This window comes from Hakea prostrata, chromosome 7 (assembly GCF_041222555.1).
Source record: "Hakea prostrata isolate BN-2017 chromosome 7, UWA_Hpros_2, whole genome shotgun sequence".
NCBI classification, from domain to species: Eukaryota; Viridiplantae; Streptophyta; class Magnoliopsida; order Proteales; family Proteaceae; genus Hakea; species Hakea prostrata.
In genome coordinates this window covers 26221275-26293363 of record NC_142606.1, presented here as the reverse complement: position 1 = coordinate 26293363, position 72089 = coordinate 26221275, and the positions used below count along the sequence as shown (strand labels likewise).

Here is a 72089-nt window from a genome sequence, read left to right as displayed (position 1 = left end):
AGCATCCGTTCGAGTTTCTTCATCGGTTCTTCGTCTAAAAGGTTAGTAACCGATTCGTTTTTCTTTGATTCATTCTTTCTTCTATACTTCTGATCTTTTGACTATGAGAAAGATAATCACTACTGTAATGGCATCTTCTCTAATTCTATTAGCCCTAGACTGAATCCCCCAATTCACTCTATGTTCTTGAAGCCATATGGCGATGATTCTTGAATTTGACTCTACCTAAGATCTTGATGACACTTTCCATGATTTTCCTACCTATCTTTATGATTGTGGGGAAGGTCTCATACCATTACCATAACCTTCCCTTGTGTCCTCATGATTGAGGGATTGATCCCTAATGTTCTTTGGACAATTGGAAACCAAAAGTAAGGGTTATTCTGTGAGAGCTAATTTTGGGTAACTCTCATGAGAGGTAACCAAATTAGGAAACCCTAATCTTTTGTTAATTGTTAGACCCTACCCAACACTTTTCTTGATTATGTATTTCTACTCTTGCTTTCCCTAAGGTGAATCTTTATTCTCCCTAGTCTTCCCGTGGGATACACAGATTCTTGTTAGTAAAACCCTAATTGTATGATTAGAATTTATTTCCTTTCACTTTATGTGAAACCTTGTATTATCTCATTGTTAGACCCTACCCAATACCTTTCTTGATTTTAAAATACTATTATTTCTTTCATAGAGTGAATTCCCCAATTCACTCTATGTTCTTGAAGTTCTTGAAACCATATGGTGATGTTCTTGTTTCTTGATTTTACCTGAATTCTTGACTTTTCTTTATTTCTTAGAGTGAAATCCCCAATTCACTCTATGTTCTTGAAGTTCATGAAACCATATGGTGATGTTCTTATTTCTTGATTTTACCTGAATTCTTGACTTTTCTTTCTTTCTTAGAGTGAATTCCCCAATTCACTCTATGTTCTTGAAGTTCTTGAAACCATATGGTGATCTTGTTTCTTGATGTTCTTTTCTCTTTGATCTTACCTGAATTCTTGATTGCACTCCCTTGTATTGTTCTTCCTACAAAGTTTGTGATTGTGGGAAAGGTCTCACATCCTTTTCCTTGGATCCCCATTATTGATTGGGTGAATCCCTTTCCTTTCCTATCTAGGGAATCTAACAAGGATGACTATGGGAGGAAACCCTTGAGTAACCTTCATGAGAGAATATCCAAATTGGGTTACCCTCATGAGAGTATCCAATTGGGAACCCTATTATTTCTAATCCTCCCCAATTGCATTCTTTGTATTGAATTGCTAAGCGAATGTTTCCCTTTCACCCTGTGAAACTACCTTGGGTTAGCTTGAAACCCAATCTAGGTTAACCTTCATGAGAAGTAACCAACTTAGGGAACCCTAATTGTGAAACCCAGCCCTAACCTAACCCTGACCTTGACCCGGTAACCCGGTTGTTTTTAGGTCCGAAGACCCGGAGTAAAGAAAGAAGCCAACTATGGGCCATCTTAGTAGAAGACATGGTGTTTGACTCTGAACCCATGGATGTTGTTGATGGAGTTCCATACTTGGATGTCTGTGTAGATTTGGAAAGGAAGCTGCAGTGGTCTGAAGATGAGATTAGTTGAAGGACTTGGAGTATTATCTGACTTGGTTTGAAGGTATTTCTTCACACTTGACTTGTTACTTGATGCGTATGAAAAAGCCCATAAGGTTTAAAGCCCATTTGATCCTCCAAATCCCTGATTATTCCTTACTGTCTGCCTTGGTCGACTGACTGGTCGAGTGGGCCACTCGACCAAGCACTCGACCAAAGGAAGGTGAAATCCGAGAAATTGTAATTTTAGGGTTTTTTACTCTTATTTAAACCCTACTTCGTATTTCTTTGTTACGGCTGCCTCCTAAACACTTTGTGAACGTGAGAACATCTCTCCGAAACTCTCTCTGGTGATTTCGAAGATTCCTCTGCAGATCTGAAACCTCTCTTCTCTGTTCTTACAATTCAAGGTTAGTATCTCTTCTGAATTATTAATTCTCTTTTCTTGATCTTGTTCTTGGTTGAGATCAGGAAGTTGATGCTGCATCCTTGCAACCATCCCTTCGTGATCTCCTTCGTTTCTTTGAGATCTATGATCATCATCATGATCTCAACCCTAGCCAAAGATTTTCTTGAAACCCTAACCCTTGCTTGAGTTCTGGAAACTCTTGTTAATCTCCCATGCGAGGGAAACCTCATGGGTAATATTTCTAGTAACCTAAATTAGTTTTCCAATGATTTTCTTATTGCCTTTGGCCAATTGTTTAATTTTCTTTCATTCTATGATCTCAACCTTTTTATGGGAACCATAAGGTTGAAACCCTAAATTCTTTGGTTAAATCAAGAACCCAAAATTTCCCCATGAATTGATGTTTTTATCTTACTATATGATCCTAATATACCTTAGGAAGTTCCCCTTCGAATTTCGGATCATTCCGACTTCAAACGAAGAAGTTATGGCCAAAGCAGTCTGTACAATTCCGTACTGACTTGCTTGGTCGACTGGGCCAGTCTACCAAGCACTCGACCAAAGGAGTCAGTAGCTTTGTTTTTCGCCCGAATTGATTTGTTTGCTCTCTGATCTTTTAGGCATCTTTCCTAATGTTGTATCTATGATTGTTAGGAGTCTATTTGCTAAGTTTGGAGTTGCTCTCTTTGATCTTTGGATCATCTTCTTCGATAATCAAGGTAAGGACAGTTAATTCCTTAACTACATAGATTACTTGTTCTCTGGTTTCTACCTTATGAAACTATGAGATTACTTACTGTTATTATAATTTAATTCTGATCTCTTACTGTGAGATCAGTAGCACTTGTTTATATTATCTTTTTCATTTTTCATGTTATATGAATTACCTATTATTGCCTAATCTAATTTTTCTTTTACATTCTCTTGTATATGATGAACTGTTGGTCGTATATGTTATGACTGATCTGAGAATGTGTTTGCTTAAGTTTGGTTTGGGATTGGGAAGTTGTCCTTTTGACACTTCTGTCCTTGGACATCGGAGGGAATAGTATGGGATGTTCTCCGAAGATGCCCATCGACGCTATCCCGAATCAATGGATGTCATACCTAGGGCTGTCTAGCAGTGTTTGGCTAGGATATACCCCTGTTATATCAGACCCGAATCGGAAGGGTATTGAGACCGAACGACCCGTGGTAGCAATGGGGATTCGTGGGCGCTCAAGACCGGTGAAAAGATCCGTGAGAGGACATGGATCACATTGTGGATACTCGAAAGAGGCCATTTATTGGAGGGTTGCATATGGCTAGACTTGGGCTCATGGGCGCTCAAGACCGGTGAAATGATCCGTGAGGGGACATGAGAGCTTCCCGTTTACCATATGTGGATAACCAATAGGGTTGATGAGTCTGTAGTCAGGGACTATTAGGACTCTAGTGGAAAGGATACCGGAAATGATCGTCAGGGACGAGGAATGGAAGTATCTGGACCTGAGTTGATGTAACTGAGTAGATGACTTGCATTGGGCTAGGCTTTTCCCTAACATGCGCCAATACTTATGCCAAATGGTTGTGAGAGAGTGTGTTGACTTAACCCCTACCATGGTTTGTCCCGAGGGATGCAGGACCCATTACCAACCGGCTGCCCAAGATACCTTAAATGGGTGAGGGAATCCAAGATATCTTAAATGGTTGAGGATGTGAGCGGACCTTCCCAAAGAAGTACGGTGCTATGACTTAAAGCATGTCTACCATAGAGACCAGCATACATAGAGTTAGATGCATACATTCATTACTTGTTTCATACTGCATTGCATCATGTTATGTTTTGCCACATGTTATCTACGATGTTATGGATTAACTTGCCTTACTGAGTTTCTTCGAAACTCATTCCTTTTTGTACATTTTCTTGTTAGATTATCCTGCAGGTATAGAGTATTATGACGAGCAGTACAGCGAAGCACAAGCTGATGAAGCGTATTACACGCAAAGTGCTGGCAACGATCAAGATTACTTTGATGATCCTCGGCGGATCAAGCTGCGTACTACTTTTGAGAACGGCATAGAGTTAGAACGGATTCATTGGATTGATGAAGTCCATACTTATGAAGACATTATCTATAAACTTGAAGACGCTTGATCTTAGTTTATTTCTTAGTGCATTTGTTTCAGTTGTAATCCCTTTTGATTTTCATACTACATTCCGCTATTTTTGGTAAAGTGAGTTTCCGCCTCACTTTATTCCTTTTTGATATCATTGGATATCTGGTATCTTTCCGCACTCTGATTATACTGATTGTTCATTTCTTGTTTTGAACCTTGTTTATAATATTAAAACTTGATTTATTTCCTGTTTATGATTATGTTATTGTATATGTGGGAGGATGATTTCCTCGATACTTGATCTTCAGGGCTGTGGATCACACTCCCGGGTATGCCAGTTAGGGTACCGGCTGGGGGGATGTGACACTAACTTTCCTTGTTAATTATTGGGTCATCCCCAAAGCTTTTCTTGACATGGTTAGTACTCTTTTATTTACTAGGGTGAATCTTTATTCACCCTAGCCTTTCCATGAGAGCCATGGTTAGTATATATTGAAACCTTAATCCTATGACTCAATCAAGAACCTATCTTTTGACCATGACTTGATACTTTGACCTTCTTGGGTCCTAATATGTTCTAGGATGCTCCCTTTTGAATTTCGGACCAATCAGACTTCAAACGAAGAAGTTATGATCAAATTAGGGTTTACAGCCCCGTATTGTCCCATTGGTCGACTGGGTCAGTAGACCAACCAATCGACCAACACAGACAGTAGCCTCAAAATAGCTCTGTTTGCTTCCGATTGACTTCTAATCTTCTAGGTCTTACTCCTAATCATTATTATATGCTTGTTTAGGTCTTAATTGCTAGTCTTGGACCTCTTCTACGGAATCCTTTAAAGATTACTTAACGTAAGGATGGTTGATCTCTAATAACCTAATATGCATGTCTACTTGTATTTTGTTTTAGAATTACATGATCATATCACTGCCGTAATTAGTTTCTTATAATCATATGGTTGCTGTAGTTCTTCAACAACAGTAGTACTTGTTATTATTATTCAATTGTTATTTCAATTATGAATGATTATATGTTGTATTAACAATTGTGCTTGTGAATGACTGATTGGGAATGTGATTGCCTAGGTTTTTTGACATCTACAATGTTCTAAAGCCCAAAAGATTATGTTTGCTGAACAGAAGTTGCAACATGGAGCTGACGCTTGGTGGACCTCCACTCGGCTTGTTTTGGAAGGTTTGCATGCGGGTGTTGTAACTTGGGATTTGTTCAAGGAAGCTTTCTGCATTAACTATTTCCCTGAGGCGGTGAAAGATGCGAAGGAAGCCGAATTATGGTTCTTACGCAGGGATCCTTGTCTGTATTGGAGTAGCAACAGAAGTTTGAGGAGCTTCATTTCTTTGCTCCAGACTCTGAAGCTTGACCTCGCCAAAGCGAAGAAGTTCTTTAAAGGACTACGCCCTGCCATTAAAGCTTACCTCACTGTCCAGCCTATAGTGAGCTATGCCCAAGTGGTGCAGAACTCGAAGTTGGAAGAAACTGAGAAGGAGAGTGCACGTGTGCAAAGGCCCTGGCAACCTAGGAACCCTGGTTTGGTGGATCGTAATGATCAGCGCTTTGTGACAGTTGCACCCTACCCCACTCCTGCTTTTTAGCCTAGGAGTGTAGGTTAGAGCCCTGGTTTTCAGCAGCCCGACCAGTTTAGACAGTATGGCGGGAATCGACCACCAGTGAATGCAAATGTTAGGCCTGTGAATGCAAATCCTAGGCCTTTGGGTCAGAAGCCCCGTGTTGTAGCTACTCCAGTGGGACCTAGCAATCTTGTTTGCTTTTTCTGTAAGCAAGCTGGTCATTTTGCTCGTGCTTGTCCGAAGCGACCTCGTCCAGCAGCTGCTCCTGTAGTGAAGAATGCTCCTGCTCCTCCCTCTAGTAGAGTGTTCAGTATTTCCAGTACTGAACAGGATGCAAGCCATGATGTGATTATAGGTACATTGTTAGTCGCTTCTATTCCTGCATTTGTCTTATTTGATATGGGTGCATCTCATTCGTTTATGTCATCTGCATTCATCAAGAAGACTGACCTAATGCCTGAGGATTTATCTAGTTGTTTATTGATTAGTACACCTACTAGTCCTATTGTGAAACTAGATAAAGGGTTAGTTAAATGTCCTGTGTTGATTGGTGAGAAGAACTTGAAAGCTAATTTGGTACTTCTTGACATGATGGACTTTGATGTCATTTTGGGAATTGATTGGTTGACAACCCACAAAGCTGTGTTTCTTTGTTCCTCAAGGAGAATTCAGTTCCAAATCTGTGGAAGTCCGGTCTTTGAATTTCAAGGTGAGAGAAGAAGGGTTTGTAAGAAGGTCCTATCTGCATTGATGCAAGTCTACGCCCTTGTGGATGATGCTTCATCTGAAGGCAAGAGTAAAGTAGAGAAAAGAGTTGACGAAGTCAAAATTGTCTGCGACTTTGTTGATGTCTTCCCTGATGATCTAGCGGGAGTGCCTCCAGATAGGGATGTTGAGTTTTCTATTGATCTCATCCCTGGTGCCGCTCCGGTATCTAAGGCTCCGTATAGGATGGCTCCTACTGAGCTGAGGAGTTACAAAACCAGTTGAATGAGCTCATTGATAGAGGTTTTGTACAACCTATTGTGTCACCTTGGGGAGCTCCGGTTTTGTTTGTCAAGAAGAAGGATGGTAGCATGCGTCTGTGCATCGACTACCGTGAGTTGAACAAGTGGACCATCAAGAATAGTTACCCGCTACCCAGAATTGATGATCTCTTCGATCAGTTGAAGGGTGCAGCAGTGTTCTCGAAGATTTACTTGAGATCTGGATATCACCAGTTGAAATTGAAGTCAAGTGATATCTTCAAGATAGCTTTCAGAACAAGGTATGGTCATTATGAGTTTAGAGTCATGCCTTTCGGTTTGACTAATGCTCTTGTAGTGTTAATGGACCTCATGAACTGAGTATTTCATGATGTGCTTGATAAGTTTGTGATTGTTTTCATCGACGACATTTTGATCTATTCGAAGAATGAAGAAGAGCATGCGAGCCATCTAAGTTTCACTTTACAAAGACTGCGAGAAAAGAAGCTATACGCCAAGTTTAGCAAGTGTGATTTCTGGCTCAAAAGAGTAGTATTCCTCGGCCATGTGGTTTCAGCTGAAGGTATTCATGTCGATCCTAAAAAAGTCCAAGCAGTGGCTGATTGGGAAAGACCGAAGACGGTTACGGAAATAAGAAGTTTCCTTGGATTGGTGAGTTACTACAGAAGATTTATTGAGAACTTTTCTCGGTTGACTGCTCCTATGACTAAGTTGACCAGGAAAGAAGAGAAGTTTGTTTGGTCTGACGCTTGTGAGAAGAATTTCCAAGAGTTGAAAGATAGATTGACAAGTGCCCCGGTTTTGACTATACCTGATAGTTCTGGCGGTATGACAGTCTATACTGATGCGTCAAAGATTGGTTTGGGTTGCATGCTGATGCAACATGGTAAGGTCGTAGCCTATGCTTCTCGGCAATTGAAGGATTATGAGCGGAATTACCCCACTCACGATCTAGAACTTGCCGTTGTTGTCTTCGCTTTGAAGATTTGGAGACATTACCTCTACGGTGAGAAGATTGCCATTTTCATGGATCATAAGAGTTTGAAATACTTCTTTACCCAAAAGGAGTTGAACATGAAGCAAAGAAGACGGTTGGAATTAGTCCGAATTATGATTGTGATATTCAGTATCACCTGGGTAAGGCAAACGTTGTTGTTGATGCTCTTAGTAGGAAGAATCAGAAAAAGACTTTGGATTTGAATCCTTTGAGTCAACCCTTGTTGTCTTCAATTGAGAGTTTTGATTTGGAAGTTGTGCCTGAGAATTCAAATTTTGTTCTTTCTACCATGACGGCAAGATCTAACCTCAGAGATAGGATTGTTGCCTTGCAGAGTTCTGATCATGAATTTAAGGACAAAGTTGAGAAGATTTCTTCGAGTCCTAGGTCGAACCCCGACTTCGGTATATCCATGGATGGTGCTTTATTGTTTAGAGGTAGACTGTGTGTGCTAGCAAATGAGGAAATTAAGAAGGAAATATTGAAGGAAGCACACCAGTCAGTCTTTACAATACACCCTGGAAGCACCAAGATGTACAACGACCTGAAGGAACATTTTTGGTGGATTGGTTTGAAGGCTGATGTTGATGATTTTGTTGCCAAGTGTGAGACTTTCCAGCTTGTGAAAGCCATTCATCAACCCCCATCTGGATTACTTCAACCCCTTCCTATTCCTAGTTGGAAGTGGGAGGATATCTCTATGGACTTCGTGACTAGCTTGCCTCGGACAAGTAAAGGCAATGACACTGTGTGGGTGATTGTTGATAGGTTGACCAAATCAGCCCACTTCATTCCTATGAAGATCGCTCATACTTTGGATAAGCTAGCTAGGCTTTATGTGGACAATGTGGTTCGTCTACACGGAGTGCCAATGAGTATTGTTTCTGAACGTGATCCTAGGTTCACCTCAAGGTTTTGGAACAGTTTGCAAAAAGACTTGGGACCCAATTGAATTTGAGTACAGCTCATCACCCACAGTCGGATGGACAATCTGAGCAAACAATTCAGACCTTGGAAGACATGCTCAGATCCTGTGTTGTGGATATGGGTGGTAATTGGGATGAACACTTAGCTTTGGTTGAGTTTGCCTATAACAACAGTTATCAAGCAACAATAGGCATGGCTCCATTCAAGGCTTTGTATGGTAATACTTGTAGGACACCATTGTACTGGACTGAGAAGGGTGAAAGAAAGGTCTTAGGCCCTGAGATGATTGAAGCTATGAGTGCGATGGTTGATATGATCAGAGAAAGGATTAAGTCTGCCCAGTCAAGACAGAAATCTTATGCCGACAAGAGAAGAATTTCAAGTTGGAGAGAAAGTTTTCTTGAAGGTTTCACCAATAAAAGGTGTAATGAGATTCAATGTTAAGAGAAAGCTTAGCCCTCATTTCATGTGAAACCCAGCCATAACCTTGACCTGGAAACCCTGTTGTTTGTAGGTCCGACAACCCGAAGTAAAGCAAGAAGTCAGCTATGGGCCATCCCAGTGGAAGACTTGGTGTTTGGCTTACAATCCATGAGTGTTGATGACAGTGTTCCATTTATGCAAACTGCACCCTGATGAAGATGGAATTAGTTGATAGACTTGGAGTACCCTCTGACTTGGTTCGAAGGCATTTCTACCTACTAGGTAAGTCACATGGTGTGTGTGCAAAACCCTTTTATGTTAGGATTTGATCTGAGCCTTCATTTCCCTATTTTGGACTTGCTTGTCCTGATTGGTCGACTGGGCCAGTCAACCAATCAATCAACCAATGAGATCTGATTTTGCTAATTAGGTCTTTGCTTGCTCTATTTAAGTCCAATCTCGAGTCTACTTCGTATTTTCTGCCTCCAAACTCTTCGGAACGAACCAAAGCCCTCTGCAAGTCATCTCCCTTGCATCCTTGTTGATTCTCTTGACGGATCTTCGTCAAATCTCGTGCTTTCTCACAAAAAGGTATGTGATCATCCTCTTCTATGTTTCATCTTTGATTCTCCATTACTTTTCTTTCCTTTTCTGACTGAGGACAGTAGAGATGATGTTGTATCTCTGTTGCAACTATCTCTTTACTCATTCCCTCTCTTTTCCTAAGGATCTAAAGCTTAGTGGATGATCTTCATCAAGATCATCACTCACTTTTGAAGGAAAACATGTATCTATTCTCTTTCCTTATTTAGATTGATGTTCTTCAGCCTTAGCTCTATTTCTCTAGAGAATCTATGCATGCTGTTCATGAATCCTTTGTCATATTAGTAATCCATCATCCTATTGTTTTTGTCCATGATTTTTACTATGAATTCTTCAAGAACCATGATTGATCTAATTATGGTAACTTTTTGTTTCCTAATTTGTAACTTGAAGACTTGATATGATTAGAGTTTTGAAGTCCTCTATATACTAGCATACTACCCTTGTAATTTTCCCCCTTGTTTGGTACCCTTTTGAACCACCAAATTCGGTTTTATATTCTAAAATCTCTGATTTTGAAGGCCACTGTCTCTGTTGGTCGACTGAGGCAGTAGACCAATCAATCAACCAATGAGGACAGCAACCTCATGTTTGGCTTGTTTTGGATGATTTGGTTTCTTTCCTTCTAGGTATCTTTCCTAATATGTTATATATACTTGTTTAGGACTTTCTTTCCAAATTTAGACAAGGTCTTACTTGATTCCCCAAGATCCTTTGCGAGTTATATAAGGTAAGGATGGTTATTTCCTTAACTACATAGATTGTATGTTCTAGTTTCTATATTTAAATCTTTGATTTATTTCCTTAAATAGATTCTTACAATGATATACTACTGATTCAACTACCTTGATTACAGTAGCATTACTTGTTTATGCAAAATTGATTCATGTATGATTTACTTACCAAATATATGCAAGTTGGATGTTATTATTGATTTCTTTCCATATAAGAAGTTACCATATATGTGATGTTATGGATTTATGTTTGTGCATGATTAAGTATGGTTTGGAAAGGAGAGGTGTCCTTTTGACACTTCTGTCCTTGGACAACTACGGGAATATTATGGGATGTTTCCGGAGATGCCCTTTGGTCACTTTCCTAAACTGTGGATGACATATTTAGGACTGTCTAGTAGTGTTTGGCTAGGATGTCCCGTTATGTCAGACCCTAATCGGAGGGGTATTGAGACTGAACGACCCGTGGTAGCAATGGGGATTCATGGGCGCTCAAGACTGGTAGCCAACCCGTGAGAGGACAGGAATCACATTGTGGGGGCCATTTATTGGTAGGGTTGCATATGGATAGACTTGGGCTCATGGGCGCTCAAGACCGGTAACCAACTCGTGAGGGGACGTGAGAGCTTCCTGTTTACCATATGTGGATGACCTATAGGGTTGATGTGTCCGTAGTCAGGGACTATGAGGACTCTAGTGTGAAGGATGCCGGAAAGGATCGCCAGGGGCGAGGAATGGACGTATCTGGATCTGACTTGATGTAACTAAGTAGGAGACTTGTATTTGGCTAGGCTTTGACCCTGACATGTGCTAGTACTTAGACCAATGGTGATGTGAGAGAGCGGTGACTTAACCCCCAACCATGGAATGTCCCGAGGGATGCCGGACCCACTACCAAAAGGCATTGTGAGATGAGACCTTCCTAAAGAGGTACGGTGCTATGACTTAAAGCATGTCTGCCAATAGAGACCAGCATACATAGAGTTAGAATCATATTGCATCATGTGTTTCATATCATATAGCATTTTACTCTACTTTAAAATCCTGCTATTTATGTTGTTATGGATTAACTGCCTTACTGGGTTTCTTTGAAACTCATTCCTTTTGTGAAATGTATTGTTAGATTTCTTTACTGGTTCTGAGTATCATGACTGCTCGTATGAAGAAGCGCAAGGAGAAGAGGCATATCTCCAGGAAGGTGATTTCTATCACATCCCCCCAGCCGGTACCCTAACTGGCATACCCAGGAGTGTGATCCAAAGCCCCGAAGATCAAGTATCGAGGAAATCATCCTCCCACATATACAATAACATAATCATAAACAGGAAATAATCATGGTTTAAATATTATAAACAAAAGATTAAAGTCAAGAAATGAATAATCAATATAATCAGAGTGCGGAAAATGATACTAGATATCCGAAGATATCAAAAGAAGTAGAGCGAGGTGGAAACTCACTCCACAGATACAACGGAACGTAGTATGTAAGCCTAAAAGGAATAACAACTGAAACAAAAGAAATAAGAAAGATAAACTAAACATAAGAGTCTTCTATCCTATAAATAACATCTTTAAAATAGTGGACTTCGTCAGTCCAACAGAGATGCTCCAACTCCACGTTACGTCTAATCGTAGTACGCAACTTGATCACTTGAGGGATCATCACAGAAATCTTGATTGTTGCCTATACTTTGCGTGTAGTACGCTTCACCGGCTTGCGCTTCATCGTACTGTCCATCATAGTAGTCAGTACCTGTAGAATAGTCTAACAAAACATTGTACAAAAGGGAATGAGTTTCGAAAGAAACTCAGTAAGGCAAGATAACTCATAACAACATAAATAACATGCAGCAAATCATAACAAGATGCAATGCAGTATGAAACAGATAATGTATGTATGCATCTAAACTTTATGTATGCTGGTCTCTATTGGCAGACATGCTTTAAGTCGTAACACCATACTTCTTTGGGTAGGTCACACATACGGCTCCGGTTGGTAGTGGATCCGGCATCCCTCTCGGACATTCCATGGCTGGGGGTTAAGTCACTGCTCTCTCACATCACAATTTGGTCTAAGTATTGGTGCATGTCAGGGTAAAGCCTAGCCCAATGCAAGTCATCTACTTTGTTACATCAACTCAGATCCAGATACTTCCATTCCTCCCCTCTCGGGATCCTTTCCGGTATCCTTCACACTAGAGTCAGCATATCCGACTCTCTCAAATACGGACTCATCAACCCTATTGGTTATCCACATATGGTAAATGGGAAGCTCTCATGTCCTCTCACGGATATAACTCACCAGTCTCGAGCGCCCATGAGCCCAAGTCTAGCCATATGCAACCCTCCAATAAATGGCCCCCACAATATGATTCCTGTCCTCTCACGGGTTGGTTACCGGTCTTGAGCGTCCGTAAATCACATTGCTACCACGGGTCGTTTGGTCTCAATACCCTTCCGATTTGGGTCTGATATAATGGGGACATCCTAGCCAAACACTGCTAGACAACCCTAGGTATGACAACCAATGATTCGGGAAAGCGTCGATGGGCATTTTAGGAGAACATCCCATACTATTCCCTCCGATGTCCAATGACAGAAGCATCAAAAGGACACTTCCCAATCACAAACCATACTTAATCAAACACATTCTCAGATCAGTCATGACATACACAACCAACAATTCATCATATAAAAGAGAATGTAACAACATAATCCGATCAAGCAGTAATAAACATCTCATATAAGCTTGAATAATGAAAAAGAATATGTAAACAAGTGCTACTGTACTTACAGTAGTACATCAGAAGTATAAAGTACAAGAACAGTAAGCAAACTCATAGTTTCAAAAAGTAGAAACCAGAGAGTATGCAATCTAGGTTATTATGAAATAACTGTCCTTACCTTGATTATCGCCGAAGATAATCCAAAGATCAAAGAGAGCAAATCCAAACTTAGCAAATAAACTCCTAACAATCATATATACAACATTAGGAAAGATGCCTAAAAGATCAGAGAGAAAACGAATCAAATCGGGCAAAAAACGAAGCTACTGACTCCTTTAGTCGAGTGCTTGGTAGACTGGCCAGTCGACCAAGCAAGTCAATACGAAATTGTACAAACTGCTTTGGCCATAACTCCTTCGTTTGAAGTCGGATTGATCCGAAATTCGAAGGGGAACTTCCTAGGATGTATTAGAATCATATGGGAAGATAAAATCATCAAGTCATGGTAAAAATATGGGTTGTTGATTTAACCCAAGAAACTAGGGTTTCAATCTTTATGGCTCTCATGAAAAGGTTATGATCACAGGATGAAAGGGAATAATTTATTTGGTCAAAAACAACAAGAAAATCATTCAATGATCAAGGTTAGATTAACATAAATATTACCCATGAGGTTCCCCTCGCATGGGAGGTTACCAAAGTTTTCCAGAAATCAAACAAGGGTCAGGGTTTCAAGAATTAATCCGGCTAGGGTTAAGATCATGACGATGATCATAGATCTCAAAGAATAGAATGAGATCATGGAATAGATGGTTGCAAGATTGCAGCATCTTCTTCCTGATCTCAACCAAGAACAAGATCGAAGAAAATAAATTCGCAATGTTGAAGCGATTACTAACCTGGAATTGGCAGAACAGCGATGAGAGGCTTCACATCTGCAGAGGAGTCTTCGAAATCACCAGAGAGAGTTCCGAAGAGGTCTTCTCACGTTCAAAAAGTGTTTAGGAGGCAGCCGTAACAAAGAAACACGAAGTAGGGTTTAAATATAAGTGAAAAACCCTAAAATTACAATTTCTCAGATTTGGCAATCCTTTGGTCGAGTGCTTGGTTGAGTGGTCCAGTCGACCAAGGCAGACAGTAAGGCCAAAATTGGGAATTGGAGGATCAAATGGGCTCTAAACCTTATGGGCTTTTGCACACACATCAAGTGACATATCTAGTGTGAGGAAATACCTTCAAACCAAGTCAGATAATACTCCAAGTCCTTCAACTAATCTCATCTTCATCAAGCTGCAGCTTCCTTTCCAAATCTGCACAGACTTCCAAGTATGGAACTCCATCATCAACATCCATGGGTTTAGAGTCAAACACCATGTCTTCTACTGAGATGGCCCATAGTTGGCTTCTTCCTTTACTCCGAGTCTTCGGACCTAAAAACAACCGGGTTACCGGGTCAAGGTCAGGGTCAGGTTAGGGTTGGGTTTCACAATTGCAGTTACGACAATTACACTGAAGATTCCGCGGGTGGTTATGCTGTGTACGATGCTTAGTCCGACCATAGAGTGGAAGTGCCCTTGCGCCATTTTTGAGATTTATACTTATAGAAATGTTGTCTATAAGATTGAGAACAATTTAGTTACTTATTGTACCTGCTACTGGGATTAGTTTTCATCCCTTTTCCTTTTCTTTTTAGAACTACTTTTCCGCTGTTTATGGAGTGAGATTCCGCCTCACTTTAATTATTGATTTAGACATTTTGATTGTCTTTCGTACTCTGATGATATATGATTTATTCTTTCCTTAGGATCTTTTGATTATACTTGTACATTGATTATATATGTTCATGATTATGTTATTGTCTATCTGGGAGGTTGATTACCTCGATACTTGATCTTCGGGGCTGTGGATCACACACTCGGGTATGCCAGGTAGGGTACCGACTAGGTGGATGTGACACTCAGAGTGTTACCTTCCATGGAACAGCGGGCAGATGATGGATTCGGCTCGGATTATCGGTCTCATTGTGGGCCGAAACATCATGCTGAAGGCCAGACATCATCATAGGATCACAGTGATGGAGGCCACAGTCATCTATCGTATCTACATGGGATTCCAGATCGACTTGTCCTACATCATACAGAACGTCATGATAGACCTGGTGCGCGTCCTAGTATGAGGAACCTATGCTTTGGGAGATTACTGACATTAGTCTTCTAGCACTTCGGGGTGAGTCTAAAGGGCGCAGATGTAGTCACTGGAGCACTGGGGTATACGATCGGGACGAGGACCATCAGGCAGATGAGGCTTACTCAGACTATGAGATCTCCAGGTCCAGAGGGTGAGGAGGATGTTGATACTGAGGAGGATGAGGAGGAGGTTCCAGTAGATGAGGGTGATGTTGGTCCAGATTCTAATGATCAGGCAGAGGAGGATACTGAGATGCATGAGGCTGATCCAGAGCATTATGAGATTCCCAGATCATCACATTTTGAGACTAGAGGTCCTTCACACTCAGTTCCAGAGACTTCAGATTTGGGTGCACAAATGAGATCAATGACTTCCATGCTAAAGATGATGGAGGTCAGACAGGAGCAGATGTACAGTGTTATGGAGTCACGGCAGGAGCGGATAGAGTCTCAGATTACTCAAATGGCCGAGGACTTCAGAGCATTCAGAGATCAGAGTAGAGCACCTAGATAGATTGTACTTAGGATTTTCCATTATGCTTTATCAGATGTAATCTTTGTAAACTTTTCTTAAAATTAATGAAGTTCATTTTGTTTCTCTTTATTATTGTGTATTATGCACTTTCCTTTATTGTATTATATGACATTAGTTAAAGTATAATTATTTTGTATTATTCAAAAGATTCAGTTATGCTTCATTAAGTAAGTATCTAATCCAAGTGTTCTATTATTCACTTCTAAGAATAATTTGAGTCACTTCTGGATCTATAACTCAGGAATGTTCCGTTATTGTTTTTTGTGGTTAGGATTTCCTTGAACTTTGGGCTCTAATACCCCTTTGTCACATCCACCCAGCCAGTACCCTATTTGGCATACCCGGGTGTGTGATCCACAGCCCCGAAGATCAAGTATCGAGGAAATCATCCTCCCACATAAGCAATAACATAATCATGAATAGATAAAATCAATGTGCAATAATAATAATCAAGAGATCTAAATAAGGAAAGAATAAGATTATATAATATTAGAGTGCAAAAGATAACAGGTAATATCTAATCAAAAGAAGTAGAGTGAGGCGGAATCTCACTCCACTAGTGCAGCGAAAAGTAGCTCAAAAGAAAGTACAATTGTTCCCAAAAAGAGAAAGTAAACAAAACTAAACTTAAGAGTTTTCAACTTTATAAAGAATATCTTTATAACTGTAGACTTCTGAAATCAGGCACAAACACTTCCACTCCACTGTCGGGCTAATCATAGTATGAAGCATGATCACACGAGGGATCTTCACCGTAATCGTCGTAACTGCTATTACCTTGCATGAAGTATACTTCTTCACCTTGCGCTTCCTCATATGGACCGTCATAGTATTCAGAACCTGTAGAGAAGTCTAACAAAAGATATTGTACAAAATGAGTGAGTTTCAAAGAAACTCAGTAAGGCAAGTTAAATCCACAATAACATAAATTACATGATTACAGAACATAACATGATGCAATATGATATGAAACAGAAAACTAACTCTATGTATGTTGGTCTCTATCGGCAGACATGCTTCAAGTCATAGCACCATACTTCTTTAGGAAGATCTCATCTCACAACGCCTGTTGGTAGTGGGTCCTCCATCCCTCGGGACAATCCATGACAGGAGGTATAGGTCACTGCTCTCTCACATCACCATTGGTCTAAGTACTAGCGCATGTCAAGGTTAAGCCTAACCAAATGCAAGTCTTCTACTTAGTTATATCAACTTAGTTCCAAATACGTCCATTCCTCGCCCCTGGCAATCTTTTCCGGTACCCTTCGCACTAGAGTCAACATAGTCGCTGACTACGGACTCATCAACCCTATTGGTTATCTACATATGGTAAACGGGAAGCTCTCATGTCCTCTCACGGATATAACTCACCAGTCTCGAGCGCCGATGAGCCCAAGTCTATCCATATGCAACCCTACCAATGAATGGCCCCCACAATATGATTCCTATCCTCTCACGGGTTGGTTACCGGTCTTGAGCGCCCATGAATCCCCATTGCTACCATGGGTCGTTCGGTCTCAATACCCTTCTGATTCGGGTCTGATATAACAGGGTATTCCTAACCAAACACTGCTAGATAGCCCTAGGCATGAAAATCAATAATTCGGGAAAGCGTCGATGGGCATCTTCGGAGAACATCCCATACTATTCCCTCCGATGTCCAAGGACAGAAGTGTCAAAAGGACACCTCTCAATCCCAAACCATACCTAATTAGTCACATTCATCAATCAGTCATAACGTACACAACCATTGTCTCATCACATAGAAACATATATAATGACATGATCAATCTCATACATAAGTGACAATAAAAGACATTGATAATCAAAAGAATTCATACATGTAATGCTACTATAGTTGTAGTACCTACATCAGTAGAATCACAACAAGATATTACATTTATGGTAGTGAATCCAAATGAATCCGAATATAGAAACTAAGATTCACGCAATCTACGTAATTATGGAAGTAACTATCCTTACCGTGTATAGCTTTGAGAATATTCGAGGATCAAGGAGAATGATTCTAAACTTGGCAAGAAGATCCTAAACAATCATAGGTAACATATTAGGAAAGAGATCTAAAAGATAGAAGGTCAAACCAATCAGATTAGACCAAGAACAGAGCTTCTGTCTTCATTGGTCGATTGATTGGTCTACTGACTCAGTCGACTAACAGAGTCAGTAAGGTACATAAGTGATGTTTCTGATCCAAAACTTGATTTACATGATCCGAAACATCACCAAACTTGGAGGAGACCTCAATGACAGTATCCTAACATTAAAGAGTAAGTCTAAACACCAACATTGATCAAAACACAAAGATACAAATTTGGAAACAAAACCTTCCATAAAAGTAACAATTAGGGTTTTCGATGAAATCGTAGTATGATCATGAAATGAAAACCATAGGTGAAGGAATACTCATTCTAGTAAAGAATAAGCCGAGACCATACACTAATCAACCAAGAAAAACAGATCTAAAAATGATAAGGATCAAATCAAGAAATTGGGTTAGGATTAGACATTGTTTCATGATGATTCCACAATGATCATGGCGAAGATCATCATGAAACCATAAAACAAAGATCACAAGAAGATTTTAGAAGGGATGGTTGCAAGAATGCAGCATCCACTTCATAATCCCAAACACAAAGAAAAGGAAAATCAGAGATGAGGAAAAAGATGGGAGAGATAACCAACCTGAGAAGCAAGAAGATGAAGGATTGCTTGAGTTCTTGCAAGATTATCACCAAGAATGCAAAGAGAGGCTTGGAAATGAGTCTTCACACGTCTCAGAGGGCTTAGGAGGCAAAGGAGATGAAATAAACTCGAGCTTGCACTTAAATAGAGCAACCAAGACCTAATCAACAAAAATAGATCTGGTTGGTCGATTGGCCCAGTCGACCAAGCAGGACAGCAAGGCCAAGACAGGGAATTGAAGGTCCAGATCAAATCCAAACTTAAAGAGCTTCTACACACACATCAAGTGACTTACCTAGTATGTAGAAATGCCTTCGAACCATGTCAAATAACACTCCAAGTCCATCAACTAAACTCATCTTCAACTAGGTGCAGTTTCCTTTTTTAGTTCTGAACTAAGTTTCCATATATGGAACACCATGATCAACTTCCATGGATTCTAGGTCAAACACCAAGTCTTCCACTGAGATGGCCCATAGTTGACTTCTTCCTTTACTTTGGGTCATCGGACCTACAAACAACAGGGTTTCGAGTCAAGGTCAGGGGTTAGGATAGGGCTGGATTTCATAGTATCTCCATTCCAATTATTGCACTGATATTTGGGGCCCCTCTCCGTCACCATCTACGCAAGGTTACAGTTATTATATTTCTTTCTTTGATGATTACAGCAGATTTACATGGATTTTTCCACTTGTACGTCGTTTTGATGCAATTTTAGTATTCAAGCAATTCTATTATTATGCAGCCAATGTCTTTAATTCCAAGATTCAAGTTTTTCAATCTTATGATGCCAAGGAATATGAATATTTTTATCATTTTTTTAAAGAGAATGGTATATCTCATCAGTATTCATGCCCACACACTTTTGAACAGAATGGGAGAGCGGAACGGAAGCATAGACATATAGTAGAAACAGGCCTCGCTCTTATGGCTCATGCTTCAGTCCCCCTTATTTTCTGGCCAGCCGCCTTTGAAACGGCCGTCTTTTTAATTAACAGAATGCCTACACCGGTACTTGGGAATAAATCTCCATTTCAGGTGTTATATCACAAAGATCCAGATTTTTTTTATTTCTCAGAATATTCGGATGTGCATGTTTTCCTTGGTTACGACCTTATAACAAAAACAAGCTGCAATATCGCTCCAGGCAATGCATCTTTCTTGGATACAGCAACTCACACAAGGGGTATGTATGTTATGATCCAACTCTTGGCCGATCATACATCTCTAGACATGTAGTTTTTGAGGAAACCAAGTTTCCCTTTGCAACTCAACCTCTTAACCACCCTTCCCACTCTCACTCCACTCCCACCATAGTTACAGTTGACAATCTCTTTTCAAATTCAAATTTTGAATTTTCCCACCCCACCCGAACTTCGAATTCAAATTCAAAATTTGAACTCTCCTTTCCTAGTCAAAATTCAAATTCAAATTCAAAATTTGAAATTTTGGAAACTCTATCACAACCTCTCCCTGCACCGGAAACCTTAGCCCATAACCCACCCGAAATCCTAGCCCATAACTCACCTGCACCATCCCAACCAACTCAACCTTACCATGTGCAAACCCGATCCAAAATGAGTCATCCTAAACCCATCTCTAAACTAAACCTCCTAGTCACCTCTTTTGTTGATAATCCTGAAATAGAACTCACCTCATATACCACTGCCAATAAAGACCCCAAGTGGAGGCTTGCTATGAGTGACGAATTTGATGCTCTCTTACATAATGGTACTTGGAGTCTAGTTCCTCATCAGCCTCACATGAATTTGATTGGAAATAAATGGGTTTACAGAATCAAACGAATCAGTGATGGCTCTATTTCACGTTATAAGGCTCGTTTGGTCGCCAAGGGATTTTATCAATGTGAAGGAATTGATTATTTTGACACTTTTAGTGCCGTTGTCAAACCTACTACCATACGCTTGATTCTATCGCTAGCAGTTGCCCAAGGATGGACTCTTCGCCAATTGGATGTTCAAAATGCATTTTTAAATGGTGAATTATCTAAAGAGGTTTACATGGTTCAACCACAGGGTTTCATTGATCCAGAGAGACCTACTTATGTATGTCACCTTCAGAAAGCTTTATATGGTTTAAAACAGGCCCCTAGGGCATGGTCTCATCGGCTTGGTAGTTATTTACTCACTTTGGGATTCTCACAGTCCTCATCTGATACGGCACTATATTTTCGTACTTCAGCACATCAAATAATTTATCTTCTTGTATATGTGGACGACATTGTCCTCACTGGATCTAGTTCTTCTGAGGTTAATTCTGTCATTATGGCCATTGGCAAGGAATTCACCATCAAAGATCTTGGTGAGTTAAACTACTTTTTAGGGGTCGAGGTCACTCGCTCATCTCATGGTTTATATCTTTGCTAGTCAAAATATTCTTCAGATCTTTTGCGAAGGTCCAATATGCATGAAGCAAAATCAGTAGCAACCCCGACCTCCATCACCAAAGCAACAACTGAGGAACCTCCCCTCTATGATAATCCATCCCAATATAGAAGTACAATGGGTGCCCTTTAGTATTTGACTCTCACACGCCCTGATATAGCATTTGCTGTCAATAGGGTTTGTCAATATATGCATCACCTTGCAATTGATGATTGGGCTGCAGCTAAGCGAATTCTTCGTTATCTAAAAGAGACCCCATCCCATGGAATTCTATTTCGGCCAACAACTAATCTTTCTCTCACTGCCTTTAGTGATGCAGACTAGGCCGGTTCAACTATTGATCGACGATCTACAAGTGGTTATTGTGTGTACTTGGGCCCTAACTTGATCTCTTGGAGTTCCAAGAAACAACCCACTGTGGCCCGTTCCTCTACAGAATTAGAGTACAAAGGGGTTGCTAATGCTACTGCTGAGCTGATATGGTTACGTCAGCTACTGCTTGAACTTGGGGTCGTCACTTTTGCACCAACTTTATACTGCGATAATATTGGAGCTACTTACCTTGCTGCAAATCCGGTCTTTCATGCACGAACCAAACACATTGAGATTGACTATCATTTTGTTCGTGAACAAGTCGCCACCAAAAATCTTTCACAATTCGTTCCCACAGGAGACCAAATCGCAGACATTCTCACCAAAGGCTTATCTTCTCCAAGATTTAAATTTGTAAAGTCCAAGCTCACTATCTGTTCTCAACCAATGACCTTGCGGAGGAGTGTAAAGGATAAGTCTCTGAATTCAAATTCAAATTAAAATCCACCGTAATTAGCTCTATCCTCGATTGATCTTATCTCCATCCGATTAAGAAGAGTTTTGATTTATAGTTAAAGTATCAACAAGTTGTAGAGTTCGATTGTAAACAAGTTGTAGTTCAAACTCAATTATTTGAATTCAAATATTTGAATTGTAATTCATATAATATTAATATATATCTCCCACTCACTAATCTGAGTGTGGAAGAATTCTCTCTCAAACGAAATTCTAACTGTTAACATAGTGAATAGCAAAAAAATTAGGGATATAGTTACCTACAAAGCCTAATTAATTGTTGGTGCTATTTCTGCCGATCGCCTCAAACCGTAGTTTTCCGCACCGAACTCCTCAGATCTGATTCGGTCTGGTTTGCTCTTTGATTGATCAACCTCTCACTCCTGAAAAAGACAGAATACCAGTAAGAAACGGAGCCGATCGTCTTGATCGGCGTCTCGTCTCCGACGATTTAGTCAGTATGGTGTCGATGATGTTTTCAGAGCTCTCTGGAGCTTCTAAAATGCTAGTAATGGAGTTCAATCAGAGTGAGCTTAGAGTTTTGGTTGATCCTAGAGACTTACCTTTTTTCGGATCTTCCCTCGCTTTTATACTTGCATTTTCGCTTATAACACTCTTTCAATCATAACCGTCGGATCATCGCTCCTCTTTGGACGTCGCTGATCATCCTTCCTTTATCTCTCAATCGAACCCAATTAAGATTGGTTTGACCGGTATGAACCGGCAGTGGACATATTAGTTACAACATAAGCCCCCAAGCCTACTGATCAGGTTAAACCTAAATGAGACTCTGATCAGTAGGCTTTATCCTTTTCACCAAGATCATACAGTATTCCTTGTCCAGCTATTACGCCTTTTCCCCAGGTAATCCTCGATTTCTTCAAAACCTTGATGACGAGATATCATATCATATCATCATTATCTTGAAAATCAGCTTATAACCATGTCCCTCATGAAATCATGTCCTTTGCATCGGTTGAAATTATATTACTGTACTCAGCCCCCAAGTTATCTTAAAACCGGCTGAAATCACTGTCTTGTCAGACCTTTTATGAATTTTCAAATATAACTTTTTAGCTTCCTTAACGTTACCGCCGCTTGATCACTAATTTCGTCTTTTTCCCATGCATTACCATCATATTGTTCCCTTGCCTTTTCACACATCATCTTCATTCTTTTCAATCTTTGTTTTCATACGTTAGCCGATTGATCCCACGCGTCGGTTACGAAAGGTAATGACCATTGATTTTGGACCATCGTGTATTTCCCCCTCCTTTCAAGAAATCCTCTCTCATTCTTTATATATATCAGTCAACTGTCACCTGTTCCTTTCCGTACTCTGCTCTTCTTCTTCACGAATCATCAAACATACCTATCTGCCATCTCCTTTATCACTCTTTTTCAGATTTTACCTTTCCAATTTTCTTCTTCTTCCTTTCTTGTCTCCGCCATGGATCCTGTTTCCAATCCTTCAGTACCCAGTACCTCTGCTCAACCCGATATACCTCTAAGCAGCGACCAAATGAAAAACGTGTCTGGTGCTTCCTCCTCTCAGCATAATCCTTCAGACTGGAAACCTGTTCCGTATGCTCACAATGAAGCCATTCTTCTTTATACTCCTGTCAACATGTCCAGAGAAAAAATGGACCCAAAGCATGCTGGTCCTGAGTAGTATCCCACCAAAATAAAGAAATCCCATCTGGATTCTTATTTGGAAAGTTACCATTTTCCTTCTGATGCTAGAATATGGGTTCCTGACTCCTCCGACCGTCCCTACTCAGTTGATCCAGGTGTTATCACCATCTACCTTGATCACCTTAATTCAGGTTTTAGAATCCCCCTGATTCCCGTAGTTCAATCTTTATTGGACTATTATCATGTCTGCCCTTCTCAGCTTACTCCAAATAGTTGGAGACTAGTTTACTGTTTTTTTGCGTTTATTCTCCAGATGAATCGTGTCCCATCTGTTGACCTTTTCAGAAATTATTACACCTTGAAAGTATCCCACGAATGCGGATACCTTCACTTTGCCAGAAGGACCTGCATTGTGAGTGAACTGGGAAGAGAATCCAAAATTTTCATTGATTCTTCCATTCCCCATGACAACAAGCAATGGCGAGAAAAGTACTTCTTCTGTGCCATTCCAAATCCAAACTTCCGGTCTCGATGGTGCTTACATTCCTTGGAATCCTTATCTCCTCTGAAAGTACGTCATGTACTTACTGAATATGACCGAATAACCTGGAGTATGATTCCCACTGGAACTCCCATAGATGCGGCCAAGTTGAAGACAGATGCAGGTCTCATTAGTCACGGCCTTTTTCCAGGTAAAGATAATAACTGTTGTATATTTCTTTCTTTTTGTAATCCTTACTCATTATCATATATTTTTACCATCAGAAGTAATTGCTCATCCAATCCCTAATGTTGCTGATCTCCGAAGAAGTGCTTCAGAGGAAAAGAAATCCGATTCTAGGGTTATTAAACCCTCCAAGAAAAGGAAACACACTGCTTGTCATCCTTCAAAAAGAAAAACTGTTGAAAAAGATTCCCCTGACCAAGAGAAAACCATCCCGGCTCAGAAAAGTGCCATCAGAGAAGATACCGATGTGCAAATTGTGAAAACAGATTGCAAGTAAGACCCCTGGTCCCAAGATGAGGACCTCCAGAACCTCCAATACACCGAGATGCGCGACTTAGGTCTACGAGTCCAGTTTCCGACCAGGGCTCGTCTGGTTCAAAGAAGAAGAAGAAGAGAAGAAAAGAAATTCATACTGCCCCCCACGAAGTTCCCACTGTTGAAGATAGTCCATGTGAAGAAATTCCCCACGATACTTCCGTCTTCCCAAAAAAAATGGTTGAGGATGAAGGTCAAGGTAAGGATTTATTTGACTATTCTTCTGACCATCTGAAGAGAATTGCTGAAGACATATTAATACATGCTGCAGGTGGTATTATTGAGGAAATAGCTGACCAATTATGTGATGAAAATGCTGAGGCTCCTGTCTCTCCCTTGGATGTTGTTGTCGAGGATCATGTGAAAGAAATTTCCGTTTCCGTTTTACCTTTATCCATCCCTGTGTTGGATGTTGTTGCCCCAGATACTGATGTTCCCCCTTTTGAGAAAAGTGATCAATATGCTCCTCCTTTGGAGGAAAATAACCAGAATATTTCCCTGGAAATTCATGAAGTAGCTCCACCAGAGAATAATCCTGCCCCACCTGAAGCTCTCATGGTAATTGACCCTCAAAATGGTCATAAAAACCAAGAAAATATCATCATGTAGACTGGTTCAAATGATGTTGCTGTAAATGTTAATCCTGAGAATATTCTTGAGATAGCTGACCTCCAACCAGCCCCTGACCAGGTTGATGATACCATGAGCAATGCTGATTCCGGGAATCCTTTCCACCCTGAGTGGTTTTTAAAGAAAATCATACGGCCAGCCGTAATTGGGAGGTTGCTAGAGAGTGGGGCACAAAAGGCAGAATCCCCCGCGACAAGAGGAATACTGCACGAATGTCTGATTCTGACCTTTATTCTCATGGGTGGGGGTAAGATTTAGACCTTTTTCCCTTTCTTTTATTTAGAATTAATTTACTATTGATTTGATTATTTATATTGTTTTTAATGTGTGTATATATATATATATATTGATTGATTGATCAACAGATGTTTTGGGGCTACCTTCAATGCATTTTCTGAAGTATTGGAGAGAGAAAAAACTTTGTCTCAGGAAAATGATAAACTGATCAAAAAGAACTTCGAATTGGTCAATGAGGTACAGGATCTTCGAAGAAAATTGGGATCTTCAGAGAGAAAATTAACAGCAGCTGAGTTCAGAGAGATTGATTTGATGAATGATCTTGATAGTTTGCATACTGATTATGAAATTTGCTCTGACCATTGTGCTGAATTGCAGGAAGAAGTTTCTATGTTGAGAGAAGCCGTTTTGAATTATAGGAATGAGCTTTTTCAGCTTGAAATGTTAAAGAATGATGCCCTTGATAGGGCTAGAATTGCCACAGATGAAAGAGAAGACTTTAAAAGGAAAGCTAACCAGAGCCTTGGTCTGGTCACAAAGTATTGAGAAAGAAAAGAATGAACTCCAGGAAAAGTTTAATGAGATTGAAAAGCTAAATACTACTTTAGAGTTGGCTCAAGAATATCATGTGAAAGCTTTCAGTTCAATTTTGCTGGAGAAGTCTGCTTTGGAGGATAAAAATAATGATTTGGGGTTAAGACTCAATGAAATAACAGCAGAAAAGGATAATCTCGATGCTTCCTTTAGTTTGGTTTCTAAAGAGAAAGAAAGTCTTCATGCTCTCCTGGATGAAACTTTAAAATTCAAAACTTTGTTGCATGAAGATTTAGAAGCAGAGAGGAAACAGTTTGAAGTTGAGAAGAGAAGAATACAAAGTGAAAACTAGATAGTCTTAAATTCAGTTACCTCCTCAATGAAGGAAGTTGGAGATAATCCAACTTTCCTAGGGTTTTGCAAGAATATGGTAAAGGATTGCTCTGACCAAATTTTTTCAGAAATCCTTAAGATTCATCCTGGTTTAGATTTCAAGCTGTTATCCGCAGAATTTGTCCCTTCTAGAACCTTTTTTGATCTTAGGAATTTGAAGTATCCCAACTCTGATTGCTCATCAGAAGATGATTCCGACAATGACATGAGTGACTCCTCCAGCTCGGCCCGGATCATTACGCGATGGTTCGGATGACAATGATGATGATAACTTACCCGCTCAAGGAGATGAAGAGATCTACTGCTGATGATATTGTTGATGTTGATCCATCCGGTAATGCTACGAGATGTTGATCCATCTACAAAACCACAAATTTGAAGAAAACACTCTTTTTGCTTTATGAACTTACCTTTTTCTTTCTTGTCTACCTCTTCTGCATATGAGGTTTTTTAACTTGTCAAACTTTTATATGAATGAAATTTTCTTCCTTCCTTCTGTTGTTGTTTTTTTTTTTTAGTTTTGACAGAATAGTATCCTTTTGTAATGTTAACTATCATCTTCTAACCAATTCATAATTGATTAGATGTATATATCTTTGATCAAACTTTGTAAATTGACTTCTGCTGAAATACTTCTGATGAAAAAGTATTTGAAAGGAACTTTAATACCTGATCAGATACCTTGAGATGTTGATTTACAGATAATCTTTGAACTTCGATTAATAGTCCTTGGTGTAACCTGATCCTTGAGTTATTTTATTGATTAATTCCGTCGTACTCGATCCGAATGCTGCCTTAGAAAGATGGCTACTGGAGCCTGACTTCGGAAAGTCGGGATCATTCCTCGGAAGGAACAATCCGGGATCATCCTCGTGAAAGGAATGATCCGTGATTAGCTTAGCATGACCTGGCTTCTTGAGCCTGACTTACGCAAAGTCGGGACCACCCTCGGAAGGAATGATCTGTGATCAGCTTCTGAAAGCATGACCAGGCCTCGGAAGGCTGGCTACTTGAGCCTAACTCACGAAGAGTCGGGATCACCCTCGGAAGGAATGATCTGTGATCAGCTTCGGAAAGCATGACCAGGCCTCGGAAGGCTGGCTACTTGAGCCTAACTCACAAAGAGTCGAGATCACCCTCGGAAGGACTGATCCGTGATCAGCTTCGGAAAGCATGACCAGGCCTCGGAAGGCTGGCTACTTGAGCCTAACTCACGAAGAGTCGGGATCACCCTCGGAAGGAATGATCCGGATCAGCTAGCATAATCACGCCTCGGAAGGCTAGCTACTTGAGCCTGACTTCGGAAAGCCGGGATCATCCTCGGAAGGAGTGATCCTGAGTCAGCGTTGAAAAGGCATGACGTGACCTCATAAGGCTGACCACTTGGGCCTGACTTCGAAAGTCGGGATCATCCTCGGAAGGAATGACCCTGGATCAGCGTTGAAATGGCTTGATCAGAAGAACTGGTTCGCATAAATGTCCTCTGAATTAATAATGAAGAAGAAACTTTGGATGACCACGTTTAATAAAATGCTTTCTCCAAGAATACTAGAAAATTCTTTCTACTGATAATATTTCTTAAGGTGAATTACATTCCACGATCGTTTCAAACAACTTCCATGAGAATCCTTCAGCCAGTATGTGTTTTTGCTCACAGTTTTTGTTACCACATATGGCCCTTCCCAGTTTGCAGAAAGCTTTCCACAGTTCCTTGGATCTGATGCTGATTTTTTTCTCAAAACCAAATCTCCTACTCTGAAAGATTTATGTTTGATTCGAGCATTATAATACGCCGCTGTTCTCCTCTGATATTCCATATTACGGTATAAGGCCTTTTCTCTGACTTCATCTAAAAATTCAAGGTTTGCCCGCAGTCCTTCTTCATTAGTTATTGGATCAAATCCCTCATATCTGTTTGATCCCACCATAACCACCACTGGAGCCAATGCTTCTGACCCATAGTCTGAAAGGTGTTTCACCTGTTGGGGTCCTGACCGTAGTCCTATACGCCCATAGTACATGAGGTAGCTCATCAATCCACAAACTATGGGCTTCATCCAGCCTCCTTTTTATTCCCTGCAGAAGTGTTCTGTTTGTTACCTCAATTTGGCCATTGCATTGAGGATATGCCACAGATGAGTGTTTGCACTCAATATGATAGTCTGCACAGAATTCCTTGAATCTTTCATTATCAAATTGTGGTCCGTGATCAATCAGTAGAATCTTTGGTAGGCCATATCTGAATATGACATGATTTCTGAAGAACTTTTCAATTTGACTTGTGGTAGTTGTTGCCAGGGCTTCTGCTTCTACCCATTTCGTGAAATAATCGATTGCAGCCACTACAAACTTTTTCCCTCCAGTTGCAACAGGAAAAGGTCCCAACAAATCCATACCCCACATAGCAAATGGGAGAGGATTAAGAATTGATGTTAGCTGCTCTGCTGGCTGGTTCTGAATTGGTGCATGAATCTGGCATTGATGACACCTTCTTACATACTCAATCGCCTTAGATTGCATACGTGGCCAATAAAATCCTTGTCTTAGAATTTTATAAGCCAAAGCTTTCCCACCTAAGTGGTTTCCACAAATTCCTTCATGAACCTCGGATAAGGCATAAAGAGCATCAGAGGGTCCCAAACATTTCAAAAGTGGCCTAGAAACTGTTCTTTTATATAATAACCCATTCTTTAGAATAAACCTGGCAGCTCTTCTTTTCACAGTTCTGGCCTTTTCCTTATCTTCAGGAAGAATACCATCTTTCAGATATTGAATAATAGGATCCATCCAAGATATTTCTACGTCAATTTCCATTATTTCTGGCTCTGAATATGCTGGAATATCTAGCTCCTCATAATATACAGCTTGTGGAATAGAAATAGACTTTGCGGATGCTAATTTTGCCAGAGAATCTGCTTCATTATTTTGATTTCAAAATATCCTCGTGACTGAGAATTGTGCGAACCACTCCTTACATTGTGATACTTTTTTAAGATAGCTGACCATTCGATCATCTTTCGCACCATACGCTCCCGTGACTTGACTGACCACCAGCTCAGAATCACTTTTTACTTCAATGCTTTGAACACAGAGGGATCTGGCTAGTCGTAATCCTGCAATAAGAGCTTCATTCTCTGCTTCATTGTTTGAAGCATGAAAATTAAACCGAAGTGCATTTTGAATTACAAATCTGAACGGACTTTGTAAAATCACCCCCGCTCCTGATCCCTGTGAATGACTTGACCCATCTACATGTAAGGTCCACACAGAAGACACCTTACTAGAATCTTTTTCCTCCTCTGGTGATGAAATACTTTCAGCAATAAAATCAGCCAAAACTTGTGCCTTTATCGCAGTTCTAGGTTTATAATCTATATCATGTTCTGTTAACTCTACTGCTCATGATACCATTCTCCCCACCAGATCAGGCTTATGCAATATTTTCTTTAAAGGACAGTTAGTAAGAACAATAATTGGATGAGCCTGAAAATAGGGTCGGAGCTTCCTGGTTGCTACTATTAAGGCGAAAGCCTGTTTCTCAAATTCCAGATATCTAGATTCTGCATCTAACAATGTATGGCTTACAAAGTAGACAGGATTTTGAACAATACCCTCTTCCCGGATTAACACCGCGCTTACTGCCGCCTTTGAAGAAGATAGATATATCTGCAAGCTCTCTCCGGGCTTTGGTCGAGATAAAACTGGTGGACTGGTCGACCTCCTCTTCAGCTCTTCAAATGAATTTTGACAGTCCTCTGACCATTTGAATTCGTTGAGTGCATTTAGATTTTTCAACGCCTTGAAGAATGGTGCACACTTATCTCCTGATCTTGATATAAATCTACTTAATGCTGCAACTCTTCCTGTTAAGCTTTGAATTTCTTTCATACTGTTGGGAGCTGTCATATTTAAGATAGCCCTGATTTTTTCTGGATTTGCTTCAATACCCCTCTGTGTGACCATGAAACCTAGGAATTTACCAGATGAAACTCCAAATGCACACTTCTCAGGATTGAGTCTCATTCCATTTCTCCTCAATACATCAAAGCACTCTCTTAAATCGGCGAGATGATCAGATTTAAATTGACTTTTTACAAGAAGATCATCTACATAAACCTCCATATTTCTTCCAATCTGATCAGCGAACAGCTTGTTCATCGCCCTTTGGTATGTTGCACCAGCATTTTTTAACCCAAAAGGCATAACCTTATAACAATAGCTTTCCCGATTGGTCATGAATGCCGTGTGAGGCTGATCCTCCTTCTTCATAAGAATTTGATTATAACCAGAATAGGCGTCCATAAAACTCAACATTTGCTGACCTGATGTAGCATCGTTTAACTGATCAATTCGCGGCAAAGGATAGCAATCCTTGGGACATGCCTTGTTCAAATCAGTGTAATCGACACACATTCGCCATTTTCCATTATGCTTTTTCACCATTACCACATTCGCTAGCCACCTTGGACACTCGATTTGCTCAATGAACTCAGATCTCCTAAGCTTGTCTACTTCAACTTTAATTGCATCATGCTTTTCTGACGAGAAATTCCTTCGTCTCTGTTTCACTGGTTTGATAGATTTATCTATCCATAGACAATGCTCCGCCACTTCTCTGCTTAAACCTGGCATGTCTTGTGCTGACCAGGCAAAGACATCTGCGTTTTGCTGAAGAAATTCTCTCAATTGCTCCTTGACCTGACTATTCTGATCAGCTCCTATCATGGTCCCTTTTTCTGGATTCTCTAAACCAAAACAGATTTTTTCCAGCTTTTCTACCGGTTCACCTCTTTGAATTTTTTCCTCATCCCTGTTATCCGTAACTTCAACAGTAAAGGCGAGTGCCTTACCTTGTGCTTTTGAGTCCTTCAAAAAAGTTGTATAGCTCTACCTTGAAGTTTTCTGATCTGATTTGCATTCTCCAATGCCTCTTTCTGTTGGGAACTTGACCTTCAAATGTCTTGTCGAAATTATTGCACCAATAGTATTCAACGTTGGTCTCCCGAGAATTATATTGTATGCTGATAGACTTTTTATTAACAAAAATTTAGTAACTGTGGTTACCGTTTGTGGATGTGTTCCAAGTGTTATTGTTAACTCCACAGTCCCCTCTACCAAAGTAGACTCTCCAGAAAATCCAAATAGCCTTGTGTTGCAAGGTTTTATCTTGACCGTATCTAACTTCAATCGGTGAAAAGCTTCATAAGACATGATGCTTACAGATGATCCTGTGTCTACCAGAACTCTATGAATATCTCTGTTTGCCACCTCGATGACCACCACAATGGCATCATCGTGTGGTTCTTGAATTCCTTCCATTTCTTCCTCCATGAAGACTATTTCCTTCATCATTTTGATTCTTCTAGGAGTAACATGAGATTCAACAGTATTCACATACTTGGCATGCGCCTTAGACTTTGAAATTGAATTTAAATCCAAACTTCCCAGGATGGTCATGACGGGGGACTGCTTCTGATGAATCTGCCGATTTTCCTGCTGTTTAGCATTTTCCTCTGGAGAGTTGTACTGAAAATCTCCCTTGGTTTGTTCTTCTCTAGCTGGTGTTCAATTATTCCACCTTCTCGGCTGATCAGCGGCATTTCTTCTGTTGCCCCCATTTCTCTTTTGAACATATTGGTCCAATCTTCCTTGACTGATCAGTAGGTCAATTTCATTTTTCAGAATTCTGCAGTCATCAGTATCATGACCATGATCTTTGTGATATCTACAGAATCTATTCGGATTCCTCTCATCCGCCTTTGCTATCATAGGTAATGGCCATTTCATAAATCCCTGATGCTGAATTTGCATCAGAATTTCTGATCTTCTTGCGTTGAGAGGAGTGTAGTTTTCTTAGAATGGTCTTGGGATGTCCCTTCTGTATTGACGTTCAAGAATATTTCTTGAAAAACTCCTGCTATTCCTTCACTCTCTCTGATCTCTCTGATCAGATTTCACAACTCCATTATCTTTCCTTTTAACTCCACTGTTGTCAGTTTCTTTTCTTGCTTGGAGAATGTCCTTCATATTTGCATATTGATTACAACGAGTTGTCAATTCCGCTATATTCGCCGGCTTGTTCATGATCAGGAATTCCAGAAGATGCTCATCTGTTAGGCCTCTGAACATAGCGTCATATGCCACCGCCTCATTCAAATTTTTAATTTGAATTGATTCCTGATTGAATCTCTTCATGTAATTTCGAAGTGATTCTCCCGATTTTTGACGGATTGCAGCTAAATTATCAACAGTTTTGCTGCTTTTCATGCTACTTTGGAATCTTGATAAGAATACTTTCGTCAAATCCTTAATGGAATCTGGTAATAAGCTGAAGAACCAGGTTGTTGCAGATCCTTTCAAGGAAGATGGAAATGAGCGACACTTTAAAACATCAGAGTTTCCTGCTAGCATCATAACAGAATTGAACTGAGCCAGGTGTTCCATTGGATCTGTGCTTCCATCATACATCGTGAATGTCGGAAGTTTAAAATTGCGCAGCAATGGTGCTGACATAATGTCTTTAGCAAATGGATTTTGGTTCATTATTTCCTCAGCTTTTTCTCCGCCATCTTTGTTCACCAGTCGCTGAATATGATCATCGAGGACACGAAATCTTTTACTGATTTCCGATCCATAGACTTCAGATCTGCAATCTCCTGATTTTCCTGTTTCTTTCTTATCTCTCCAATCCCCAACGCTTCTACTCTTTTTGCTCCAGATATGACTTAATTGATCATCTCTGGACGATTCTCGATCTTCAGTCTCTAGTGGAATATAATTTGGATCCGCACTCTCTCCTGATCCTTCCTTTAGAAATGACCTCCTTCGGCTCCCTCCTGACTTTTGAATCTAAGAATTTGGGACAAAGGTCGCTTTTGCTCGGGAAAGAGTTCGAGATCTTCCAGCTGATAAAACCGGAACTCTTTCCTCAGGATGTACTCCGATCTGTTTGATGAAAGTTCTCATCAGATTTTGTGTCTCCAGTATTTGATGCTGCATGCTCTCAAACCGCTCAGCGATCAGATTTAGATCTAACTCTGGACGAGATGTCGCCAATGTATCTGCTAACTGTTTCTCCTGCCTTTCAAACTGATCAGTTGGACGAGGTGAATGATCCTCCAGCATTCTCTGTGTCACATCCTCCCAGCCGGTACCCTAACTGGCATACCCGAGAGTGTGATCCACAGCCCCGAAGATCAAGTATCGAGGAAATCATCCTCCCACATAAACAATAACATAATCATAAACAGTAATTAATCAAGGTTTAATATTTTAAATAAAGGTTTAAAACAAATAATGAATAATCAGTATAATCAGAGTGCGGAAAGATACCAGATATCCAAAGATATCAAAGGAAGTAAAGTGAGGCGGAAACTCACTCCACAAACAAAGCGGAACGTAGTATGAAAATCAAAAGGGAATTACAACTGAAATAATGTGCTAAGAAATAAACTAAGAACAATAATCCTCTAGTTTATAGATAACGTCTTCATAAGTGTGGACTTCATCAATCCAATGAATCCGTTCTAACTCTATGCCGTTCTCAAAGGTAGTACGCAGCTTGATCCGCCGGTGGATCATCAAAGTAATCTTGATCGTTGCCAGCACTTTGCGTGTAATACGCTTCATCAGCTTGTGCTTCGCTGTACTGCTCGTCATAGTATTCTGTACCTGCAGGATAATCTAACAAAAAGAAATATACAACAGGAATGAGTTTCGAAGAAAATCAGTAAGGTAGTTAATCCATAACACATAGATAACATGTGACAAAACATAACAAGATGCAATGCAATATGAGACAAACAAAGTATGAATGCATCTAACTCTATGTATGCTGGTCTCTATGGTAGACATGCTTTAAGTCATAGCACCGTACTTCTCTGGGAAAGTCCGCTCACATCCTCAACCATTTAAGATATCTTGGATTCCCTCAACCATTTAAGATATCTTGGGCAGCCGGTTGGTAATGGGTCCTGCATCCCTCTCGGACAAACCATGGTAAGGGGTTAAGTCAACACACTCTATCACAACAATTTGGCATAAGTACCGGCGCATGTCAAGGAAAAGCCTAGCCCAATGCAAGTCATCTAGTTAGTTACATCAAGTCAGGTCCAGATACTTCCATTCCTCCCCTCTCGAGATCCTTTTCGGTATCCCTTCCTCTAGAGTCAGCGTATCCGACTCTCTCAAATACGGACTCATCAACATATTGGTTATCCACATATGGTAAACGGAAAGCTCTCATGTCCCCTCACGGATCATTTCACCGGTCTTGAGCGCCCATGAGCCCAAGTCTAGCCATATGCAACCCTCCAATAAATGGCCCCCACAATGTGATTCCCGTCCCCTCACGGATCATTTCACCAGTCTTGAGCGCCCGTGAATCCCCATTGCTACCACGGGTCGTTCGGTCTCAATGCCCTTCCGAATCGGGTCTGATATAACAAGGGTAAAACCTAGCCAAACACTGCTAGACATCCCAAGGTATGACAATCATTGATTCGGGAAAGCGTCGATGGGCAACCCCGGAAACATCCCATACTATTTCCGATAATGTCCAAGGACAGAAGTGTCAAAAGGACACTCCCCAATCCCAAACCAAACTTAGGCAAACACATTCTCAGAACAGTCATGACATACACAACCAGTAGTTCATCATATAAAAGAGAATGTAAAAGCAGAAATCAGATTAGGCAATAATCGCAACTCATATATCATGAATAATAAAAAGACAATATAAACAAGTGCTACTGTTCCCACAATGGAGATCAGAATTAAAGTACAATAACAGTAGGTAATCTCATAGTTTCATAAAGTAGAAACCAGAGAACAATCAATCTATGTAGTTAAGGAATTAATTGTCCTTACCTTCTAACTCGTATAGAAACTTAAAGATTCAAGTATGAACTTGACAAAACCTGAGAAGACAGTCTTAAACAAGTACATACAACATGTTAGGAAAGATGCATAAAGGAACAGATCAGAAATCAATCAAAGCGGACCAAGACTGAGGTTACTGTACTCATTGGTCGATTGATTGGTCTGTTGGACCAATCGACCAATGAGTCGACCAATGCAGACAGTGGCCTTCAAGAAATCCGAATTTTGAGAATCAAGAACCGATTTCGGTGGTTCAAAAGAGTACAAATCAGAGGGAAACTATTATGGTAGTATCCTAGGGTATAGGGGACATCAATCATAGATCAAAACAAGTTCTCAAGTTACAACCTGGAAATCATGAGGTTAACCTAATTAGGTTGAACATAGGTTAGGAGGGAAAATAGAAAATCTAAAGATAATGAACTAGGATATGAAAGAATTCAGATCTAGTCAAGAAAACGTAACAATTGGGTTAACATGATCAACAAGGGGGTTCCTGGGTTTGATTCCAGTAAATTAGGGTTTCACCCTTTTTTCGCTCCCTGGACAAAGGTTGAGATCTCCGGATGAACAAAGACAAATCAAAACAAGAAAATATAGATGATCAAGTTTAGGTTAACATAATATCACCCAAAAAGGATTTTCCCTACACAAGGTAGGTTACCAAAAGTTCTCCAGACAATCACACAGGTTAGGATTTCAAAGGATTAGGGTTAGGGTTTTCAAAGAATTCACTGGCAGAGGTTAAGATCATGATGATGATCATGAATCTTAAAGAATATGGTGAGATCAGAGAATTGATGATTACAAGAATGCTTCATCACCTTTCTGATATCAAGGAAGAACAGAATACAAGAAAGAAAATCAGAGATAGAAGAGAGAGTGGTTGAGATCATACCTTTTTCGTAGAAAGATGAAGGATTCTTCAAGTCTTTGAAAGAGATCACCAAAGAATGCAAGGGAATGGGTTAGATTAGGGTTCTAACTCGTTCCAGAGGCTTAGGAGGCAGAGGAGGCGGAGTATTCCCGAGATTAGACTTAAATAGAAGAGACAGGATTCAAATTTCAAAAACAGAATCAATTGGTCGATTGGTCCAATCGACCAATGAGTCGACCAATCAAGACAACAACTTCAAAATAGGGAATTGAAGGCTCAGATCCAGTCCAAACATCAAGGGGTTTTGCACACCTCTAGAGTGCCATACCTAGGAGTTAGAAATGCCTTCGAACCAATACAGAGACCACTCCAAGACCATCAACTAATCCAATCTTCATCAGGGTGCAGTATCCAAAATTGGAACACTAGCATCAACACTCATGGATTCCAATCCAGCCATCAAGTCTTCAACAGAAATGGCCCAAAGATGACTTCTTGCCTTACTTTGGGTCACTGGACCTACAATAAACAGAGTTTCCGGATTAGGGTCAGGGCTGGGTTTCACACTCTGCCTCTGTCGAGTTTGCATCACTGGAATTTGCGGTATTGGAACCACTTCTCTCGTTCTTCTTTTTGGATTTACTCTCCTCGGCTCCCTCTGGCTTGTTTCCGCCATTTCTATCGGTAATTCCTCCTCTCGCTCAGGTGATTGAGCCATAGCTTCTGCTCTGAACTGAGTTCCCACAGACGGCGCCAAAATGTTGGTGCTATTTCTGCCGATCGCCTCGAACCGTAGTTTTCCGCACCGAACTCCTCAGATCTGATTCGGTCTGGTTTGCTCTTCGATCGATCAACCTCTCACTCCTGAAAAAGACAGAATACCAGTAAGAAACGGAGCCGATCGTCTTGATCGACGTCTTGTCTCCGACGATTTAGTCAGTATGGTGTCGATGATGTTTTCAGAGCTCTCTGGAGCTTCTAAAATGCTAGTAATGGAGTTCAATCAGAGTGAGCTTAGAGTTTTGGTTGATCCTAGAGACTTACCTTTTTCGGATCTTCCCTCGCTTTTATACTTGCATTCCCGCTTATAACACTCTTTCAATCATAACCGTCGGATCATCGCTCCTCTTTGGACGTCGCTGATCATCCTTCCTTTATCTCTCAATCGAACCCAATTAAGATTGGTTTGACCGGTATGAACCGGCAGTGGACATATTAGTTACAACATTAATCAACTGAGACAATTAAACACATGTAAGATGTAAGAAAGACCAAATTAATCCCTTTCATTTTCTGATTTATGCAATTCATCCCTTTTCATTTTTTGATTTCCGACGCTTGATATAAAGGGGGTTTACGGTTTGCAAGATGATTGAGTCGGCGACTAGTTGTGGTGGTGTAGATCTCCGGTAGGGGGAGGGGGGAAGGTGGGGGCGATGATCCTAGTAAGGGAAGGGATTTGGTGATTTCCGTGCCTGGTGGATGATTTTCGGTGAGGTGTAGGAAGAAGATATCCCTTCGCCACTTAAAGGTGGGGTATGGAAAAATAATTCAGTCATGAACTCATGATACTACTCTTAACGGTAATATGGTTATTTCACTTTCAAAATTTGAATGACTTAATGGTAAGGATGTCAATGGTGCAGTTTCAAGCTTAAATACATCTAGCCCAAACACGGCCCCTTAGAAAAATAACAGTTTTGGGCAGGTTTCGGTTTGGTGCGGTTTGGGTTCGGGCTAACTAACGGTTTGGGTTAATGGTCGATACTCGAGTTGACTAAAGGTTTAGGCTAACAATTTATTGTATGCAAAAAAAAGAACAAAAAGAAATAGTTGAGTTTCTTGCGACAAGAGCCAAAATTCTATGGAAAACAAATTTGTTATTTGATCATTTCCTATAAAAAAAAATGAAAAGTCATTCCATATTGTAAAAATTACACCCATTTTATAGAAATCAAGAACTCAAATAGTAAGTAGTAACATAGAAACTACAAGTTTATTCCTCAGGCTTGACTAAATAGTCCTCCTAAAACAAATCTTCAAACTAAAAACCCTTTTAAATTCTAACTTGTGTTATGATTGATTGTCTTGAAATTGGGGTATTGTTTTGTGAGAATGTTGATTTCCCCCCCCCCTTCTATAAAATCCATCTATTTTTTTTGTTGGTATTTAGCTTGATATGCAAAGAAATACCTTTGGATTGGATAAATATTTACTTAATTTAACAAACTTGATATGTTCAATTGGGAATTCATACTTAATCCTTTTAATTGTCCTTTACAAATAGTAAAAGACTATTTGATCTTTGAATTCATACTTAGTTTTTTTTTGATAATCTATACCAACTATCTAGTAGTAATATGATGACTTGAACAATATTAATGTAAAACTATAAAGCGGGTTGTAAAATGGTTTATAATGGGTTGCGGTATGGGTTCGAGTTGATGCGGGCTTTGGCACCCTCAGCCCAAACACAACCCATTAAGGTTCGAGCTATAACGGGCCGGTGCAGTTCAGTTTTAATGGAGTCAAATAATTGTGGTAATTTGTAATTCTGAAGTGGGTGATGTAAACTGCAATTTTTAGAACTAAAGTGGATGCTTGGAGTTTTTTTTTGGGTAGAAGGGTGCTTGGAGTTTCACTCCCACTAAAATCGGAATTCTTCATCCGTTTTCCTTCCGGGCGGTCTCCCACTGTTCCTCTAAACTGGATTCTCTTTAGTACTCATTAGTGTATTGTGTATAAGAAGAGGAAAATGGTGGCTTCCACATTTACAGCAGAGAATTTAGGTTTTCTTCTCATTCTTCTTTTAATTTTTTTCTGTTATAGTTATTGTACACAGGTTGTACTATATCTCTTCTTCTTTGTTGCTGTCTTATCAGGTTTCGTTCATCTCTTTAATCCTAAACTTGCATTTCGGACACAGAGGTCTACTGGGTCTAGATTCGTAGCTTCACATACAGTTCAACTGATTTCAGGGAGGGTGAGTTTTGACTAGTCTCCTCCCGCTTTCTTTTTTGAAGAAATTTCTCCAAAGAAATTGGGTTTTTTTCATCGTATTTTGAAGCAGATACGGAGAAAACAGTATCGGTGTTTAATTTTGGCGCATACCCAGATCAAATGTGCGGCTTCATCCGGAAGGAACCAGCAAGAACTTAGGTTCAGTGAGGACGACTACGGTTCAGAGCCCTTTTGGTCATCTCTTGTTAGAACAAGATTCGGGTACTGTTCTTTTGACATTGCTTGTTTTGTTTTAGTTTGAATTGGTGGCCATGGCGTTTGATTGATGTCTAATTACGTGACTTTGTCCTTTTCTTCTTCACAGGGGCTTGAAATCCTTGTTTACATTCCTAGTTGAGCAGCCTGGGCAGTTGAAGTATATAGAATGGCCAAGCTTCCAAAGCACGGTTTGTATTCTAATACCTCAGTTTATCAATGCATGTAATGCATTTGTGTGAAGCTGATGTAACCCCTGGTTCTAGGGTTAGCTTCCAAGATCTTCTCCAGTGAACGAAGGGCTCGAGAGGTTTCGGCGAAGGGTTTTAGGGTAACCAAACCTGCTGGGATTGTTAATTCAGATCTGAAAATTAATAGGATTTCGAAATTCAAATTTGAAAATTTAAATCCTAGCCTATTTGGGAGTCGGCTAGGGTTAGGGTTTGGGGAATGGGGTGGTGTTCTGCAGTTTAGAACTGTTTTATTGCCTCTAATCTACAGTTTAGTATCTGATTTAGGAAAAGAGGGATTGAGGTGGGAAGGGATTAGGGTTTTTTTTTCCCTTTCTTTTTTCCTAAGAATTTTAAAATTCTGCAACTTTCTCAACAAAGAAGATGAAGTGCAGAAGTTCAGAATACCAGAATTTAGGGCTGCTTTGGAGATTTTAAAATTGGGACTTGAATCTATTGGCTTAGGCGATTCTAGGGAGGGTAGAAGGATGGGTTTTAGGGCATGGATTGTGGTATCCTAGTGGGGCTAGGAGCTGGTCATGCCGGGAAGAAGGAGAAGGGGGAAGAGGCTATGGTGGCTTGAGGTTGTGATGTAGAATTGAAGACTTATTTAAAAAAGAAGAAGCCCATTGGGTCAGGCTCATTAAAGGCCTAAAACTATCACCCAAATTAGCCCATGGCTTTCATGGGCTAGGATTGTTTCAGTGCGTTAAAGTTAGCCCACATATTTTGATCTTCATGGTCTACCTAAGCTCAAGAGTCAAGTCTAGTTTTTGAAAAAGTCAATAAAAGAGGTTGAGCTTTGAAAATAAAAGAACTCATTGTCAAAGGAGTTTTCCTTTGTCTAGAGTTAGGTAGTAGTTGAATTATTAATAAGTAGGTGGTGTTAGCTAGTGATTGGATGCTACCATTAATGTTTTTGTCTTTTGAGAATGTTATATAAAGAAACTTATGTAAGAGGTGATGACACACAACTCATCAATTGAAATTAAATTGCTTTTTTAGCATTCATTCTTTAATGAGAATCCTTGTGATTGATCAAGGTAGGTTGGTGTTCGATCCAATCGACTTACCTTGCAATGTGAAGTCTGGGTGTTACATTGTTATTCTCATTTCTCTCATATTGTCCTTTCAATTTCTTCATTATAGTTCTGCCCTTGTTTTGAAGATCAAAATAGCCAGCATTTTTATGCTATTATCCTTATAATATCACTCTAGTTTCAACCCTCTTTCACATTTGAATTCTGTTTCATCTTAAGTCTATCAAATCTGAAATTGATTCTCTGTGAAAGGTCCTATTTGGTTACTGGTTTGCTTAATTAAATACAGTACTACATTATTTGGTATCAAAGCCATGATAGGGAGGGAAAATTCTGGACCATCCAGTCCAACTAATCCTATGACGGCAATGCTGGAGATGTTTCAACAACTGAGCAACCAAATCACCGAACCAGAAGCAAATGGACGAGAGGTTCTCAGAAATGGAGGCCAGAGTTGCTGCCTCTACTCATGCTTCTCACCCTCCACTTGGTGAAGAATCCCATCTAGCTCATTCTATAGCCAATTTTCCTATTTGGAGAAATATAGGGAGGACCCCAAAGGATTCCAATTGTGCAACCAACTTTTGAGGAACACCTACAAAGTTATTTTGTTGGGGAACAACCTATATTCAATAGGCATGTTGGTGACTCTAACATGGTTGAGCTTGAACTCAAGGAATACTCAGGTAAGCATGATCCTTAAGTGTTTTTTGATTGGTTGGTAGTGTTGGATGACTATTTTGTTTGGTTACGAACTATCGGGGGTACGGAAGATGAAGCTAGTATGTACCAAGCTAGTTGTAGCTGCACATGGAAGGTGGAGAACTCGTGAATATGAGTTGGAAGATCGTGGTAGAGCTCCTATTACATGGGAGGAAATGAAGGAAGAACTAAGAGAAAAGTACTTGTCATCTACTTTTCGATTATGACCACACGACAAGTTAAATTCTCTTTGTCAAGGGAACTTGTGATCTATGGAACAATTTGACTCTTTCTTCTCGTACAGGAATTCAAGAGAGGGAGATCCAAATCCTATCATGTTTTAGATTGGGTTTACGGCTTGAAATCAAAAAGGCCATTGGCGTTGTGGATGTAGAGAATGTGTAGGATTGTTTTGAGAAGGCCCTACGTGCGGAATAATTATTGGCATCCAACAACAAAAGGTTTGGATACCATGCCAAGGAGGTTAGGCGAAATTTTCCAGCACCAAAACCTACTACAGCCACCCCTACTCAACAAACATTTCCTACCCGATAAGATAAGGGCAAGGCTCCTATGACTAGTGGCAACCGAGCACAATGTTTTCATTGTCAAGAGGTTGGACATTATGCTAAATATTTCCCACATAGTCAAAAGATTAATACTGTTGTTGAGATTGAAAAGTCAGCAAAGGAAGAAGATCCTGATCTATTCCCATACCCGCTCAATAATGGCGACTATGACGGAGCTGCATATGATGAGGATGATGCTAATAGATGTGATGCTTATGGCATTCATATAGTAAGCCGCATCTTGGTGGCTGAAACCAAAGGAGAGGACTTGCAGTGCAATTGTATCTTTTACAGCCATATGAAGTCCAAAGATAATACTGCTTTGGTGATAGTTAATAGTGGGAGCTGCGTCAACGTTACTTTAGACACCTTTGCGAAGAGAGAAAATTTGAAGGTGGAGAAGCACACTCAACCATATTGGATATCCTTGCTGAATGGGAATACTTTGGATGTAAATCAACGGTGTTCGATACCACTGAAGCTCTATTGATATGAGGAAGAGGTATGGTGTGATGAAATCTCTATGCATCTCACTGATGTTCTATTTGGTCGACCATGGATCATGGATATATGATAAAGATGTTATGGTTGGGGGGAAGAAAAACCCGTGTGTATTCAAGTTCAAAGGATTTCTCATTGTTCTCCACCTAGTCAATGTCCCAGTTGAAATGCGTTAGCAGAGGTCCTTGAGGACCAACCAAAAGGGGACCGATAAAGCACAAAAGTTGTTGTCCATACTACAAAAGAAGCTGTTAGTTGTTCCTCATAAGGAGTTCATTCACACTAGCAATGATACATGGCTGGTATTAACTCTTATTACAAGGGAAGTTACCCCTCCACTTAAGGTGACTTTCCCTCCACCCATCAAAGAGTTACTTTCTGATTTTTCTAATGTGGTTCCTGATGAGTTGCCTAATGAGCTACCTCCTATGTGCGATATTCAATATGCCATTGATGGTAGCATGTTTGGTGTTACCAAACCTACCGGCTTATTGCCTTAGCCCAACAGAGCACAACGAACTCAAACGACAGGTGAATGAGTTGCTACATAAAGGATTCATTCAGAAGAGCTTAAGTCCATGTGCTGTACCAGTATTAATCACTCCAAAGAAGGATGGCTCATTGAGCATGTGTGTGGACAGTAAAGCAATCAACAAGATTACAGTCAAGTATAGGTTTCCTATACCGTTGCTTGATGACATGTTAGACATGCTATCTAGGGCTAAGATCTTTTCTAAATTGGATTTTAGAAGTGGCTATCATTAGATTCGTATTCGGCCTGGAGACGAGTGGAAGATTGCCTTCAAGACCAAAGATGGACTATTCGAATGGAAAGCCATGCCTTTTGGTCTGATGGATGCACCTAGGACATTTATGAGGGTGATGACACAGGTACTCCGTCCTTTTATTGGTCAATTTTGGTCTTATACTTTGATGATATATTGATCTACATCAAGCATCCATACGATCACATCGATCATCTACGGCAAGTCATGAAAGTGCTTTGCCATGAGAAGCTATATCAATGTCAAAAAATGCCCCTTTATGCTGCCAAATGTTGTGTTCCTTGGTTTATTGTCTCATCATAGGGGCTTGAAGCTGATCTAAAGAAGATAAAAAGTATCAAATTGGCTTGCACCATAGACAATCACCGAGGTTCATAGTTTTCATCAACTTGCATTGTTTTATGGGAGATTCATTCGGAACTAGTGCAATGATGGCACCTATTACTGAGTGTTTGAAGCAAGGCAAAGGTGAGTTCAAGTGGACAATAACGACAACCAAAGCCTTTCGTCTTATCAAGCAAAAGATGACAGAGGCTCCAATACTTTGCTTGCTAGATTTTGACCAGATATTTGAGGTAGCGACTGATGCCTCACATATTGGTCTAGGAGGTGTATTGATGCAGGGAGGCAGGCACCCCTCGCTTTCAATAGCGAGAAACTCAATGATGCCAAGTGACGCTATTTGACATATGATTTGGAGCTTTATGTGCTGTTGTCCAGGTGTTACGCCATTGGAGACATTATCTCATCGGCAAAGAATTCATTCTTTATACCGATCATGAGGCCGTTAAGTATTTACATTCATAGAAGTCAATCAATAACATGCACGCTAAATGGGTTTCTTACCTACAAGAGTTTGTGTTTGCAATGAAGTACAAAACAGGAAAGGAGAATACAATGGCTGATGCATTGAGCCGAAAAGTACTTACTCTTAGCACATCCTCAGCACATGTAGTTAGCATTGATTAGATACGTGATGAGTATGCATCTGACGAAGATTTCAACATGCCATACAAGGAGTCATAGCAAAGCAAGCAACATTATAAATACTCACTTCACTATGGGTATTTGTTTTTTTTGGGACTCAGTTATGCATTCCAAATTCTTCTTTATGACATCACATCATATGGGAGTTGTATGGTAGAGGTTTGGGAGGTCATTTTGGAAGGATATGACTATTATACAAGTTACCGATTGGTATTATTGTCGTTATATTTCAAAGGGTGTTGAACATGTAATCAAGAGATGCAATGTCTGTTTGCTAGCCAAGGGAACCAAGCAAAATACAGGTTTGTACTCACCATTACCAGTTCCTCATACACCTTGGATTGATATTAGTATGGATTTCGTACTTAGGCTACCCTCAACAAAAGAGCGACACAACTCCATCATGGTTGTGGTTGACCAATTCTCAAAGATGGCTCACTTTATACCATGGTCCGACGTGTCGACTTGTGTCGCCGTGTCGGTGCCTAGTGACGCCACCGACACGGCGACAAAGGACGATATATCGGACGACTTTTTCGACTATAAATTCCTATTTGGCGGTGGTGGTGTCGGGGATGGTGGCGGCCTTTTTTCCCTTTCCTACCTGATTGGGATTCGCGTCGTGGTCATCGATCTGAAAGGCAGAAACCGGAAAAGTCTTGGAGATGCGGACGCTGCTCTTGACGGTGATCCTATCATCGAGTTTCGACAGTTATCTGAAAGACTGAAACCCCAATTTTTCCTGTATTATGTGTTTCCTCTGTACATGGGAACTAATTGAGCCCAATATTTTTCTCATTTGCAGATTGTTTTCGGTGGTTGCAGAACCTCCAGATTTTGTCATATAACCAACCATTCATTTATTTTCTCAAACCTAGTTTTATTTGAAGTTCAAAGAACTAATTATGCCGCAAACCACACTCTTCTATGTTCTTCAACGGCAGCAATCCATTAGGCAATCCAGCTTCCTTGAGGAAGAATTGCTTGCTCTCTCGCCCCATTTCGTCTCCATAGTAAACGGTAAACCTCTGCACTTGCTCTGATCTCGTCTGTCACTAACGACGCCTTCTGCTTCTCCTTCTTCTTCATCATCTTGATTTCGGCCATGTTGAGGTTGCAGAGAAGAGGAAAAAGAGCTCAATACTCATCGACGACGTCAACTTTTTCGACCGTCGGCGATACATCGCTGAGAAATCGGCAACAAAGGGTAAAGTCGGTGTCGCTGGGGGGTTTCGTGTCGCCCCCCAGTGACACCTCGAAATATTGCCCCGTGTCAGCGATTTATAGGTACCATGCTTTATACCATGTCGTAAGATCTTTGATGCATCTCACGTTGCAAAGATATTCTTTAAGGAGGTTGTACGACTATATGGGTTACCAAGTAGCATTGTCTCAGACCGTGATGTCAAGTTCATGAGCTACTTTTGGAAGACATTGTGGCTGAAAACTAATACAAAAGTTATAATTTTCAACCGCATTCCATCCACAAACTGACAAGCAGACAAAGGTGGTGAATCGAAGATTGGGAAACTTACTGAGGTGCTTGGTTTGTGATTATGAGAAGACAGGCCATCCATACTTGACCTAGCTGAGTTTGCTTACAACAACTCAGTTAATTGTACGACAGGTCGTACTCTATTTGAGATTTTACTTGGAGTTCAACGCCGATGGCCTATAAACCTCATCTCACTACCACTATAAGCGCATGTGAGTATTGAGGCTGACGAGTTTCTATGCCATATCACAGAAATACATGCTGATGTTTGCCGAAGAATAGTTCTCAGCAATGATGTCTACAAGGCTAGAACTGATCGTCATCGACGATATGTGGAGTTTCAATCGGGAGACATGGTGATGGTTTGTGTCAATCCAGAAAGGTTTCAACATGGGGTCAACTACAAACTCCATCCAAAGAAGATGGGTCCATACAAGGTGCTGAAACGTATTGGACCAAATGCTTATGTACTTAAGCTACCAGAAGAAATAAACATAAGCAATGTCTTCAATGTGGCTGACTTACATCTTTATGTAGGACACCACTCTGATGATGGAGACACTAAACAAATGTTGAGGTTGCCTCAACTTAAGCCCCAATCATTGACATCATTGAGGAGGTTTTTGATGACTCTCACAAAACTACTCGTTGTGACATTGGATACCATGATTTCCTCGCCAAATGGAAGAATCGTTCACAACATGATGTACTTGGATTCATGCTGACGATTTTAAGAAACTCGATCCCGATTTGTATGAATGTTACATGTCATTCATTCATTCATCGGATACGAATGTTTTCAACCCGGGGAGAGTTGATGCAGAATTGAAGACATATTTAAGAAAGAAAAAGCCCATTGAGTTAGGCCCGTCAAAGGCCTAGAGCTATCATCCAAATCAGCCCATGGTTTTCATGGGCTAGGACTGTTTTAGTGGGTTAAAGTTAGTCCATATATTTTGATCTCCATGGTCTAGACCTAAGCCCAATTCTAGTTCTTGAAAAGTCAATAAAAGGGGATGTGTTTTGAAAATAAAAAAAACTCATTGTCAAAAGAGTTTTCCTTTGTCAAGAGTTAGGTAGTAGTTGAGTTATTAATAGGTACGTGGTGTTAGCTAGTGGTTGGATGTTTCCATTAATGTTTATGTCTCTTTAGATGCTATATAAAGAGACTTATGTAAGATGTGAGGACACACAACTCATCAATTGAAATCAAATTGCTTTGTTAGCAGTCCTTCTCTATGGAGAATTCTTGTGTTTGATCAAGGTAGGTTGGTTTTCAATCCAATCGATCCACCTCGCGGTGTGAAGCCCGGGTATTACATTGTTATTCTCAATTCTGTCATATTGTTCTTTCAATTTCTTCATCATGGTTCTGCCCCTGTTTTGAAGATCTATTCAGCTCGTATTGTTATGCTATTATCCTTATAATACCACTCTAGTTTCAGCCCTCTTTCACATCTGAATTCTGTTTCATCTTAAGTATATTAAATTTGAAATTGATTCCCTGTGAAAGGTCTTATTTGGCTACTGTTTTGATCAATCAAATACAATACTACATTAGGTTGGGGTGGGGAATGGCTGGAGAGGTGGAAAGGGGTTGGGGATGTTTGGACTTACTCGTGAGTGATTGGTCTTGTTCGAGTTGAAGGAGGAAGCATGAGGAAGATGCTGAAATCTCAAAATTGAAGAAAGAACACTTTTACTACCCAGCCGCAGGGTTCCTAGGGGAATCTCATGACTTCTTAAGCCATGTTTTTACTCAATCAATTCATTAATCATCAAGTTTCAAAAATATACTGTGGACTAGGCTATTTATAGCCACTCAAACCCAACTAAACTCAAACAAGGGAACTTGGTTCCTAAGTAACCAATACTTAACAAACTAGGACTTCACTAAAATAGAACTTGATTAACATAAAACTACCGTTAAGTTAAGGTCTCTAATTTAGCAAACCCTGTCTTAGCAAATCACACTAACAACCAATTACTAACGTTAACTCAAAACTAGGACTCTAAAACATGAAATAAAAACAGATTTAAACTTCAGAAATTAATCTGGACTCGATCCTATTGATAATGACTTGAATCAGGGGTGGAAAATGACAAGTTTTCCCGTGGTCAGATTCAGGCCCCCTGCTTTGGGCCTTCTTCCAGATGGGCTTGGGCCCTTTTCTTTGCTCTTTTGGGACTCATTGGGGCTGGTTACATCAGAAGCTTATTTTATTAAGTCTTAGTAATATACTATTTGTTGAGATAAGCTGGGAAGAATAGTAGTCAGGGTAAGGGAATCCATGCCTTGGAGGCCAACCTTATGGATTACTGTATTACAGGGAGCTCCTAATTGCTCTCCCAACATCCTTCAGCAAAATGCAGTTGTCACATTTGGTTATGCTTTCTACTGGTTTCTTTCCCTTCATTCCAATAAGCTTCCTTTTCCCCTTCAGGAAAAGATTATGTTAGATGAAAATTCAGTAACTTCTCATCTCCACTCCCAAAACAAGGTTCTTGGATTTTAGCCAGCAAGTTCATGACCACACCTTGAACTTGTAACACATAGGATCCTGGGATGGACTTTAAACACCAATTGCAACACAGTCCTGGACTTAAACACCAGATTAATCTTCCATAAAGGAGCAAAAAGCAGAAGCTGAATCGCATAAACTCTCTTCTCTTTATCCTTGCATTCTTCTCTCAAGTGGGGTATAAATAAGCTTCTAAAGCAAGTTTGAGTACATGATGAACTTTGAAGTCCAAATAGAGAAGGGAATGTCATTCTCCAAATCATGCAGACTACCTAAGACAAAAATAGCTGAAATTAACCCAGAAACAAAAGCCTGTGAATAAGGATTAGAAAGACAAATTATGCCACTGACTTTAAGTTGGGCCGAATCACATGTTTGCCACTGCCTAACCGAAAATTTACAGAACCTAGAAAATGTACTTTTAGTTGCCAATGGCCCAACAGGAATATGGTAGGAACTATGCTAGAATGATTCAGCTGTATGTTGTGTGGGGGTTTTGAAAGGTGGAAGAAGAAGCAATGTGAGGTTTTTGGTGGTCATAAGGCAACCAGGTTAGGTTTGGGTTTCTGAATGGATGAGGGGAGAACTGAATCCAAAAATGGAAGGGTTTCGATGGTTGGTTGGTCTATGATGAGTTTAGGGTTTCACGAAAATGAGAAACAATCGGGGAATTTCAGGGTTGGGGCTCTGAGATGATTTAAGTATGAATGGATGGGGTTGGGGATGGTTCAAACTTAATAATGTTGATGAAATCCTTGGACAGTAGCTGGTTTGAAAGGAGAACTTGAAACATAAGAAAAAATGGAGTCTTGTGTAGGGATGACCAACAGAAAGCTTCAAAATAATCACCTGGTCTTCACCCTGCAAGTTCTCGATTGGATCAAACACCAACACCACCAGCCTTGATAAAACATGAGACAATTGTCTTTCAAGAAGACGAGTAAAGTTTCCAAAAGTGAGGAATGAGAACTCTGCTTAGATTGCGTTTAACTAAATGGCAAAAAAGCCAAATTTTTAGTCAGCCTAGGTGATGTAACCAGGCCCTATTCAGCCCCAAATGAGCCAAGAAGGGGGCCCAAGCCCATTTAGAAGTTGGGCCAAACCAGGGGGCCGAATTCTGTCCAGGGTTAGAATGGTCATTTTCCTACCCCTGGATCGAGTATTATTGGTTGATCGAGTCCCATTTAATTTCTAGAGTTTAATTCTGTTTTGTATTTCCTGTTTGGAGTCCTAGTTATTAAGTTGCTTTGGGTCTGTTAGTGTGAGTTGTTAAGTCACTAAAATTAGAGTATTTTGACTAAGTAAAAATTGTTGAGTCCTATTTTGTTAAATTTTGATTAGGAGGCAAGTTTCCTCATTGGAGTATAGTTGGGTTTGAGTGGATATAAATAGCCTAGTCCACAATGTATTTTTCAGTTTTGAGTTGATGAATGAAAATTTGATACTAGACTTGAGAGAAGTCGTGGGATCCCCCGGGGGGTGGGGGGTTGACCTACAACTGGCTTTGTTTTCTGCACTTTCGAGTTCTTCATCCTCTTTCCCAAGCACTCAAGAGATTGATAGAGCAGGCTACTCAGTTTCCAAGTAAGTAGTGCCACTTCCCCATCAATTGCCTGCAGTTTCAGCCCCTTTCCCTAACACCTGGGAGCCTTCCCCTTCTTCTTCCCACGTTTTCAGATCTCACCCCAACTAGGAATCCCTCATTCCCTGCCCAAAACCCTTCGTTATACCCTTCCTAGAGTCGCCCAAACCTATAGAACCTAGTCCTAAGCTTAAAATGCCCAAAGGGCCAAAGCAGCCCTATTCCTAAAGTTTTAAAATTTCATGCACTTCATCTTTCTCAAGAAGAATTACAGAAACTTCTAGGATTTCAGAAAAAACCCTAAACCTTCATACCTCAGCCTTACCTTCTCTGAAACAGTTCCCAATCTGCAGGATTGTGACTTTCCTAGTTCAAAACTGCAGGACAGCAGCCATTCCTCCAAACCCTAACCCTAACCCAGTCCCGATTGACCTAGGATTTGAATATAATATCTCAGATCTGAATTAAAATTCCTGGCAGCTTTATTGGCCCATAAACCCCTTGCCCAAAACATCTGAAGCCCCTAATTTGGTTCCACTTTAGAAGATCCTTGAAGCTAACCCTAAAACCTGGGTTACATTACTAGGAGAAGGAAGAGACAGACCCTCAGCTGAATCCTATTACAAGAAATAAAAAAGGTCTTGTGACCACTTCAAGTTGTCACATGGCTGCTTATAACAGTTAAACTAAAAACTGCTTTAGTTGAACCACTCATCAACCCAGCTTTGGATCTGTTCAATTTATTACACAAAACATGGATGAAGTATGGGAACCACCATACGCAGATTTCCGTACTGAACTACTCAGTTATTTTGACTGCATATTGTTCTTCTTGCAAATGTAGGGCTTTGGTTCTGCATCAAAATCTTAGCAGAAAAGTACACCGGTCAGGCAAAAATAGGGGTCATAAAGGTCAAAGAGCTACCACAAATAATTGTTGGGTCACACTTCAAGACAAGAAAATTGCGACAAACACATCCAGGGGAACATGGTTCACAGCGGTAGTAGATCCCAAAAAAGACCTGACACCACCACCATATCCCCTGAACCCCATGTACCAAAACAGGTATAAAAGCTATGGATCTTCAAGTATGCAATTGACTTGGGTAACAGTCTGGAATCTTCTTAAGTGCTTTAGTTTTCAACAGGAATATTATATCATGCTCATGATGTGTAAAGTGGAAATGTAAAGCTCTTTCTGGAGACATCAGAGCAGAATGCCCTTATATTCCAACTAAGAATCTTCATAATGAGGTAAAGTAGATCACAGAAGAACCAAGTACAGAATTAACACCCTGCAAAATATGGAGAATAGGAACAGTAAACAGCATCACATCAGTGAAACTAAAGAGAAGACAAACTGAGCAAGTAGACAGTGTGAGTGAAATAGAGAAGAAAGATGAAATACAAAAACGATAATCCCACCCAAACAAAATCAAGAAACAAATCACAGTGCCTTGAGAAAAGGTAAAACCACATTAAGGACAAAACAAAAGGTAAAGAGAAAAAGAACAATAATCAAACGTTATGAACAAAAACAGATATACACCGAGAAAGGAAAGAAATACTTCGATAGAGAAAACAAGCTTTCCTTGCTCCATATCACCCCTGTTGCCTGTAAATGGAGTCCCCAATGCAACCAATAGACATAAAATGCCAAGGCTGGTTGTGAATTTTGATGAGATTGATGTCACATCCACAAAGTTTATCAGGTCCCCAAGAAGCTGAGAGTGTAACAAAATATTCAAGACTGCAAGTTTGGTCATCTTTCTTTTGTTGAAATGGTTTCCCCTACTCCTGTTTAAGTGTCCCTTAAGGATCACTTATTAGGACAGGTTTGGAAGTATAGAAATTTTGTCCTCCAAGCCGTTTCAAACTCAAATAAAGAGATAGTCGAGTAACTTTTCGCTTAGCAGGTGCCGAGTGCTGTAAATTCTATCTGTTAGCAAAGGACCAATTGCTATTGTTGTCTCCCAAATTAATTATGGACCCAATAACCTAAGTTCTATTAAGGAAATGTGAGGTCCTGAGTTCAACTCATCATACCCATGGGACCGCTCACATAGGTTAGTGCTCTTTACTGCTTTTGGTGAAATTTGACTGGTTCTCATTCAGCCTCGGTTTAACCTTGGTCCATGCAGTTGTGGGTGAACATGGACCTACCGAACTAGTCAACCTGAAGGCCTGAATATCTGTTACTACCACAAAAAGGAAAAAGATAAATGAGACCATCATTTTGTAGGGGGTCCAAAAAGCGAGACACTAAAAAGCCACCCACCTAAGTGCCCAAGGGAGATTCGGTGCCTAGGCTTAGCCACATTCCCTTGATAACTGTGGTTGTCTCTTGGCATGTAGTTTGGTACATTCATTGTTATTTGTCCACCAATATATTCTTTTCAGCTGACAAAAAGTGGGTTCCATTGGGGGCTCAAGAAAGCTAAAGACTTCTTATGCACTGCTTCTAAATTTACATAACTAGCCATGTTCTTTTTTGGCTATTATTGAAATTTTCAACCATGGCCATGATCCTAGAAGCTGGGTGGCTTGAAAGAATGTTTTGTTCCTGGAAATCCTTTTATTATTTTCAATTGAAGCCTTTTTGTCATAGGTATAATGCTGGAATAATCGACTATCCTGCAATATCAACGCAATTAATGTCAGACTTACTATAATAAAGTATGACTTGATTACGCTAATTGAAATACCCTAAGGAAGTGAACAACAACCTTCATTTAGTAATAGAAATTGGTATTACTAGTCCCGCTTTTTGGTAGCCAGTCCCTCCTATGTTCAAACTGGATATTGTCAATTTTTCAGGCCATTAACACATGTAGTTAACAAGTTCATCCCTTCACAAATTCTTGGCCAGATAAGTGCCTCTTTGCTAATTCATCTGCCATTTCATTGGCATTTCCTGGATTCTATTGGAATGTGCAAGCTTCAGGAAACAAACTTGTTCATCATTGGTAATATAACTTCTTGGTAACATGTATAACCATCACACCATATAAAGCTGTTTTCATTTTCATATGCTGGATGCTGTCTTGTCTTCACTGCTTCTGTTTTGAAGGATGAAGTTTTTGGTTGATTAAAATCCAACAGCTGCATAAAATTAAAATGAGTGCACAGTTTGTTAACTTTTATCCTTTGCTTGTCTTGGACAAGATTTTGAACGTTTCTTCAGAGATATATGGTTAGTCTGATTGCTTAATGCCCTTGTCTCCTTTGTTCATAAGTGTGTCAACATTCTCTATCAAAAGATCTGACTACCTTTCTAGAGCTCAAGAAAGACAGGAACCAATGCTAACCACAGTCTCTATTTATTTATTTGCAGCTGAAGACAGCAACTCTCACCCTTGTTCTTGTGGCCTGCCTTATTGTTGCGCTGGCATCTGTTGATTCAGCATTATGTTATCTATTGGTATTGCTTCTTCGAAAATCTACATAATCCTCTGCAGCTACCAAATATGTACACATTTATGGGGGGTTTTAGTTTTAAGTATTCCAGAAAATGAGCAGAATACATGGATGTGTAGTATTACTAGCTTGTTTCCATATACAATAGATAGAATTGAAAAGAGAAACAAAGGTGATTGGAATCGCAGGTTGTCAATGTAATAGCATCAACATGTTTGCCAAGTTCGGTAGTGAAAGATATGGGTCATTGACTTGCGCTCGAATCTGTGGAAAAATTATTCTGAGAAATATACATCCCTACAATCATTTCCTCAAGAAAATCAACAGTTTACTGAGTCATGAGATAATTCATTGATTTAGGAATTAATGTCTGGTCAGCCAATTATATGTGAAAGAATGCAAAGAAAAACTCTAATTTTAATAAGTAGGTTGCTTACTTTGATGGGTGAGTCTTATGTAATTATAAATAAACATAGCTGTTGAATAAGATTCGTTATGGTCTTTTAATTTCAGTTTCCAGAAAATATTGAAGGTAATAGTTAAAAAAAATGTTGTTATTTGAATCTTGCGGTTAAGTCATGTGATATTTGTCGATGAATACTGCTTACAATATGCGAAATATATGGAAATAAATTTCCTCTTTCTGTTTCTACACAACGAAAGAATATTACAAACAAATAATGTGGAAGAGGGAGAAAATTATTGAACAAAGGAGAGATTTAGAGGAGATTTTGCACAAGATAAAGAGTCCCTCTCAAGTTGGAGCATGAAGGTTGCAGATGGACAACTTGGAGAATAAGAACTACATGATTCATATGCTTTAGTGCCTTCGCAAACAAATCTTCAAGCTTGTTCTTGGAGGCAATTTTTTCAAGAACAATGGGACCTTGTTGTTAATGTTCATTGAATGGGGGTGATAATCATTTTCAATGTGGTTAGTGCATTTTTTTTTTCTTCTCTTGGTAAATATTAGAACGTGGTCTAGGAAAGCTCTAATATCCACGAAAAGGAACTTACCATTCTCTTGTGCTTGAAATCGGGAAGTGCTGTCCTGACTTGGTAACCGTTAGATTGCTTAGTCATAGTCGTCTCCTTGAAACCAAGGAACTTGGAGCTTAAGCACTCAATGTCCTAGACGATTGGGAGACTTGAAAGGGGGAAGTTATCTAGCCATTTAAGATCTTTACAAGTTGTTGATTGTCTAACTCAACTTCCAAATAGTCATGACACTCAGCAAACGCATCTATCTAGTAATGCCATCCTCATAGCCAAAGCTTCGTTTTCTAGCACTGAACCCAATTGTAAAGGGTTGGCTTTGCAAATAAAGGAGTAACTTGAGCATCTTTGATGACTATACCTGTACTCCTTTTCTCTCGTTCTCTTTCGATGTTTTGGCTGTCTTAGTTCTCACAAAAGGATCTACCAGCACTCTCCGAAATATAGTATCATTTGGCCTCTCTAGTTGGCTTGATAAGCTTACTCTTTTCTTCACTCTCCTTCCACCCAACCAGAATTCTTTATGGGCATGCTTGATCTCCATGATGATCTCCTCAGGTTTTCGCCTTCTCATCTCCTCTACCCAATCATCTCTTGCCGTCCACAACGACCATACCGTAAAAGAGTAGGCTTTTTATAGTTCTACTTTTTGTTGTATCAATAGCCTTTTGATATGTTACCCAAGGAGTCCAACTTTTTAGAGAAAGGGGAGTACTCTCTTTAAAGAGTTGACGCTTTGCTTGGGCGCTCTATTATTGCCTCCTATTACTGAGGGGGAGATCAGGAGCAAATAGGGATGGACAGCTCTAAGAGAGTGACTCATTGGAACAAAAGTGCAACCAGTTCATAGAGGAGAAGTTGATAGCCCCTGCATTCTTGAGACGAAAGGCATTACTACCCATTCATAAGTCCCAGTTGCCCTTAGAAACAAAAAGGTGTCTCAGGAACATCATCCTATTGTCATAAAATTTTATTATAGCCAGCATGTCCATCCACAAAAGACAACAATCTGATGCTTTGCTGTTGCATCAACCAGCATATCTACTATGGGCATAGGGTATCCGTCCTTAGGGGTCGTTCTATTTTAAGTCCCTAAAATCGATACAAACCCTTAATTTTCCATTCTTTTTCATTACAAGAATCACATTAGATAGCTGTAGGTAATAACTTCATTTATCTCAATTCGATTAATTGATGGAAAGATCCTTACCTGGGTTCGCTTTCCCAAATTATGAAGTATCTGCAGCGGAAGTAAATTGGATCCACGTCCTCGTTCCTCCACCAAAGCTCCACCGGGGTGATTCTACAATCACTAGGAAAGGGAACAAGTTCCACAACCCAAATGCCATGTGGAAATGATGGAAGAGTGATCTAAAGCAGGGAACTCCTTTCCTGCATTTCTAGGAGAGAGGGAGAGAGAGAGATGGGAGCCGCCATTTCTTGAAAACTTACATAATGTATTCACACTCACGTATGCGGTGGATACCAAAATATATAACCCTATATTTTGTAACCGCTCTAATAGTGAGTTTCCAATATTGCCCTTGGGCATATAATTAAATTAATAATTATAAAATCCTAACATCTCCCACTTGCACAAGGGCAAGTGTTAATATCTCTTTCACAGTCTAATATCCCAGATATACACATTCAATCTCTTTGCTATGTATCCTGGATACATAGACCTCTTGTGTCCCAAACACACATGTATATCCCAGATATACATATATATTGATCTCTTTGCTATGTATCCCATATACATAGACCACTTGTGTCCCAGACACTAACATCCACAAGTCATACTGGAAAAATGGGTCGTACGACTGGTGATATACCTGCACGCGTGAGCCCTAAACTAGAAACCTTCCCAGAAGGCCAGAATGGCACATCACTCAAAGAAACATATCAAATAAGTATTAGTATACCACAGTGTCCTAGGTTTATTCAAACTCACCAGACTAAAGGTATCTCGATCCCTCTGAGAGATCACCTTTTTGTCCTTAAAATGTTCACTACTGTAACACATACAGTTGGCGCCAGTAAACACTTTTAGGGTGCAGTTGAATCAAACCTTTCCTTTTGCCCCAGACCATCACTACACTTAGGATTGACTCCTTTCCCGGTAGTGCCCCTTTAGGTCGAATCTATCATGACCATAGGTAACACCCCAAAGTAGCCACATCAACCCTTCATTTCATGATGTCGTCGAAAGTCACTAAGAACACTAATGGACCATAAGGTTCAGGACTCACATAATGAGAGGAGCAGGGATCCATCCTCTCATTTCCAATGATCGCTAAGCATACATAGTATGATATACGTGCTATGGTGGAGCATTCTATATACAATAGAACGTATGTCTATCTCAACAACATACAAGTCTTAGTCTAGTCGCAACCTCTTGCGCGTGACCCGAGTTTCTTTATTGTTGCCACCCTAGTGCCACATAAAGTACTTGAACCTGGCTCCTATAGGCAACATGAATAGTGGGAACATTCATGTCGATTCTCTTCACAATAGAGAAACTCATCTTGATTCCAAATCAAGGCGACATCATGATTATGAATTGACCTACACAAAGTCATTCACAATCCGTCTCATCTTTGCTCGCCTCCAAGGCACCAGAGGCAAATGCTCGTGTGAGTGAGCCATTCTCTTGCCTATTGACATATCTCGTTTTATGCTAAAAGAACACAATCACGCAGAAAGTGAATAAAATAAATGCTAGAATGAACTCATATTACTCAATAATAAGAAAGTTTCAATACAAAAGTAAGTCACAATCTACGCAAGCCCAAGGATTTTACATGAGAAATAAAAACATCCTTGGCTATATGTTTGGTAAGAGGGTCAGCTACCATTTGATTAGTAGATATGTGCTTAAGTACAACTTTCTTCCTCGATATAATGTCTCTAACAAAGTGATATCTCAACTGTACATGTTTTGTCTTCCCATGATACTTGGGGTCCTTGACATAGCTAAGAGTTGACGTACTATCACAGTAGACAAGGGCAGCCTCTTTGGATGTCATCACAATTCCAGTATGTTGAAGGAATCTCCTCAACCAAACAGCCTCTTGAACCGCAGCTGAGCATGCCACATACTCTGCTTCCATGGTTGATAGGGATATACAAGTTTGCTTCTTGCTACACCACGAAATGGCCCCGCCATTCAGCAAGAAAGCATATCCAGAGGTTGATTTACGCTCATCAATGTCTCCAGCCCAGTCGGCATCGCTATTGCCAACTAACCGCAAATCCGATCCTTGGTAACACAGCATGTAGTTACTCATTCCTTTGAGATATTTCAATATCCTCTTGACTACTTTCGAGTGCTCTATGCCTAAGTTTGATTGGTATCGACTAACCAAACCCACTGCATAACAAATATCCGGCCTAGTACACATCATAGTGTACATAAGGCTGGAATATGGAACTCTTTCCATCTTGGTTTTCTCCTATGGAGTCTTAAGACCCATATCAAGGCTCAAATGCAAACCCTTCTCCACTGGAGTATCAATTGGTTTGCAGTTGTGCATCTGGTATCTTGTCAAGACATTGTCAATATAGGTCTTCTAAGATAAACCCAGTAATCCCTTTTGCCTATTTCTGACAATCTTGACACCAAGCACATAGCTTGCTTCACCCATGTCCTTCATATCAAATACGGAGGACAACCATTTCTTAATGGTTTCCAATAGTTCCTTGCTATTGCTAGCCATAAGTATGTCATCTATGTACAGGTGTCGAATGACATAATTACCATCAGATCTCTTGGTGTAAACATAGTGGTCTTCCTCAAGCATGGAAAACCCAGTTTCCATCATAGCTTGGTCGAAGTGCACATTCCACAGTCTAGATGCTTGCTTTAAGCCATATATGGACTTCTTAAGCTTGCACACTTTGTGCTAAAGTCCATTAGCTTCAAAGCCTTGAGGTTGATCCATATAGATTTCTTCCTCAAGTTCTCCATTGAGAAAAGCAATTTTTACATCCATCTGATAAAGCTCCAAGTCCAACTTAGCAACAATGGCTAGTATGAGGTAGATTGAGGCAAACCTAACCACATGGGAAAAAGTTTCCTCATAATCAACGCCCTCTCGTTGGGTGTAGCCCTTAACCACTAAACGAGCCTTGAACCTCTCAATAGATCCATCCGCCTTTCTCTTGATCTTGAGAACTCACTTGTTCCCAATTGCCTTTCCGCCGGCGGCAAGTCAACTAAGTCCCAGACATGGTTAACTTTCATCGACTCCAACTCTTCCTCTATTGCTTTCAACCATTCCTTTGAGCTTGACCCCGCAAGAGCTTTCTGCATGCTCTTCGATTCATACTCATCGACTGAAGTCATCTCACAGTTGATCTCTTCAGGAGTTACCATGTAGGCTTCATCCTCTATGTCGAAACGTTGACGAGGAACTAGCCCGCGCCCACTATGGCGCAAGTGCATGTCAGATTGCTCACCGTCTGAGGTAGCTATCACACCTACACTCCCACTCCCACTAGGATCTTCTGGATGAACCCCAGGTTCATTGTCTAGAATCTGAATCCCTGGAGTGACAAGACCACTATCTTGTATCTCAAAGAATTTCGATGATTCTTTGTTAACTCCTGAAAGAGATGGAAAATCATTCTCCAAGAATGTTGCATCCCTAGACTCAAGTTCCGTTCTCCTCTCACTCTCATTTAGTCCAATGAAGACATGGCCCTTTGAGGGTTCAGAATATCCCACAAAGATACACTTTCTTCCTCTGGGTCCAAGCTTTCCATATTGGTGAGAAGTAGAGTGAACATATGCTGCACTTCCCCATGCGTGCAAGTAACTCAAATCTGGCTTCCTTCTGGTCCACATCTCATATGGTGTGGAAGGAACCGATTTGGTTGGAACTCTGTTGAGAATATAGGCCGTAGTTAGCAAAGCATCTCCCTAATAAGAGATGGGTAGATTTTCCTGCGCCATCATGGATCTCACCATGTTTAACAAGGTTTTATTCCTCCTCTCAACAACCCCATTTTGCTATGGAGTCCCTGGAATAGTAAGTTGTCTAGATATCCCCTTTTCATCACACAACCCTTTGAACATATCGGAGAGATACTCTCTACCTCTATCCGTTCTAAGAGTTTTAATCCTTTTATCTAACTGATTCTCAACTAAGCTCATGAATTTCTTAAAACATTCTAGAGCTTCTGAATTATGAGAAATTAGATAAATGTAACCATACCATGTATAGTCATCTATGAATGTGATGAAATAAGCCTGCCCTTTTCTAGTATGCACATTCATGGGTCCACACACATCTGAATGGATAAGTTCTAAAGGAAGAGAGGCTCTCAAAGCCTTTTTAAATGGTTTTCTAGTTGCTTTTCCTGCTAGACATGACTCACAGGTTGGCAAATCAGATAGTGAACCTTGGCCTAAGAGACTTTCTCTTGCCAACCTGTTCATCCTATCTAAGCCAATATGTCCTAGTCTAGCATGCCACAAATTAGAATCAATACACACAGTATTTTGGCAAACAAAAGCTTTACTAGGATTAGATAAATTATCAATTGTATCCAATACAATAAAACCATTATTAAGAAAACCATAAACTGTATCACCTAGATACAAAACCAAAGAATTATTTTCAAATACAACTCTAAAACCATGTCTTAAAAGATAAATAACAGAAACAAGATTCCGCCGAATGTTTGGAGCATACAACACATCATGGAGTAACAGCGTCTGGCCACCTTGCAAAACTAATCTGCATGTGCCTATGCCATGAACCTCCACGCTTGAGCTGTTCCCCATTGTTATTCTTCTGCTTCCTCTTGGAATACGACGGTATTCCACGAAGCTTGAGCATTCCCTTGTTATGTGTTCTGTCGCACCTGAATCAACAATCCACAAAGGATTTAGTTCAGCAAGCATAGTAGAACTTGTTACATAACAAGATGAGGTATAACACACAGTACATATGTAAAATCCAGCCCTATCCTGACCCTGACCCGGACCCAGTTCCATTGTTGTTTATAGGTCCGAAGACCCGAAGCGGTGGTAGAAGAGACTTGTGGACCCTTTTGATTGATAATTTTGAGTCGGAGTCTGAGCCCATGGACATTGACGATGATACCCCTTACTTGAGTACATTGTCGGTGTTTAGTGAGAATTTGCGCATCGGAGATGATTGATTTAGTTGAAGTACCTAATGGACTCCGTGTATAGACCGAAGGTATTTCCCGAAACTAGACTTATTGATTGACTTCTAGAAGAAAAACCCCACTCAATTTGACCCTGTATAGCCCTCCAAATCCCTATCCGAAGTTGCTGAACTAATTCTGGATTTTCTTTTGAAACCTGTCTTGGTCGATCCTCCTTGGTCGATGATATCGACCAAGACCATCGACCAAAGTTTTCCAGACTCGAAGTTAATGATTCTTTGGAATATTCCCTATCCTATTTATGCTAGCCTCGTGATTTGAGCCCTATTCTAATCATTACCACTCCTAAGAACGTGGGGAGAGCTTCCCAAAGCACCTCCTTGGCATTGGTGAAGAAGATCCCACCCAAATCATTGTCAATCATTGTTCCTTGTCTCCATCAACAACTACAAGGTATGATTCATCACTCTCACTCTCTATTCTATTCTTTTCTACTCGTTTCTATTCCTTTTCTTGCTGTTGAAACCTTGGAGTTGATGCTGCAACCTTGCAACCATCACTCCAAGTGTTCACTCTTGCTTAACCTATGATCCTCTCCCATGTCCATTGATGCTATGCTCTCATTTCAAGTCTTGCATATGCATTCCTTGATTTTCTTCTTAACTTCATGCATCCTTATCATAAACTGAGGTATATAGTGTGCTATGTCTAAATTTAAGGCTAGCATATGATCCTAATTCAATTCCTGTAAGTTCCCCTAGCTAATTCATGCCTTTCCAATGCAAATGCAATTGATTTCAATCCATGCTAGGATTCTTGTCTATTGAACTTAGTAGTTCAATTTGGGGCTTTCTATTTAGACCATTGGATTCTGTTAATTTCTTGATTTGTAGTGTTCTTATATTGTTCTTAAGTATCCCTCTAAGTTCCGGATCGATCCGAACCCCGGAAGACTGATTTCGGAATAAAATCCCCAAAATCCAATGTGCAGCCCCGAGACTCTCTTGGTCGATCCTCCTTGGTCGATGCCATCGACCAAGAGCATCGACCAAATATGTTGCTGACTGCAACTTCACCCAGTTTTGACCCGTTCGACCTCCGATTTTCCTGATTTCTTCTCTAATCTTTCATTTGTGTTTGTTTAGGGTCTTAACACTATTATTGGATCATTCCTTTGTAACTCTTGGATCATCATCAACTCAACTTATGGTAAGGATGGTTATCGCCATAAATACATAGGCTATGTACTTATGTCTTGATACTCGTAACTTAATGAACATAGCCTCTTAATTTCTTTTGAATATCAGAGGACTATTATACATGTTTTAGAGCAGTAGTATTGTGATTTCATATACTCTTGTTATAATGATTTATTATTCTTGCTACTTGTATATATATATATATGATGGATCATTTCGATGTTATGATTTAACTTCTATCATGATGATGTATCAAATGTATGCGATATGATGGACTTGAGTATGTGATTGCTTAGGTATAACTTGGGATTGGGGAGTGTCCTATTGAAGCTTCTGTCCTTGGGCATCGGAGGGAATAGTATGGGATGTTCTCCGAAGGTGCCTATCGACACTTTCCCGGGTTATTGGATGACATACATACGATTGTCTAGTTGTGTGGCTAGGATGTCCTTGTCGTGTCAGACCCGAATCGGGAGGGCACTGAGACCAAACGACTCGTGGTAGTATGTGGTTTGATGGGCGCTTAAGACCGGTAACCAACCCGTAAGAGGACATAAACCATGCTACGGATACCCGAAAGGGGCCATTTATTGGTTGGGTTACAAATAGCTAGACTTGGGCTCACGGGCGCTCGAAGATCGGTGAGTCATATCCGTGAGAGGACGTGAGAGCTTCCCGTCTACTATTTGCGGATGACCAATAGGGTTGATGAGTCCGTAATTCGGGATTACGCTGACTCTAGTGTGAAGGATCCCGGGATGGGAGGAATGGAAGTATCCGGATCTGACTTGATACGACTAAGTAGATGACTTGCATTGGGCTAGGCTTTATCTTGACATGCGCCAATACTTAGACCAAATGGTGATGTGAGAGAGTGGTGACCGAAACCCCAGCCATAGATTGTCCGAGAGGGATGCAGGACCCAATTCCCCCCGGTATTGAGTGACTGAGACTTACCTAAAGAAGTATGGTGCTATGACTTAAAGCATGTCTACCATAGAGACTAGTATTCACAGAGTTAGAATCATACTTGCATCATGTGTTTTATATCATATTGCATCATGTTATGATTTGTACTTATATGATTATGAATTATGGAATAACTACCTTGCTGAGTTCTTTTGAACTCATTCCTTTTATGCAAATGTTTGTTAGATTATCCTGCAGGTGTTGAAGACTCCGATGGTGCACCCTACGAGACGGACTATGATTCCACATACTACCCTCCTGGTGGTAGCTACGGTGAAGATCAGGGTTATGGTTCAGAGGAGGATTACGCTGCGTACCAGGGTTAGCCCCACTGTGGTGAGGGAGCGACCGTGCGGGGCTTTCTTCGTCCACACTTATGAAGATATAATTATTAAGATAGAAGAAACCCTTGCTTAGTTCCCCATTCCCCTGGATTTTTGTTAAACATTGGAATATGTACTTAACTTTCACTAAGTTACTCTTTAAATATTGGGTTGTAACTTAACTTGATTTTACTACTTTTTCGCTGCCACTGACAGAGTGACTTCCGCTCATTTTCTCTTTCTTATAATCATACTTATACACTTGGTATCATTTATTTCTGCACTCTGATTATCTTTTCGTATCTTATTCATGATATCTGTTATATATTGCTTTTACCTTGATTATCATTGTTCATGATTGTGTTATCGCGTATGTGGGAGGCATGGTCCCTCGATGCTTGATCCTTGGACTGTGGATCACATACCCGGGTATGCTAGATAGGGTACCGGGTGGGTGGATGTGACAACATACCTCCTGCTCAGTGCAATCATGAGCAAAATGACCAGGCTTTTGGCAGTTGAAGCAAATCAAAGGTGATTTCTTCTTGCTAGCTCTAGTCCCCCTTGAACGCTTGGGGCCACTCTTGCTTTTGTTCCCACCCTGGTTACTTTTCTTGGACCGCTAAGGTTGAGCTTTTTCTCTCTTGTGCTTGAAGCTTGAGGGGCATTGGCCAACATCCGATCCTCCTCTAGCTCAAGGTACTTGGCAGCTTGATCAAAAGTCTTGACATCATTAGCATGAGTCAAGAAGATCTTCATATGCTCCCAAGTCTTCAACAGTGACCTGATGACTGCGGAGACTTGCTCCTCATCAGTCTTTTGGCGCCCACATGCGCTCAACTCACTAATCATGTTAGACATGATGGTTATATGCTGCCTCATGGTGTGACCCTGGCGCATTTTATAACCGTCAAAGGTGAGTCTAAGCTGGCAGCCTCTTGTGGTGGAAGTCCCTCCGTACTAGAACTTCACAGCCTCCCACAAAGACTTTGTAGTCCTATGCTTCTCAAACTGAAGCATCAAAAACTTCCCTCATGGAGCTCAGGATTGTAATCCTAGCTACCCGGTCTTTCCTCTTCCAAGCATTATATAACTCAAGGTCCCTGCGATGTTGTGCAGTGGTACCTTCCTCAGGTGGGTTCATGGTCTGGTTTATAGTTTCCAGCATATCCTGCTCTTCTAGGAGATATTGCACCTTTCAGTGCCAGAGGTCATAGTTCCTCTCATTCAGCTTACCTCCTTTAGTAAGGTCAGCAACTATGCTCTTTGTAGCAGCCATTTATTCTAGAGACATTACATACAAGGATGAGTTCAACGATTCTAGCATAAAACATAACACAAGCAATAGCAAATCACACTAGCATAGTCAACCTATGAGATAAGCATTTAAACCAAAAGAGATGCTAACAAAAATTCAATCAAATTCTCATGCAAACTCACATAGACTTGTATACTAGTTTCATTCTGTGCAAGAAACATGATTAATAGACCCATAATTAAAAACAGTTTTATTAAAATAAAACATGCAATCATGTTAATGCCATGAGGTGGTTCACACAGAACACTTCTACCTCATTAGCTCCCACTAGGCCCCATTAGACCCTCAATGCCCAAACATCACACCGATTGTTGAGCCATTGGTGTTTAGTAAGTTAGAAACACATTCTGAACTGGACATACCAATATCCAAAAAAAAAACTAACTGCTAGACGGACGGTCCGTCCGCCTTTTGTGACCAGATGGACGTCCGTTTGGGCTACTGTGATGGTCCATAGTGTCAGACCATTAGATGGTCGTCCGTCTGGTCCACTGTGACCAAACAGTGTCATTTTTACATGAACGATTTTTTTTTCAAAAAGCGAGAAATCACGTTTTTTCTCCCAAAAAATCATCCAAAAACACATAAAAAATCCAGCAATAAAAATTAAACAAAATAATTATCATGGATTATCAATTCATGCAAAAAATCATAAGGGAAATTTAAAAAAACTTCCCACTCGGATCCGAACCAAAACATAAGGGTTCCTAAAAACCCTATCAAATCTCCCATGGGTTTCCTATTAAACCTCGGATTCTCCGTGGGTTTCTATAAACCCTTGATCCTCCCATTGGATCCATACAATGGAAATAAACAATGGGGAGGAACCGAGAATTGTGGGAACCACGGCTCTGATGCCAATGTACGTAATAACTCCATTTATCTCAATTTGATTAATTGATGGAAAGATCCTTACCTGGATTCGCTTTCCCAAATTATGGATCATCTGCAGCAGAAGTAAATTGGAACTACGTCCTCGTTCCTCCACCAAAGCTCCACCGGGGTGATTCCACAATCACTAGGAAAGGGAAAACAAGTTCCACAACCCAAATGCCGTGTGGAAAGGATGGAAGAGTGATCTAAAGCAAGGAACTCCTTTCCTGCATTTCTAGGAGAGAGGGAGAGAGAGAGATGGGAGCCGCCATTTCTTGAAAACTTACGTTATGTATTCACACTCACTTATGCGGTGGCTACCAAAATATATAACCCTATATTTTGTAACCGCCCTAATAGTGAGTTTCCAATATTGCCCTTGGGCATATAATTAAATTAATAATTATAAAATCCCAACATTATTGAATATCTTGAAGTTCAAACAAAACCAGCATCAAGCAGACGCTTGATCTCATCCCTGAGTTTTAGAATTATATCTATGGACATATGTTGTGGTAATTGCTTATAGGGCTAAATACCTTCTTAATGGGTAAGCGGTGTTCCACAATATCCTTACCTAAACCAGGCATCTCACCCCAAACAAAACAATTTTTATTTCGTTCTAGAAGAGCTACAAGTTTACATTTAAATACTCCATTTAAGAGACCGCTTATATACATAGGCCTTTTCTGTTTTTGACTACCGAAATTTATTTCTACCAAATGGACTTGTACCTCACATAGACTATCCTCCAATTTGGGAGGAAACATGGCCATGTCCTTCATTTGGATTTTGGCCTGCATCTCCTTCACTTCGCCAACCCTCCTAACATTGTAGTTTTGTCAACTTCTTCTTGGGACACGAGATAGAGAGCCTCCTAAAGATACTCTCTACAACCTCTTTCGCTTGCTCTATTATCATGATGCAAAATCTTGAGATTCTTCATTGGACACAATCCACAGTCCATTTGGAAGCCAGGCCAGGTTCTCGGCCAGCACTGTTGCTTCATTTGTCATGGTTGTAGGCCGTCCAAGAAAGGGATTTAAATCCCTAAACTGAATGGGACTAATGTCTTTGTCATATAAGTTGGCATTCATGTGACTTGCATTCACCAAAAAGGGATGAGAATTTGCCTTTAACTTCTTCAATTGTTCTATGATTTCCTGACATAATCAATCTTGGGTGCAAGGTGGATGGAAACACACCTGTTGGCATGAGTCCAGTTTTTCCCCAAGAATGCATTGTATGTGGCATTGGCATTCATCACGAAGAAAGTTGTCATGCTCGTTCAACCTCCAACACTTACATCAATAGGAAACAATCCCCTTGGGTTGGACAAACTTCCTAGAAAATTAGTAACTTTCACATTTGCTAGGCACTAAGTATGCTGTATCTTTCCCCAACTTTGGTAGCATACAGGCTGGTAAGATATTAATTGCTGCACTATTGTCAATCAAGATCCTTGCAACAGGCTTGCCATTAAGTCTTGCCTTTATATACAATGGCCACAGGTGGTTGGTCATTTCTATGGAAGGAGTTAGGAAGGTTGAGGTCACTTGGCTAATTGTGGCAATAGACAACACTTCCTTCCCTTTTACTTTCTCTTTTGAGGGTGAATGTCCTAAGATAAAGTGCTCTTGGAATTCTTTGTCCTCTTCATTCACTTCCTTCTCCCAATCAATCTTAGACTAGAATTGAGGGAAGAACATATACCATGATAACTAGAGGCTTCTTTGGGTCCAAGAACCTCCTATAGAAACTCGTAGAATTGTATATTGTACTCTGTAGTGGACAACATAGCACCTTGGGAATATCTTGATGACGCTGACTCCCCCTACTTTTGCTTAGGGTATGGGATCATAGGTGTGAAATCTCACCTAACCCTAACCTGGACACCCTATTTGTTTTGGTTGAAGAAGAGCTTGATGGATGTTTGACCTTGAAGTTGGACCTTGAATACAGTATTGATATTTTTGGAAGGTCCTAGGAAGTAAGGTTAGACCTCTCCCTTAGTGTAGATTCAAAGACCCGAAGGAAAGGAAGAAGTCTTTGTGGTCCATCTCAATGGAAGACATGGTGTTTTGAATCAAAACTCATGGAGATTGATGATGGAGTTTCCTTTTGGAAACCTTAGATGTTTTGAAGATGAACTGCATCTTAATGTTGAAGAGTTTGGTTGTTGGACTTGAGGCCTAGTTGGACATGTTTTGGAAGGTCCCTCAATGCCAGGTAAGTTGCTTGTTGAGTTGAGAGAAGCCCCATCGAAAATTTTGAGGTTTGAAGCTCCAATTCCCTGATTTGGGCTTGCTGTCAGCCTGGGTCAACTGGGCCAATCGACCCACAGGCAGGGGCTTTTGTGTCAAATCCGAATTTTTAGGTTTTTGGTGCTCTTTTATTGGAATTTCATGGTAATCAGCCCCATTATGTTCCTAAGCCTCTAGAGAACGTGGGAAGAACCCTAGAGCCTCCTCCTCAAGCCAAGAAAAATCCCTAAGCATTCAACCAAGGATTTCTCTTTGTTTTCTCTCATTCAAGGTGATTTTGGATTTTGGTCTCTGATCTCTCACTTGAAGGTTATAGATTCGGAATACGAGGTGAGTACTCCACTCACAATATGCATATTTACATACCTTGTTATTATGTGATTCGAATATATGATTTAGCAACTGTTGTTTTGCCTTCTAAACATTGTATCATGTTACATATTGTGATTTACATATTAGAATTGATTATGGAGTAATGTGAATGTGAATGTGATGTGTATGGAATCATGATATGATGTGAATGCTTAGATTGTAGTTGTGGAATGGGGAATGCCCTTTTGGCATTTCTGTCTATGGACACCAGTGGAGGTGGTATGGGACGCTTTCCTATGGTGCCCTTTGGCGCTTTCCTTGACTACTAATTGACATACCTAGGATTGGTTTAGAAGTGTTTGGCTTGGGAAACCCCTGTCATATCTGACCCTATTGGAAGGGGAATTGAGACCGAATGACCTATGGCAGCAATGGGGATTTGTAGGCGCTCAAGACTGATAACCAACCTGTGAGAGGACATGAATCACATTGTGGGGGCCATTCGTTGGTAGGGTTGCATGTGGTTGACTTGGGTTCATGAGCACTCAAGACCGGTAGCCAACCCATGAGAGGACATGAGAGTTTCCCGTTTACTATGTGTGGATGACCAATAGGATTAAGAGTCTACATAGCAGGGAAGGAGACAGTGACTCTAGTGGGAAAGGTACCAGAAATGATCGCGGGAAGCGAGTAATGGACGTATTTAACCCTAAGTAGATATGACTCAGTAGATGATTTCCATTGGGCTAAGATTAACGCTGTAAATGCGCCAACACTCAGACCAATGGTGATGTGAGAGAGTGGTGACCTAAACCCTCCGGGAAGGATGCAGGACCCAATTACCAATGGAGAACCCAAGATACCGGGAAGATTGAGGGAGAATGATTTGAGACCCACCCAAAGGAGTATGGAGCTATGACTTAAAGCGTGTCTGCCAATAGAGACCAGCATATATATATAGAGTTAGAAACATACTTGCATTTATTGTTTCATATCATTGCATTTATGTTTGCCTTGGATTGTGTGTGAATGCTTAGGTTGTAGTTGAGGAATGGGGAATGCCCATTTTGCGTTTCTGTCTTTGGACACCGGTGGAGGTGGTATGAGACGCTTTCCTATTGTACCCCTTAGCGCTTTCCCTGACTACTGGTTGACATACCTAGGGTATGTCTAGAAGTGTTTGTATAGGAAACCCTTGTCATATTTGACCCTATCAGAAGGAGATTTGAGACCAAATGACCCATGGCAGCAATGGGGATTCGTGGGCGTTCAAGACCACCAACCTGTGAGAGGACATGCAATGTGGGGGCCATTCATTGATGGGGTTGCAATAGTAGACTTGGGCTCATGGGCGCTCAAGACCAGTAACCAACCCATGAGAGGACATGAGAGCTTCTTGTTTACTATTTGTGGATGACCAATAGGGTTAAGATTCTACGTAGCCGGGAAGGAAACGGTGACTCTAGTGGGAAAGGTACAAGAAAGGTACCGGAAAGGATGGCGAGAAGCGAGGAATGGAAGTATCTAACGCTAAGTAGATATGACTCAGTAGATGACTTGCTTTGAGCTAAGATTAACCCTATACATGCACCACTACTCAAACCAATGGTGATGTGAGAGAGTGGTGACCTAAACCCTAGCTATGGAATGTCTGGGAAGGATGCAGGACCCAATTACCAACGAAGAACCCAAGATGCCAGAAAGGCTGAGGGAGAGTGATTTGAGACCTACCCAAAGGAGTATGGTGCTATGACTTAAAGTGTGTCTGCCAATAGAGACCAGCATACATATATAGAGTTAGAAGCATACTTGCATTTATTGTTTCATATCATTGCATTTATGTTTGCCTTGGATTGTGTGTGAAGATGTTTATTATGATTGGACTACTTGCTAAGTTCTTTTTGAGCTTACCCTTTGGGGGACTTATTTTTGAATGCTTTTGCAGGAGTGGAAGAGAACCCATGCTACGGTAGGGAGGACCCTTCCTTACTTGGTTAGCTCCGAAAGTCCATGGAGAAGCTCATGACCAATGGTGTGACCAGTACTTAGGTTTGGACTGCATCAATGGCTCCTATTGATGGCAGTCGGCATCGTTTTATTTGCCAATGGGATCGTGAGCTAGAAGCTGGTCCAAAGTTACACGAGCACAACCCTACGGTGAAGAAGATGAAGTCGACATAATATTTTGACTAGTTTACTTTGTTCTTCTTAGATTTATATTTTAATTCTGATAGCGTTAGACTTTGCTTTAGATTTTGATCTACCTTCCGTGGTTGTTTGTGGTGTATATTTCCGCTATACTCTACAGTTATCTTTTGATTGTTATCTTGTTTTTCCGCACTCTGATGTTCTTTTATGATCCTTCTAAGATCTTTTCTTGATTTTTATTATTAAATAACTTGAATACAATGATTTGTTCTTGCTTTTGATTATGTTATTGTGCTAAGTGGATATGATTGTTCCTAAACTTAATCTTCGGGGCTGTGGATCACACCTCCAGGTATTCCAGATAGGGTACCGGCTGGAGGGATGTGACAGTAGGTAAGTCATTTGTTTGAGTTGGGAGAAGCCCCTTTGGAATTTTGAGGTTTGGAACTTGAAAACCCTGTTTTGGCCTTGCTGTTAGTGTTGGTCGATCACCTGACCACCAACCATGAGCGACCAACAACGACAGGAGCTGTATTGTAAAACTCTGATTTTAGGGTTTTGATACTCTTTATATTAGCACTTTGTGGTAATCAGTCCCATTATGTTCCTAAGCCTCTAGCGAATGTGGGAAGCCTCTCTAAAGCACTCATATTGGAATTTTGGAAGATCTTCATCAAATCCTCAAAGCTTTTCGGCAAATCTTCTTCCTTAAGGTTGGTATTCACTCCTACTCTCACTTGATATACTCTCCTATTGATTTTTCTATTTTCCGTGATTAGGAGGATGATCTTATGTCATTCCCATGACTGATCCTCCAATCTCTGTTGTTCTAGAGTGGATCTCCTTTCACTATAGGCTTTGTGAATCTCCATATGACGATTTCGAAGAGAAATCAAGTGTGATCTTCATGATTGAATATCCACTCTAGTCCCATGATGATTTTTGACTATGATCTACTATTCTTTTCTTTCTAGAATGAATTCTCATTCTCTCTAGCCTTTCCATAGAATTCACGGATTGATTACGATAAAACCTAGTTTTTTATCAATTTAGAATTCTACTTTAATGATCATTGTTGATGCCTAATCTATGCTAGATAATCTTAGTTTACTATTTTAGAGTTTCCCTTAAAATTAGGGAGTGTTTCGAATCCCGGAAGTTGAGTTTCGGATAAAAAATTAGGGATTATGTCCATACAAAATTGGCCTGGTCAATCACCTTGGTCGATCAGCCTGACAGACCATGCTGGACCGACCAACGAGTCAGTGACAACAAGGTTTGCCCTGTTTTGATTCATTTCACTTCCAATCTTTGAGGATTTGTTCCTAATGCTTAACCTATGTTTGTTTAGGGTTTATTTGATAACCTTGGACCTGTCCTCATACTTTTCTCTAGAGTTTTCGAAATTAACTAAGGTAAGGAAGTTTGTTCTCAAATAACCTAAAATACATGATTGTTTATATTTGATTCGAATTGCATGATCATATTACTATTTTTATAACTTACTTATAGTTACATTGCTGCTGTAATTACTATAACTACAGTAGGACTTAATCATGTAATTCACTTGTTATTTTGATTATTTTGATTGGTTATTTCCCTATGTGAATGATTTATCAATTGTGGTTATGAATGATTGGTTTGGAATGTGTTTGCCTAAGTTGTAATTGGGGAATGGGGAATGTCCTTTTTACATTTTTGTCTTTGGACACCAGTGGAGGGGGTATGGGATGCTTTCCTATGGTGCCCCTTGACTCTTTCCTTGTTTACTGGTTGACATACCTAGGCTTTGTCTAGCAATGTTTGGCTAGGATTACCCTGTTATATCAGACTTGATTTGGAAGAGAATTGAGACCGAGTGACCCATGGCAGCAATGGGGATTTGTGGGCGCTGAAGACCAGTAACCGACCTGTGAGAGGACATGAATCATATTGTGGGGGCCATTCATTGGTAGGGTTGCAGTAGTAGACTTGGGCTTATGGGCGCTTAAGACTGGTAACCAACTCGTGAAAGGACATGAGTGTGAAATCCAGCCCTAACCTTAACCCATAAACCCTGTTGTTTGTAGGTCCGAAGCCCCGAAGTGAAGGAAGAAGGCAACTGTGGGCCATCTCAATAGAAAACATGTTGTTTGACGTAGAACCCATGGAAATTGATGATGGAGTTCCATACTTGGAAGCTTTGTCAGAGTTGGAGAAGAAACTGCACCTTGATGAAGAAGAGCTTGGTTGATGGACCTAAAGCCTATTTGGACATGGTTTGAAGGTACCCCTCTATGCTAGGAGGGTCGTTCAATGAGTTTGGAAAAGCCCATTCAAAAATATTGAGGTTTGGGCCTTGAAGTCCCTGACTTAGGCTTGCTGTTAGCCTGGGTCGACTGGTGGGTCGACTGGGCCAATTGACCCCACTGCTAACAAAATCTGTGTGAGATCTTCTATTTAGGATTTTGATGGTCTATTTAATAGGACTTCATGTTTCTTAGCCTCCTTTGTTTCTAAAACCTCTAGAAAATGTGGAGAACCTCTCTCAAAGCCTCTCTTGGTGTTGTGGAAGAGCTAC

The 72089-nt window shown here is 40.4% G+C and overlaps 1 protein-coding gene across 2 annotated transcripts; it reads left to right on the top strand.

Annotated features, from left to right (window-relative positions):
* The first annotated feature begins 38511 nt into the window (after nucleotides 1-38511).
* Nucleotides 38512-53891, top strand: LOC149010827 (uncharacterized). 2 transcript variants are annotated; one of them, XM_089161252.1, is made up of 5 exons: nucleotides 38512-38726; nucleotides 38820-38920; nucleotides 39053-39159; nucleotides 39263-39344; nucleotides 52901-53891. In XM_089161252.1, the coding sequence occupies exons 1-5, from the start codon at nucleotides 38693-38695 to the stop codon at nucleotides 53012-53014; spliced, it is 438 nt and encodes a 145-aa protein (XP_089017378.1). In that variant the 5' UTR covers nucleotides 38512-38692; the 3' UTR covers nucleotides 53015-53891. The 2 variants fall into 2 exon arrangements, with proteins under 2 accessions (XP_089017378.1, XP_089017377.1); XM_089161251.1 differs by having other exon boundaries at nucleotides 39008-39159.
* Nucleotides 53892-72089: the final 18198 nt, after the last annotated feature.

Coding starts and splice junctions, on each gene's coding strand:
- LOC149010827 (XM_089161251.1), top strand. CDS start 38,693: ATGGTGGCTTCCACATTTACAGCAGAGAATTTAG. Junction 38,727..38,819: donor ATTTACAGCAGAGAATTTAG/GTTTTCTTCTCA, acceptor CTGTCTTATCAG/GTTTCGTTCATCTCTTTAAT. Junction 38,921..39,007: donor TTCAACTGATTTCAGGGAGG/GTGAGTTTTGAC, acceptor ATTTTGAAGCAG/ATACGGAGAAAACAGTATCG.